At 47.4% G+C, this 59,697-nt stretch overlaps 3 protein-coding genes across 5 annotated transcripts; 2 read left to right on the top strand and 1 right to left on the bottom strand.

Moving 5' to 3' along the window:
- Positions 1 to 2,797: 2,797 nt before the first annotated feature.
- On the bottom strand, positions 2,798 to 28,608 carry LARS1 (leucyl-tRNA synthetase 1). 2 transcript variants are annotated; one of them, XM_040078121.2, is made up of 32 exons: positions 28,323 to 28,608; positions 27,334 to 27,452; positions 25,789 to 25,876; positions 25,114 to 25,194; positions 24,552 to 24,692; positions 23,315 to 23,476; positions 22,532 to 22,644; positions 22,115 to 22,178; positions 21,522 to 21,589; positions 20,944 to 21,169; positions 19,789 to 19,876; positions 19,622 to 19,698; positions 18,924 to 18,977; positions 18,131 to 18,271; positions 17,308 to 17,385; positions 16,337 to 16,422; positions 16,173 to 16,238; positions 15,997 to 16,079; positions 15,246 to 15,384; positions 13,049 to 13,261; positions 12,150 to 12,207; positions 11,293 to 11,356; positions 10,535 to 10,718; positions 10,224 to 10,314; positions 9,260 to 9,400; positions 8,574 to 8,714; positions 8,384 to 8,494; positions 7,441 to 7,551; positions 5,320 to 5,424; positions 4,289 to 4,384; positions 3,773 to 3,905; positions 2,798 to 3,094 (listed from the first exon to the last, which is right to left on the bottom strand). In XM_040078121.2, exons 1-32 carry the CDS (start codon positions 28,326 to 28,328, stop codon positions 2,889 to 2,891), a joined length of 3,534 nt encoding a protein of 1,177 aa, XP_039934055.1. In that variant the 5' UTR covers positions 28,329 to 28,608; the 3' UTR covers positions 2,798 to 2,888. The 2 variants fall into 2 exon arrangements, with proteins under 2 accessions (XP_039934055.1, XP_039934056.1); XM_040078122.2 differs by lacking the exon at positions 28,323 to 28,608 and adding an exon at positions 28,142 to 28,161.
- Positions 28,609 to 28,744: 136 nt separating this feature from the next.
- On the top strand, positions 28,745 to 50,749 carry RBM27 (RNA binding motif protein 27). Of its 2 annotated transcripts, XM_040078428.2 has the most exons (21): positions 28,745 to 28,880; positions 31,519 to 31,637; positions 32,380 to 32,504; positions 34,016 to 34,119; positions 34,678 to 34,868; positions 35,675 to 35,938; positions 36,503 to 36,736; positions 37,515 to 37,649; positions 39,663 to 39,812; positions 41,659 to 41,806; positions 42,086 to 42,239; positions 43,375 to 43,632; positions 43,731 to 43,859; positions 44,689 to 44,811; positions 45,348 to 45,422; positions 45,531 to 45,695; positions 46,107 to 46,211; positions 46,305 to 46,496; positions 46,759 to 46,845; positions 47,294 to 47,404; positions 48,013 to 50,749. In XM_040078428.2, exons 1-21 carry the CDS (start codon positions 28,822 to 28,824, stop codon positions 48,097 to 48,099), a joined length of 3,015 nt encoding a protein of 1,004 aa, XP_039934362.1. In that variant the 5' UTR covers positions 28,745 to 28,821; the 3' UTR covers positions 48,100 to 50,749. The 2 variants fall into 2 exon arrangements, with proteins under 2 accessions (XP_039934362.1, XP_039934364.1); XM_040078430.2 differs by lacking the exon at positions 39,663 to 39,812.
- A 7,067-nt stretch (positions 50,750 to 57,816) lies between these two features.
- On the top strand, positions 57,817 to 59,080 carry POU4F3 (POU class 4 homeobox 3). Its single transcript, XM_040078408.1, has 2 exons — positions 57,817 to 57,933; positions 58,208 to 59,080. Exons 1-2 carry the CDS (start codon positions 57,817 to 57,819, stop codon positions 59,078 to 59,080), a joined length of 990 nt encoding a protein of 329 aa, XP_039934342.1.
- Positions 59,081 to 59,697: the final 617 nt, after the last annotated feature.

Genomic DNA, 59,697 nt, shown 5'->3' with positions numbered 1-59,697 from the left:
GAGGGGAGGGGGTCACTCAGACTTTTTGTTACGGTGGTTGCTTGCTTGCTTTTCTCATTGGTTTAAGCCCCGGAATTTTAACACGGAAGTCTAAAAGGTGATTTGGAGGGCAAAGAGCCAATGGAAAGGGCTTTGCCATCACTGCAGTCACCCAGGTTCTGCAGTGAGGGCACTGAATCTCCCTTCCCCTCATTGCTTGTTTTCCTCCGATCACCTGTCAGCTACCTCCTGCCCATGAGCTCCCTCCAGCCGCTTCCCACCACCCACCCACTCAGATGTGGCTGTTGTAAATATCTTAAGTGGAATTCACGGGTTTCAGATGCATGGAACATCCTCTATGTAACAGAGAGCAAAACCAGAGTTCACCGTGCCCCAGACCCCGCTCTGCCCAGCAGCACGGGCTCTGGCTTCCAGCTTGCCCCAATCCAAGCGTTCTCCTGTGAATCCAGGGAAGCCAGCAGAGCTGTGCTGGCTCACAGCTGTGTCTGCTCTCCATCAAACATCTGCACAACAGATTTTGGTCTCCTGACAGGAGCTGTGCTCCCACCAAAACTGCCCTGACATCCCTTCCTCGGCTGCCTGCGTACAAACCCAGGGAAGGAGCTGCACTGGTCGATGGAAACTCTCCCTGGCACAGCCTCAGAGAAGGACATTTTTTCCCAGAGCTACACCAAGGGAATGGATAATTCACTACACCACAGCCCCTGGACCTTCCCTCTCCCAGACTTTCTGTTTGTGGAGCAGGAAAGCTGGGTCTGCCTGTGGGGATTTTCAGGGCACAGCGACCTCCAAAGCACAGATCTGTTCTCGCTCTGTGCTCTGTCAGTATTCCAGCTCCTGCAGAAACACCCTGACAAGCTGAAAGCATGCTCTGTGCCCAGGTATAAAAGGTGGCAGCAGCTGCAAAAACCAGGGTGAGTCCAACTCAGCGATGCCACCTCAGGGACAGCTGAGTGCCAGGGAGAGACGCGCTGGTTCTGCGCTGAGGACTGCTGCAATCCTTTTAAAGCTGAACCAGAAAGCAGCTGGCTCCATCCCTGAGATGCATCCGCATCTCCCAGCACACTCAGAAATGAACAGAATTGCACTCACTCCGTCAGCCCTTCTCTCCCTCTGGGAACTAAGAATGCAAACACTGGCTCCAAAACGTTTTAGTTGGAAACACCAGAGCAGCCTGGGACTGTGTAAAATCACACATTTGTCATTCTTAGGAGGTTTATTCATTGCCCAACAGTCTTTGCAGTCGATCTGTGAAACGGTGTGTTTGAAGTGTAATCACAGCTCAAGACTTTTCAGGATTTTTGTCATAAACTTCAGTATCTGTCCCATTTAAAGAGTAACATTTGCAAATATTCATGAAGTCGGTGTTTAGAACCCCAAACTGTCCATGAAGCGATGAGGACTCGCCAGCAAAGCCCGTGGGACTCCACAGGCTGATCCCTTCGTACGTGCTCCCAAGGGGATGCAGCGATGGACCCGAGGCTGCCTGGGGAGCAGAACACCAGGGACCCCCAGTGCCGGGCTGAGGACTGCAGGGGCGAGGAGGGGGGAAAAAGATCTATTTACACCAAAGCTAAAGCCAAAACACATCCTAAAGGCAGAAGGGAAACAAAAGTTCCCTGATCCTTTACGTGGCCAGGCAGGGAGTTCCATTGTCTACTTTTGGCACCCAGCCCAGGGAATGCTCCAATGGAATCTTACAGCCAGGTCACCATCAGTGAGAAATCGTAAATTCCTATTTTTACATACATATAACAGTAGCATGTGTAACCTTTGCTTAGTTGGTGATGGGTAGGAGGAATAAATCAAATATCTTTTGTTTATTGTTCAGAGACACTTGTACAAATCCAGGGATGCTGAATATTTTTTTCCATGAAGTGAAGTTCATTTTTTTAAAAGGTTTTTTCAATTCAAGGTACTATTTGGGAGAAAAGTCAATAAACAAGAAGAGATTGGTTTCCTGTTTTGTATTAATCCTCAAGCTATTTATTTTGTATTTCTGTAAAAAAAAGCAATGGTTTAAAGAGATTTTAAGTTTTCAGAAGTTTATCCATCTAAGTTTATAGCACTAATGCTTAGCTCTGTAGCCTGTAGATAATTAAATTAATTGGGGCTGAATGGATTACAGCCCCTCCTGCACTGGAAGCACTGGGGAAACACGGGGCTCAGGAAAGCTTTGGCACCCACCGTGTTAGACACCTGCCCATGGTGTGGCACCATTAAAACTTTTTGCATGAAAAAGCCCAAGAATGTTTATTTTCACTTTCTTATTTCTGGTTTGGCCTGTTGGGAACAGAGGGCAAGGGGAGGGGGGGTACCTGGGGGAGAGGGGTACCTGATTGCAGGTGTGAAATGGAATGAGAAGAAGTCCAATGCTGAGGCAGTACCCAGGAAAGAATAAACGATGATGGGACCTTAGACACCCAGTGTGCCAGAGGGACTTAGAGCCAGCTCAGGTGACAGCAGCACGCTCCTTGCCTTGTGTCACAGCAGGTCCCCCCTGCCAGGGCCTCCCCTCTCCCCCACCCAGCAGCACCAGGCCCTTCAGTTAAAGCCTCTGGGTGAATCAGGGTTGGAGGGAGCTGAATGCAGTGGAGAAGCAGCGCAGCTCCCCAGAGGAAGGAGTGGAATTCTAAACGTGGCATTCAAATGTGTTTCTGAAGACCCCGCCCACAGCTGGAAAGGAAGGGGCTCCAGGGTAACTGTTTCTTTTTAAGAGAAGCCAAAACACCGGAGGAAAATAATTTCATTAAATCCCTGTTTAAAAGAGCAGGGGCAACTCCCCTGTGAACTCAGGTTGGTTTGGGTGGGCTTTTATTTTTTACAGAGCAAATTCTCCCCTTTGTTTAACACAGATGCTTCAAAACATGAACCTTCTGAGTGCCAGTTCAATGAACCAGGTAAACAATTGTGTCCCCAATGTCCCTTGTCAGGCCGTTCTCCGTGACACAGACGTGCCTCTGGGCCAGGTCGATGTGGAAGATGGCTTGTTCCAGGATAGGAGTTTTCCCTGCTTCCTCTTTGCCCAGGACAGGAACACGGCGGGGCCCGAGCACGGGGTCATCAAACCTCATGAGCTTCACTTTGGAGAGATCTGCAGGGAGACAGCAGCTGGTCAGGCCATGGGCACTGTACACAGCACCGACAGAGTTAACCACAGCAGTGTTGAACTCTTGGAACTCCCACACCTGCTCCAAGGACATTTATTCTCGTGGGAATAAGCCATTTATTCTCATGGCCAAGGTTTACACCAATACAACAATGTCCTTCAGTGGTTATACAGTGAGTTACCAACAGAAATGGGGATAAACCACATGCAAACACCAGCTCCTAACACCACATTCCAAGCACTGCATTTGCCTTATCTGGCTCAGGACTAGGCTGAGTAACAGAAGAGTTATTCCTCATTTTCTGAGGAATGAACTGCAGAGACTGGGAGGAAGAGGGAGGAGAGAGTTGATTTCCATACAACTCCCTATCAAAAGGCAGACTAATAATAACCCTGCTAAGCAGAGCAAAAAGCCTGGGAGCGTTCAGCTGAGCCTTCCTGCGAGTGCAGCCCTGCAGCCCTGTGCCCAACAGCACACTGACACCTTCTGGGAGGGCAGGGAGGGAGTCCCTGCTCCATCTCACTGCTCCCAGCCGCTCCCAAAGCTCCACCAGCGGGAGCTGGCAGCAGCTCACATCCCTGCGTGCACAGGGCACGTCCTGTCACACCCCTGGGGGCACCCCCTCAGCAGGTGCACAGCTGTACACCTGTACTGCTGGCTACCTTTGATGCCCCTGTCCATCTTCATCAGGCGCCTGATGATGGTCTCCCTGTTGTCCCCTTGCCTGATGTCCATTTTTGTGGAGAAGTGGCCGTTGGAGGGCTGAGGGTTCACCAGAAACACGGACACGCCAGGCTGTGAGGAACAACACAGACCTTAAAGGAGAACCTGTGCATGTGATTCCCCAGGAGAAACACGAAACTAAACCAAACAAACATCTGCTATTAATAAATCTTCCAGAGAGATAAAATCCCTTTAGCCTGGCCATGCTGGATACCAGCACTGCCCCAACTTTAAAATGTAGCCCAAAGTGTAACAAGGGTTTAAGACATATTTAAGGAAATCTATGATATTTTTACTTTTAGAGTTAGAAATATTCATACATGATAAACATTCATGTCTGATCAAAGTTTTTAAATGGCATATTTAAAAAAAAATACCCCAGACAAAAGTAAAGTTTCAAGTTAAGTTTTTAAATTAAATTTTCAGACTTCCAATATCTGAATTTCTGCTTTTACCTCAGTTCTGAATACAGAAAACGGTTTTCCAGGACAGCAGTCTTCTTTGATTTTATCTTCTGCTTCAGAAGCAAACTTCACCTCAATGTGATCCAGCTGCAAAAGCAAAAATGGGGTAGGAGGGAATAAGCAGGAGTTTAATGGCTTTAGAGGGAACAGCAGAGGTTACAGCCCCATCAGACAGCTGTTCATGCAGGACAGGGGAGAGCAAACCTGCACTGACATAAAGCAACAAAAGCACACCTGAACCCACAAAATCTTGTCTGGAAGGGATCCCTGAGGGTCACCTGCTCCCTGTGAGAGGTGCCCAAGACCCCACTGTCTGTCTCCGAGGACAGGGATCCCGGAGACCCCCAGCCCCTCTGGCTGCTCCCAGCAGTGTACCCCCGTTCTGAGGACACACTGCTCCCTCCCCCAGGCCAGGGGGCTTGGAACATTTGCAGATACTTTACAGTAAAAGTTGCTGCTTGCTCTCAGCTTTGCTCTGACACGGGACAAGCCCAATGAAGTCACACTTGTTTCATACTGCACAGGTTACATCCAGCTCTGCAATATATATCGTTTCTAACTCTTAAAAAACAATAGTGTTTGATTTTGACTTTTGGGGTTGTTTGGTTTTGTTTGGTTTGGGTTTTTTAACAGCCAACATGCCAACGGAGGTGCCCAAGAACTGACTGGTCTTGCCAATGCCTTGAAGCAGCTCCTTCTCATTTCTTCAGATGGAAATGTGAGATACAGATGGGCTCAGAAAAATGTCTCCTCAAGCGGACACCACTGTCACAGATACATTCAGCACTGAGGTGAAGAGCAGCCCTGTTTCCTGGGACCATGTTTGTAGCACACACCTACCCCTGTACCTCATGCCAACACTTTTATATGCATATATTTGACAAATGGAAACAGAAAGTTGATTAAAAACTGTTACATGTGCAATGCACACCCAGAAGTTAACGTAAAGAGGCTTAGAGCCTTAGGGAAGGCTGCTGCTATCCCAATAAACGCCAAGTAGTGGGTGCCAAGCCTGTACCAACCTCCAGGGAATTTGTCAAATAGACAATGTTCTCCATGAGCACTGCACGCTCATCAAACTCCAGTTCAAGATCAAGAACACGAGAACCATTTTTCTCCAAGTTTTCCTGTGGGGGAGAAGGTGGAAAAAGTATTAAAACCCTCTAAAGACTGCAAGTAAAATGATGCTTCAAAATGGCAAACTATCCACATTAGTCATGAAAAGAATAGGCTTGTAAATCCGAGAGCTCTCTGCTGGCACAACATTAACACTGGAGCAATAATTTTCTTGTAACAGGACCTCTTCTACAGGGAGCTGATGACACTGATGGGAGGAGTAAGAGCAATTAGAACACATTTTTAATATAGAATTGAAAAGGTGTTTGACATTTGCAGTTATTTAAATCCCTACTTAATGTGCAGGTTGAGAATTCACAAAATCAGTCAGCATTTCAGTGGTATTTCACAGCAGGAAACTCAGGCTTATGACCCAGTTTGAAATAAAGGACAAGCCCACAACACCTGGACGTGCTCATAGAGAGTTCTCTGCAGGGAAATAACAACCACTTTGTACGTTAACATAAAAGTAACTTAATTAGTCCAGAAAGCCAGCAGCAACAGTCACAAGAGACACACTATTAAAGGCAGAATAAAAACCACATGATTTTTTTTTTTTTTTAAACTAAAACAGAACTTCCTCTTTGGAGTGTAATCTGTCCCTGCCTGGCTCTCACATGCTGAGCCAGCTGTCTCCTTTGAAGCTCTGCTTTGTCAGCCTCAGCATGGTTGTGGTTTCCTGGTTTCCTCATCAGTTTAATGTGAAAGATTCCCTTTTAACATGGAACTGCTTCCCTTTGTAAATCACAGAGGTGCTCCTACATTTCAGCCCTCCTCTGGTGAGTAGGAAGCACAAGCAGAAATGCTCCTTGTACCCTGGAACTGATGAATAATTGGTTTCAGAGAAAGCCACTGCTCAGGGGAGTCCGAGCTCAGATGATTCCATGTCTCTGTGGGAAACAGGTTACTGCTCTTTGGAAGCAGAAGATGGATTTGAGGTAAGCCTGAGCTCCTTCCCTGCGTGCCCCAGGATCACTCACTGCTGCCAGACTAAAGACATTTTCATGTTTCAGCCCTAACTCTTCAGACTGAGAGCTTGTCTGACCTTTCCCAGCTGGATCAGTGGACCTAACACATCCCTACTGTTCTTACAAACTTAGGAAGCTCCAGAACTGCTCTGCTCTCTGCTCCTCTGAAGGCTTCCAAACTCCCATGACAAGGAACAATCAGAACAGCCCCGCAGACACAGCAAAGAACAGCTCCACTTAGAAAACACCACAAAGCTTACAAATAGAAGACATTATTACATGCATTTCAAAAGTCAAGCTAAAGGAGAAAAAGTAATTTTCTTTTAAGGAGAAAAAGTAAATTTTTTTAAACACTCATTAAGATTTTTTCCATTACTGATCCCTCTCAACTTCTACAGATCAGGAAAAGTCATCAAAAAGGTTTTAAATCATACACTGCAACCCCCAACTTTTTTTTTTTTTTTTTTTTTTAATTGTTAATTCTTTACTTTCTGGCTCTCCCTAATTGCTGTATTGAATTTCATCTGCAACAGCAAGCACAAGAAAGTTTCTTTAAATAAATGGAAGCCCAGATTTTCGTAGGCTTGCATGACTTGGGGAAAATAATGGCCTATCAGAATGTTAAGTGATAAACAAGAATTGCACACAAAGTCCCTAGTTCCATTCAAGGCTCAGAACAGTCTGTTGCTTCCTTCCTTAAACATACTGCAATCAGTCAACTCTGGCCTTATTCTTAGCTTCCAGTTTTTATGTCTCCAAAGCAACACTTGACTCACTGCAGCATGAAAAACTGGAGAAGTCAAATAGGATATATTTCAAATACAGGGTGAAGTGCAGATTATATCACCCACAAAACACAGGAAGCACCAAGCCTCAACCAGATCCAGAGCTCACCTGGGCTAATTCACACAGAGACATTTTTAATTATGTAGTTCTTCTAGAGATGTAAAATATGTTTATAAACAAACCCATGAAGATGCCAAATGAGCAAAGGGCAAGGGGGAGACACTGCATTCACAAAAGCCTTTCCTGTACCAGAAGTGTCCCTCTGACACCTACCTTAACCATGGCAACAAAGGGCATCACCTTCTTCATGTACTTCTTCAGCTCTGGCAAGGTGTTCAGCTCACTGGCAATTACTTTATTATCTGGCAGCTGACCTCCACTGGCCTAAACAGGGATGAACAAGCATTAAAGAGAACAGCTATCATGAAAAAACTTGCCCTTCAATGTCATACACCTTTCCTGCTTTCCCATCATCACCAGCAAGGTTTGTCAGCATGATTCCACAGATAGTTTTCTCATCCTCTTGAAACCTAAAGAGCATTTTACACTAACAGAAAAAAAAAGCTTATGCCCAAAGGTGAACACCACCAAGAACAAATTCCACAAGAGGAATATTGGTTTATCTCATGGCCACAAGCTGGAATAGTCAGGACTCCCGAATCTGTCAGCTACAGCCCCGGTGTGTTCAAGATGAGGATGGTTCATCAGGATCCCAAAATCCACTCTCAGCAGTTTCCCCATGTCAGAAGCATAGATCCTTCTGCTTTTTTAATATATTTCTTCTTCTGACTGACATTCCATTGCAAGCTATTTCTTGTGACATTGCTGAGTGGTATACACTTACTCAAGGACTAGAACAAAGCTTCTAAGCCCACTTGCAGAGCAAGGCAGAAGTAGTCTGTCAGTCAACCACGTTTCCTCAAAAATACACTTGTTAAGAATAGTATTTAAAAGCTAACCACTTACAAATGGAAGAAACAACAGAGCACAGGCATGTTTTTACTCAGATTGTCAAAACCAATGAAATGCAACTGTCAAATCAATGGCAGTCCTTGGGACATTTTCATTAACATCAAAACTGGACAGTTGGAAAAGCATAAAGAAAATCTACTGAAACAATCTGGTAAGAAGGTGCAGCTTATAAACTTTCTACAGACGGAGCATGAGCCCCCGAACAGCAGGCAAGCGGCTGCAGGGCAGAGGAGGGGACGAGCACCTGGAAGTGCCTGCGCAGGACGGACAGCGTGGTGTGCTGCCAGGGCGGGTAGCTCTTCGCCACGTAGATGGTACAGTGAGAAGGCTTCTGGGAAGGCTCCTTGGCATTTTTCTGAGGAAACAAAACAAATCAGCAAGGAGCCCACAGGCAATACAAAATTATCACACAAGCACACAAGAGAGGAGCTCACCTTTCCCTTCGCAGGCGCCACGTAGCTCTTGAGGCGGAGGCGGAGGTCGTGAGCTGCCTCCATCAGGTACTGAGAGGAGCGAATCAACACCTCATCCACGGGCCCTGCTGCCGGCCACGAGGCCCTCATGATGGAGTCAGCCTTTGGGCACAGCAAGACAGGAAACACTGAGGTGAACACACGTTAGCTGGTGGGCTTCCAACCACTAATGCTTGGAAAAGAGAGTTTAGGCAGTCTGGACTGCAGAGAGCACCCACCCGTAGCGCCCTGAAGGAGTGGGCACACGGCCAAGAAGCACTACTTTGCAAGAGTGCTCAGTACTATACACACAATCACAACTACCATAAGGCTACAGAAGGCCATCTACAAGCAGAGGGATTAAAAAAAATCAAAACTAAGCTTTATGCAGAAGAAGTGTAAGACTATTGCAGTGTTTCACTGAATTTCAGATCACCTCTTTGTAAGCAGACAATGACAGTGAGTGGCATTAATGGTGCACATGTCACCACAGCAACAGGCCAGCTCCCTGCAGTCACTGTCCCACGGACAACAAGCCAGCATGACTCCTTGGATTCTGACACGTCTTTTCTACTTGTACATGAAAATATCTGTAAGGCTGACATGGGTGTTACTGAAAACCGCAAAAGCTCAGATGTGAATCAACGACAGAACTGAAACGTCAGTACCTTCCCCAGCAGGGACCAGATGTGCTCGCACAGGTGGGGGCAGATGGGAGCCAGCAGCAGAGTCTGCACCTCGATGAACTGGAACACCAGCTCCCTGTGCATCCCCTCGATGGCCAGCTCCCGGTACTTGTCCTTCGCTGCCTGGAACAACAACGCAGCCATCAGCCCTCTGCTGCCAGGGAGGAACACCCAGAGCCACACGCACACCCCTGGGCTCTAACACGCCTTCAGAACTTCAGCAGCTTGTCAGAATCCATTACTGACTTCTAAGAACTGTATTTTCCATGTGTGAATCTGCCAGTTGGCCACTGGATTTTTGCATTTATGCGGTACTTTAAAAAACTGTTTATTGGCACAAACATAAAAGACAAAAATATTCACAGCTGCGTATCAGGTGCTGTCATCCCAAATAACTTACATACAGATACTAATAAGGACTAAGAAAAAGGCAATGAATATGATCTATCATTACACATAATTCAGCCTATTTAACCCTACTCCTGAGAATCTCAAAGCAGCCACATGAAGGAGCATGTGTAATTCATTAAATGGAGCAGCATGGCTCTGCAGACACTTTGGAGACTCCATGGTTTATGGAGGATATCAAAAAGCACTATGCTTCCAAACAGTTTTGTTGATGCATTTTCTGGATTTCTTGCAAAGAGTCCTTTATCACGGAATATATAAAGAAAGGCAACACTCTTTTTAATGTCTTTTTCTAAACAGCTTCTTGCTCATATTAGATATCAGGACTATTTGCAGAATTGCATTTGCTTTCCTCTGGACCTCTGTAAATTGACGCAAGCAGACCTCTAAGATTCCACATTTATTCCTTTGAAGTACTCTTATTTCTTGACACAATTCTGATTCCAATTCAGCTGTATAATTAAGGATCAGAGACAGAAGGATCAAAAGAAATCCACAAAGTAACAAATACTGGGTGTCGCTTTCTTACACCTCCTACCTGAAACTCAAAGAAGCCAGTTTTCAGAGCGTCCTTAAACATCATCTTCTCATAATTTTGGTCTGTCTTCACTATGCCTGCATTCATCTCACTGGGGAGGGAAGGGAAGTGACAGCATCAATACCACAAAGTCTGCCCCACGTAATGGCAACACTGTAAAACTGCCACCAACGCAGCCAAACCCCATAACCTACTCTGGAATGAGCTCTGTTTTATGGAATTAATTAATTATTAGAAAAAAATAACTACAGAATTCCTCCTTGCAAGGACAAACCTGGCCCAAACTGTATTAATTAACCTTCATATCGTACCTGGCAAAGACTCTGTCATTGAAGGTGCTGGCTGGGCCACTCCTCAGGCTGTCTCTGTTTGCAATCATCTCCTTCACCCACTCCACCCATGTGTAGAGACGAAGAATACCAGCATCTGCCATGGCTTCCACGAAGTTGGCATCTTCAACAGTGTCTCCAGCATCAGCCAAGGCCAAACGCATGCCTGAAGGAAAGGGGATCAGCTGCCACGGCTGGGTGCCACGAGCTGGCCCATATCCTCCTGCACCCACCACAGCTCACCTCAGCTGCAGCTAACAAATGCAAAGCCAGGTCACAAACTGCCAGGCCAGGCAGAGATGCCTCAAAGGAGGCACTTCCCCTGGGAGAGGAACACTGCCCTCCTCGGGAAGGGAGCAGACACCAGAACCAGGAGACCAGCACAGCCCCAAAACACGGGAGCACGGAGGTGCAGGGCACACGTGGATACCCAGGGCACAAACATGACCACACCCCATGCACACCAGCAGCGCTCTGTGCTCTGATCTCTCCAGTGAACGCACAAAGATCATGCAGGCTGCTCTTGGAAGGGCTCAGCCCCAGGAGCAGCTCCTGGCTGAACCAGGTGTGCTAACACACATCCCAGTCTTCCAAGGGGAGTTCAGCTTTTCAACAAGAACAGGTGGCAAGTGGCAGATTTATTGCCATTCAATACTCCAATAAAATCCTCTGAGAGCAAAACACTCATTTTAGTAGTTTTGGCGTAATTGACAATCAGATGCAGGTCAGAATGCACTCACCATCTGCAGAAAACTTGTCAACAGCTTGAGTGAGCGTAAGGAAGTTGCCTGTTGATTTAGACATCTGAAAGAAAGATAAGAGCGTTTGTTTTCTCACACATCCCCTGTGTTGGTGGATAAGCAAGACAGACCCAGCAAGGGTTTGGGCAAACAATTTTCTCATGAATCACAGCAAAAAGCACTTTGGTAAATCTGAATCAGGTCTCACAGCAAAAGCAGACTCAACTCTCCATGCACTCAGTAACAAAACATAATCCCAAAAATTCCCTAAATTAAACTTAAAAACTATTTTTAAACTGTCAGTTTAAAAATCAACAACCCTGTAAAAACAAACCCTGTTAAAAACAAACAAACAAACAAACAAAACCCACCAGTTTTAAAAGCCCTCGTATTGATTTTTCAAGCAGGACTCCACTAGGGTTTGTTTGGGGTTTTTTGATTCATATCAGACAATCTCCAAGGCCTAATTCCTGGGTTCAGGCACTTTTAATTCAATTCAGTGTCAGAACTTGCACATATTAGAAAGCTATTGGCACAAATCTTTTCCTCTCACTGCACCTATGCTTTAAAAAGCTAAACTTTAGTTAAACAAATATTCTGTATTACCCCAAAACTTAACAGAAACGCACTGACCTCTTTACTAAATTGGTGAGACTACACAAGAGCTGACTTAAGAGAAAGTGCTACATAGAATCACAGGCAGGGCAGGTTTTTGCCTTTAATGAATGAAAAACTGGAGGGCACTAATGAAGAAATGTCACTATTTCCCCTGCTTACATCCCAAGGAGTTTCCAGTCTGGCTAGCAAATGCCTATTTTGACAACGCAAAAGCCACATCACACAAAGCCTCGCCATACCTTTTCAGAATTGAGGAGCAGATGTCCATTGGCTCTCACAGCTACTGGCCACTTTTCTCTGTTTGAAGACAACATACAAATCTTTTGGCCAAGTAAATACATCTTCTCTTTTTAAAAAAGGAACAAACACTTTATGTTCCAGTTTGAGATGAACACCTTAAGTGGAATCCTCAAAAAAAAATACCTAAGGGTTGTCTTAAATATATTAAGGAGTGTCTCTGAAGATGAAAAGAACTACTGTATAAAGGCCAAGGATTATCATTGCTGAAATGCAAGGTAGAGAGCAGTGCACCTGCAGTTACAGTTTATTTACATCCCTTTCCTCTGGTCAGATATTTTTAATTTAAAGGCCAGTGATCAGCACTGCCCAAGAGCACAAGAGCTGGGTCCACATCTCTAGCCATGAAGGAAGGAGATAATTAAATTACCCACCATCATCTTTACTATACATCAGAAACCCACCTTTCCTATATACAGTTTTTACAACCCCTAAACCAAAGTTCAAGGGAATGCAAATGGTATCTTCATCATAAAAGCATCACACGATGGGCAAAGATTCTCCACCAGTCCTGCACAGCCCATGGGAGTATATGTGGCTCTTTTAACCATCCTTGAGAAGGAATTAAGGAGACTTAATAATAAAGTCACAAATTCCAGTGCAGGAATACAACTCAACACTGGGAAATCCATAGGAGGAAATAATGCAGAAAAAGCAGAGGAAATAACGGTAAAAAACCCTTCCATTTCAGTAACTTCTATTACAAACAACTGTACCAAAGCTGCAATATGAAAGAATACATTTTCAACATAATTCTACATGTTGTACAGTCCAAAGGCCACTGGCAAATGCAACAGAACTGCACATTCTCCAGCTTTACCTCCATCACATCCCAACTTACCTTTGTTCTGACCACATGGCCACGTGATTGTAGAGGTAGTACGACAGGTGATTTGGAACAAGATCTTTGCCAGAAACTCTGAGATCCACGGGATACCAAAATTCAAACTCCTCCTTCAGCTTATCCAACTTCTCTTTTGGAATCTCAGTTTTAGGGAATGGAGCTGTCTTGAAGAAGATGTAATCCCAAACCTCTTTGCTCATCTGATGCGCCCTGCACAGAACCAGTCCCATGTTGCACAGTCAGTAAAAGCTCCTCACACTCCACAGCAGCTCAAACCTGCTGCTCCATCCTCACAGCACAGTCCATGTGAACAGCTGACATGGACAGAGTGTCCAGGGCCTTTGCCTGAGCTCAGGTGAGTGAATCCAACATCAGAAACAAATTCAGAACTGCTCAAGCCATGCCCTGCTTAAACTGTCCTTTGAGATTTCCCAGTAAAACATAAAGACTCCCATAAAGAAAAAGTGATTAATAATTAAAGCATAATCTTGACTATCCTGGAAACATGATAATTTCTTTTCCACATGTCACCACCCAAGCCTCAGCCCCAGCTTAGGTGAACACTGAGAGCCCCTCACTGGCTCCCATGGAGTCAGTCCTTCTGGCTTCCCACAAGTCAGAGAGCAGGAGGACAGGAGAGGACTGTTGCACATTTCAAGGCTGCTTCCCACATGGAAAATATTTGTGGTCTTTTCCCACTTTGAATGGAATGAACATTTAAAATTAACTGCAAGACACATCTTACCAATTACCAGAGGTAGGATTCACACTTTTGAAGGAAAATACTGATGAGATGCAACTGATACCCACAGCTCTGTGGCCACTGGGCTGCATTAACACATATCCTTCTTGTTTCCACAGAGATTTTTCTTGCTGCCTCTCAGAACTTCAGCAGAGTGCACCAGATACTGCATTCACTCCAAATTAAATATCTTCAAGCCAAAGTTTGCTATATGTTAGCACCTGCTAAGGGGCTTTGACCTGCACTATGCAGAGGAAAAGCATTCTGGACCCCATACACATTAAAACAACACCTCAGATGATGGTCTGTACTACCAGTCCAGAATAAATCCTACAGGCACAGGTGTGCTAGCTTGGTTCTGGCAGCTCTTGATCTATGCTTTAAATTCCTGTGCTGTAACTGGGCTTCTGTTTGGTGACAAATTCACTGTAACTGAAGATGACTGGAAGGATGGGTCATAAACTCCCTTTTCCTTCACACCACAGAGCAAGTATCAGTAAAAAGCATTTTCCAAGGCTGCTAGATGTTATCTACTTGCATAGGAGAGCACTCTAATTGTACATGCTTAATTACATCAGATCTGTAATTCAGGGCCCGGGATGCTCACTTCAAAGCTTGTTTCTAGACATGACTAGCTCGTGCGTAGTTTCTCGGTAATTAGAGAGGTTTGAGCCCAAATGACAGCCTTGTCCAGTCTCAGAGGTATTTCTGTCTGTAAGAATCAGAATCTTTACTTTGGAAATGGTTTTCAGATTAGTTAGTAAAAAATGTTTCCATTCCAATACGTAAACTACTCCAGAAATTAGTCCATAAACCACACCGAATTACAGCAGATAATTCAAGGCACAATCTGAAGTGTTTTATCAACTCCAGACTGAGCTGTACTATCTCATCTCTCTGATCCCTATCACCACACTTCAAAAGCCACTCCAACCAAGAGGTCACACGTGCCTCCTCCCCCTCGCTCTGAAGACTTCCACAGACAAGTTGGGGATAAAAGACGGTTCTGAGCTTCCAGGAGAGTGACAGTGACAAAAACCAAGAGCTAAATCCTGCTCCCTCTGTACACTGGAGTCTACAATTTATTGTGGTGCACGGCAGACACCTAAGCAGCCACTGAAACCAATTACCCAACAACCTGCCAGGGCCCATTTCAAGGCAAGTCAAACGAGTATTGAAAAAGGTGATTTACTCTCCACATAGTTCTTTCAGAGATGCTTTCAGAAGCATTTTTCCACTCTCTCGCTTTCTCTCACTGCCTATCACACTCCTCTCTTTCCTTATTGCCCCTCTGCAGACCTGTTCTAACTCAGCTCACGGTAGGCTAAGTTTAATAAAGATGCTTTTTACACACAAAAGCAAAGACTCGGCCTCCTTGGCAAGTCATTCTGCAGAGCAAGGAGATAAGCAAACCCCAGTAAACAAGAGAACTTAGTGGTTCACCCTCCTTACCTGATGCCCAGAGGAGATTCTCCTTGGCCCCTGAGGTTCCCTCCCTGCAGCAGGTGAGCCACGGTGTAATAGGCCATGTAGATAGTGGAGTCAGAGAGAGACTCTATCAGCCACTGCTCGTCCCAAGGCAAGCGGGTCCCTGGGCAGGGAAGCTGTGTCAGGCACCACCAGCACCACCCCTCGCCACATGCACAACTCACAGGCACACAGCAGCAGCTTGTGAGTTTCAGTGGAACACATAAACATACACATTAGTACTCGTGCTTGTGCTTTTAAAAATATTTGGTTTAAAAATTAAATTATGCATTTGAAAATTTTACTCAAGAGCAAACAGTTGCTGATTTTTCAATCTGTTTCCTGACACAGCTCAGCTCAAGAACATCTGCTCTGGGTTATAGTGCACTTCTAGCAGCTGTCCCATGTCGGGCTACACAAGATGAAGGCTAATCAGAATTTAAGGAGAAAACACAAGAAATGGTGTAAGTTCCCTCTTCTGAGGTCTCTTCCAAATCGATGGCCCAGGCAAAAAGCTACCCAGATGCTGCACAGACTACCTGTAGTAGTGCAAATATTACCAGCCCCACACACTTCCAACAAAGCACACCTTCTCTGGGATGCTGGGCCAAGATACAATGTTGGTCCCACCCTTCCCTACACCACTGGGGATGTTTTACAGCACTTAAGCCCTCCAAATGAAACGAGGAGCACCATCCTTACGGAGCACCAGCTGAGAAAGGAATCTTTTGCCTACCTAAGCCATACGTCCTGGAGCACGCGTGCTCTTGTAGCCAGCCTAAGGTGGCTTCGAAATTTCTCCTAGTCTCTTCACAGAACCTGTAAGAAAGTAGCTCTTGCTGCTTTCAAGCCTCTCAGACCCCACCAACAGCAGCAAAGTCACTGTCCTTTACAGCCACGTTCATAACTCACGTCTCCAGATGTTGCAAGCACTCTGACGCCTGTTTCTTCCAGCTCACTTCACCATAATCTAAATACCTACAGTCAGGAGAGGTTTATTGTAACAAAGCAATCGAGAAGCAGGGTGCAATTGTACAACTGGAGCAACTTTATCACTACAGCTCTGTTTCACTTACCACTGGTCACAGAGGGCCACGACACACTCATCAGCAGATCTCGACAGAACTTGTTTCTCGGGTTCCATATAAATCATGGCTTCACCCTAAGAGTTGAAAGGGCAATGCAAGCTGAGGTTAAGTACTTAACAAAGTATTGAAAATCCTGACAACTTACTAAAAAGCTTCCCCTCCATTCTAATTTGGTTGACAGCATTTACCGCATAGCTCTCGCCACTGCCCAGGCTCTGCCTCTACTCCCTCGGGTAAAATGAGGCAAGGCTTCACTCTGTTCTTCTCTAAGGTACCAGCTCACAGCACTTTGTACAGAATGCATGAGGAAAAGGAGGCCATAAGCACAAAATATTCCCCACTGACTATGTCCCCTGATTGAAACAGATCCTAGGAATACTCTGGGGGACAGAGGGAGGAGGAAAGGCAAAGGAAAATGGGATGCTGAGCTTCAAATCTACTTGCACACACACTCATGCTCGTGCATGGTAACATGGCCATAACAATGCCACGACAACAAGGGAATAATGACTAAATGCCTGAAACCTCTTCCACTCCCAGTCCTCATCAGGGAGTATCAATAGAGGGATGCCACAATCACAGTTTGTTTATTGCTCTCAGTCTTCTGAAAGAGGAGCCCAGCACTGGGGCATTTCCGCATCACACATCCTCTTCAAAGGCTTGAAAGAGATTTGACAGTTCAGGTTCTACACTTCCAGTATCCTCCCAGCTATATTAAAGAATAAACTGGACCACCAGAACACATCCTAGGGAGGGTGACAGGAGAAGGCAGGGAACGAGAGAACTCTAATAAAGCTGCTCAGTCCACTCAGCCCAAGAACACCAGGTCCCCCTCTCTGCAGCGACCCAAAGCACCCTGAGGGCTGCAGAACCACACCAGGGGTTTTTCTGGCCACCCAGCCCTGTGAAAAGAACAAAATGGACAACTCAGAAGCAGCTGTGTGCTCACTGTCACATACCTTATCCAACATCTGCTTCTGAATGCGCTTCTTGACATCTTGAACTTTTTGTCCTTTGAATTCATCTACCAACATCACCTGCAAAAGATGGGTCACAGGAGATAATTTTTTTTCAAAATTTAGCAGGAAACAGGTGCCATAGGTGTTCAAATCAATATAAGGACGTAGCAGGTGCTGCAATCTTTGACATGCAAAAAATAAGAGTACAGGTGTTGTTTTTTTTTCAATATGTGTAGTTATCTTTACCCAAAAACAGTTTGTACACATGTCAGCATCCACACAGATGACAGATTGCAAAGAGTCAGAAATAAAAGCTATTGCTTGCTTACAAAAGGTCAGCTGAGAAATACACGTGGTGAGCTACTGAGTTAAAGACGGGAGAAAAGGAAGAAAGAAAAAAAAAAAAAAAAAAAACCACCACCAAAAAATAATTTTAAGAAACCAACTCCAAAAAAACTCAAAACAAAAAACCTGCCAACAATAACACCTTGCTCATTTTGTATCAGTTTCCCTATCTATACTTGCACCAAAATGGATCGGCTCCCCAGAAGATGATCACTCGTTCAGAAACCAGGTTATAATGCTCAGAGAACACAGGAATGTATGAGTGGAAACTTTCTCCAATTCTACATCACAACTGCAGAACTTTACTGCAGGAAGAAGCTAAATGAAAAGTCCTTTGGGACTTTTTTTTTGGGGAAAAAAAGGACGCTGTCCCTTTTTCTTGAGGTTTTTTGGTTTTTTTTTAATTCTTTACCTGCCTTTTTTTTTCTCCTAGTTAAACCCACCAAGAAGCCACTTACCAAAATCTTATATTACTTACTCCCTCATAGAAGCCTTTCAGGTACACTCTCTCCTTGGCCTCTGCAAGCTTCTCTCTGTCATTCTGGCTCTGGATTTTGAGCTCGTCACAGACAAATGGAGCACAAAGGCTGCCATAGCCTGGGATTTCAATGATGGGCACCTGAGAATTAAGAAAGAGCTGTCAAACCCCTCCTGCACCCCACTGCTCACTCTGTACATTCACGGCATCTAACACAAGTTACACAGTGCTTACGACAGCTTGCTGCAATTCCACTCATTGCCCAAAATCCTGGCAGCCCCCAGGGTGACTCCTGAGCTGCCCAGGTGTATCCTGTCCCAGGACTGGAGCTGGCGTGTGGAACCAAGGCTGCTGGGATGGCTTTACCTGTAACCTGCATTTTCTAATGAAAACTGCCTCAGCCTCGAGGCTGCACTACCAGTGAGGGACTTCAGCTTTTGGCATTGAGCAGACACCCTCCTCATCTGGCCACGAGGGCACTAAGCGTTTATCAGCCAACAGGTTATCAGTATAATGATGCATCCCATTTCCCTAAACAATGATTCCCATAAAAACTGATACTTTCCTTTCTTTCTGAAGTATAGCATAGAGTAACAAATCTCAGTTACAACCCTTACCACACCAAATGTTGTAACTACAGGAAAATATGAAAACTTTTACGTTTTTCAGCGCTTTCCGCTGAGAAGGACTTTAAACAGGAACTCTGGAAGATGTAGCACAGCTCCTGGTTTGTTTCTCATCAGTGAGCATAACATCCAGTGTGCTGTAGATGGACAAGTCTGGGTGCACTCACCGGCTCAAATGGCAGGACCATTTCATCTCTGATGCCATACTTCACCCTCAAAGCCTTGAAAGTTGGAAGAAAAAAAAAGGCAATAGGTAGGAGTCTTCGCAATTTGAAGGTTTTTATCTATTCATAGTGTCTTTTTTACACATAATGTTTTATCACAAATCAGACAAAGCCACTTCCCTGCCTTCTCACTATTTCTGACATCTGAGCTCAGTTCCCATCTTATTTCCAGGTGATTCTTTGCCATAATTGTCTACATTTTTTAAAAGGGGAAAAACTGATATTGCTCTACCCTGAAATGAATGGACAAAAATTCAGGCATAACTGTTCAGACACTGACATACCCCTGCAGTTAGTAACAACCACTTTCAGTCTCATTTGAAATTCATAGAGAATCTTAATCTCATTTTTGGAAGTCATTTCCACAACAGGAATTCATTTGTTTCACTGGTGCTCTTCTCTACCATATCATGCAGCACAAGTTACATGATTCTGGTCCAAAACTCAGACCCAAAGTCTGAAAAAAAACCATCTGTCCTAGCCCAGTTGGTTTAAACTTCATTTATTTTTAACTGCTTTGATTCTAAGTTAGAGATGGCAAAATGCCGATAAAAGCGAGTTTCATCTTCCTCACTGGATATTCACCTTTGACCCTCTTCACTGGGGAAGGAAAACAGAAACCATTCAGTTAACAGACTGACCTGCTTCTTTTTCAAGTCTCTCAGGGCTGCAAAGTCATCTGGAGAGTCAGAGGGAACACTTGTCACCACTCCAGTTCCTTGGCAAAGGAAAAGGTAAACAGATGAAAGGATTAGGCCCCACATACTGAAGGCCAGTGCCCATCCAACAGGCTCTGCTGCAGAATTACCTTTATCCTCCTTGATGGTGAGCATGGGCAGGGCGTATATGACCTTGTAGGTGGTGAGGGGGGCTGAAAGCGCAGCGCCAAGAATCTCCTGAGCAGGACAAAGGAGCAGCATTACAGTAAATCAGGGGCTTTCAGTCTAGAAGAGTAAGCTCTCCTGGCTGATATTCTTCAGATTTTCTGTAAATTTTCCTGACATATTACAAACAAATTAAATTCATTTTATATACAGATGAACAAGGAGAAAGTACATAGGAAAACGTGGTATTATTTGAGACAGGATATAAGTTATTGGTAGAAAAGTCAAATACCAAATACCAAGAAACTTAAACTAGTACGATGTGGAATTTGGAAAGCATAGGAAGCAGGACAGTTTGCTTCCAAGTGTCTGAAGGACAACAACATCGAGGATGAAATGGCTTAGGAAGCCAGTGTCAAAAGTGACATTAAACAAAGAAAAGAAAGCATATTATCAAGATATTCACACACTGACAGGAGGCAGTCAAGATATGGCAGCTGTCTTCTACCTCACTAATTTACTTGAATTCTCACCTTGTCCGTTAACAAAGGAAAAAACCCTGTATTTTCTACTTCATTCTTCAAAACAAGATCAAGAGAGGTGGTGAATAGCTGCAGTGAATGGAGATGGAGGGATGCAAACAGCTGAAGGTGCTCTGCACCAGGATGAATAAACACCACTGATGACACTTGCACAAAGCACACGAGTTAAGGACAGCAAACCCCAAAATTACTGACATTCACTACTCAGCTAAGAAAGCTTCCTTCACACACTGGAAATGTCTGTACCAACAGAAGCCTTTTCCATGTAACCCCTTCTAGCTATTACTTTCCCCCCTCCCTTTCCATTCACTCTTCCCAGCAAGCAGAAAAGCGTAACTTAACACTATCCTTTCACCCGATCCTGCTGAGGGAGTAGGAATGCATCTGTCCCCAGCCAAGTGCACCGGGTTATTCTCACAGCAGCAGCTGGGGCTTGGCTGCCAAGGAAGCTGCCTGCTGCTTGTGTTGTTTGTCACTAGAGGTTTCAGTCACTCCTGTAATACCTCCTGCATCTCCTCTGCAATTACAGCTCCACCATCACCTTTCCGAGCCGCAGAGGACGGGCCGAGGCCGAGCAGCAGGCTGCAGGACTCTCACCTCTCCCATGAGCTCCTTGACCACGGGCACGACGCCGTTGTCCCTGGTGAAGCCCTGGTAGGACATGTTCCGGGCAGCGCGCTGCGTGCAGATGAAGATGTCGCCGCTCCCCGTCTCGAAGCCGATGTACTTCATGTCCGGGCGCAGCCAGCAGTTGGTCTGGCCAAACATGGTCTCTGGCCTGAGCGTGGCAGCCACCAGGAAGATGTTTTTCCCTCTCAAGCCGCTGGGGGGAAAAAAGTAATGGATAAGTTACCAACATAAAATTGTTTCAGATAATGCAGAACAGGCTTTTAAACTAACACCAACTTTCAAGCAACGTTTCCCAAGAGACAAAAGTGGGTCATTAATTCATTGTGGGTTTTCCATTTTTTTTCCTTTTTTTTTTTTTTAATTCTATCTTGAGTTCCACACAGACACAGCGAATAGAGCAGCTCAAAATTCTGACCAGGTCTTTGAAGTGATGGAAAAAAACAGGTGAAATTAAATTCTGCACTAGGCAAAACAGACTGTTTAATTCAATGGTCAGTTCTGGCCAGGAGACAGAGCCCATCTGCCACTAAAAAGTCAAGACCTACCTCAATTTTGCAGGGTAAGGGTCCAACACCTTCATTTTAATCAGCGTGTATTCTTGAGGCCCAACACCCTACAATTCCCACAAACAACACAATAATCAATAAATGAAACTCACTTGAGCAGGAAAAAATAAAAAATCCTATTTTGTAGGAACATAATCCAAGCACTATTTAAGGTGCTTTCCTCAGAGCAAATCCTGTTTCCATTCATGTCAAAGGCTGCTCAGTAAAATGTAGACTGCAGAGGTTATACTGTATTCCCGCAGCCAAAAACTTACTTGTCACAGACACTGTCTCAGCAGCATCTAAGTTAACAACAGCTTATTTACTTAGTTCCAACAGAAAACAGCACAATGAGTGACGCTGCTGGCACAGATTGCCAAACAGCCACAGAAACCAGCTACAATGCAAAATACTATCCCATAATTCCAGACCAATCTGCTCAAGAGAGGACTTAATTCAGTTTTCACATGCACTAACAGCTGAGAGCCAGTGACTGCACAGCCAAACGATGTGTTGCTCCAAGATACAATTTACTTTCCATTCAGTATTTAAGATCATAAGCAATGCACGAAAGTGTTAAGTAAAAATATTACCTCTCCTGTCTGCCTGTCATGATCCATGCAAGGCTGTCCATCCTTAGGAGAATAAATTGTGTATCTAGAAAAAGGTGAATTTTCATTTAGCAGCGAGTAAGTGTATAGAGCAAGAAGAAAAAAAAAAAATATAGCTCTCTGGAGAAAAAAAGACCTCTTAATGGTATTTTCAAATTTTGTGTGGATCTGTGTCCATCAGTGCCAATGCTCAGTTTTCACAAGAGCTTTCAGAATTGACCCTTTTTTGCTTGGAGTTGGTACCCACGGAAAAACTAAACCCAGAATACAAATCTCACATGCTTTGTTGGCACAACAACTACACCTCACCACGTCAGGCAGAGCACCAGCAATGAAAGATTCTGGTCTCATCTGAGTTTATCCACACTCCAAAACACTCAGAGCTGAGCGGCAGCTTACCGTTTGCCAAACTTAATCTTATTTCTTTCCTTTAGTGTAAGGAATTGCCATCGCACAAAGGAATCATAATAGGGATTGACATTTGTTGTAATGAAGGAACGCCTCCAGTCCACCTGAAAATGGGCAAGAGGCTCCAGTAAGTAAGCACAATCAAGAAATCAAAGGAATCTCATAATACCATAACTATTATTTTAAAAATAAGATGAGCCTTCTCTCCAAAAACACAATGCAAGTATGTATCCCATAACGGGTGTAAGCGTAAACACACATCTGTGCCTGCCCTCTCAGAGCAGAGATGTCAAAGACTCGAGGTCCCTCCACTGACTGAGAAATTTAGAGGGTTTGTAGTAGTTTTAACCAGCCATTCAAGCTGAATTTCAGCATTGCCTTTTTTCACCATCTTTATCTCTCTTCATTTGCAAAAATCTGTTGTCAGCAGGACAAGCACTTTTAGGAAAAAGAATGATGTGATGTTAAATAGAACTGCTGTCAATACTGACTACAGACAAGTCATCTCACATGGGAACCATGGGTCATAATGTCCGTATTGGACTCATTTCCAGCTGTGACCACTGTACAGGATACAAGCTCTATATAAGAAAGCACTTAATTATCACCCAAGACCATTAAAAAGTTAAATGTCTAATTCCATAAATGTCAGAAACATTCCTGGAATTACAGTGGTTCCACACAGAAAATCTCAAGAAGCAGCACATTCACTAACACAATAACAATAGAGGTGTGGCTGCCTGTAAAACTGAGGTTAGGATCACCCAGAGTCACCTTCAATCCCATGCTCTTCAGATCCTGGACAGCAAGAGGAGGGAAATAATCCAGCCAGTGCTCAGCTTCAGAAAAACTGACCACTTCTTCATCAGACAGACCCAGAGACTTCATGATCCCCCACTGGTACTTGGCAGTGCCAGTCTTGGCAGCAGCCTTGCTCTGAAAGAACAATTGGGATTAGGAACAAGCCACAGTCTTGTCACAAGAGCATTTGCCTCTTAATATTATGGTTTCTGATTCCAGATACACAAGTTAATACAAATATTCTCACAGCCTCCCTCTAACAGTGAGGGTAATTGATTAGAATTTCCATTCTATACCCTGTATTCACAAGTTTCCATTCTACCATACTTTGTATTCACTGTTCATTCCCTAACACTGCTCCTCCCAGTTGTTCCATGCCAATGTCCAAAACACCTGCAGAGGCTCTGCCACAACAACCTGGCACAGAATTGCCTGCCGTCAAGGTCCTGCTCATACCCATGGGTTTTTGCACCACGGAAAGCTGGATAGCCCTGCACCCCTGTACCAAAACCCTTTGCTGCTGTCACTTTGCTCATGATACTTTTCCCAGCTGTTGTCCCTTGAGAATCTTCTGTCTCTCCCCAGCAGTGACCAGGCAGGGTCACAGCTTCTGTCCTGAAGAGCAGCCAGAACCCCAAACCCAGCAGCTCTGGTGGGACGATCTCTTGAGCGTACATAAACAACATACATCTCTAAACTTCTCCTAGACTTGATTAGTTGCCTTGCTTTGGGACACTCCCAAAATCCTAAATCTCGTTTAAATACCTGGTAAGTGAAAATAGTTTGGATGATTTTACTGAGCCTATCTAGACAAAACTGGCTAGATACCAACTTAAAAAACAATAACCAGAACAGCAGGAATACACAACCTCTACCTCTGAGAAAGCAGGGTGATTTCCTACAACATGCTTATGAATGTTCCATGAATGGATTTAAAAAAAAGAGAGAGAAAAAAATGGAAGTATTACTCAGGATCTGATCTGTTCTTTTCTCAGAAAACCATTAGGCAGTGCATCAGCTTACCAAGAAGGGTTCATGCATTAACATGGTATCTCTGGAACCATGCAGTTAATACATTTTTTCAAATCTACCTTAAAGGTAATTCAGCTACCTTGGAAAAAACAATAAAAATCTTTGTGTTGCAGTTTCCATGAGCCCAAAGGAGGAAAAGTCTACAATGTGCACACTGAAGTTTTGGTTTAAACTTTACCTTTTTGCCTTTTGCTTTGTCTTTGATGATAATCTCTTCCTCTTTTTTACCAGAATTCTCTTCCTCTTCCTCCTCCTCATCAGGAAATTCCGGTGGGCAACCATACAATTCCATTTCCCTTTTCAGCTTATCTGCACAAGCCTGAACAGAGTTATTGGGAGCGTGTCAGCCAGGACACCAGCTGCAATCACAGCCAAGGAGTGGGTTTTACTGATATCATTTTGCATTTCACGCTTTAAACTTTTTCTGGACCTTGTATTAACATCTAGGAGATCCTGCCACTTCCAGAACACCTTCCAGGACAGGAAGGGGTTTACTGTGAGGATTTTGTTGCAAAGCAAAACATACAACAGGTAAAATTTCATTTTCCAACACTTTATCTCCTAAAGTAATGTTATAGCTCAAGCACAACACATGACTATTACAAATTCAGGTTCCAAATCTTGGTGAGTTTTTAAATAAACTAAGGTGATGTTGGGGATGGACAGTAAGCAAGGCTCCAAGCAGCCTTGGAGATAAAAACCCCATCAGAAACAACCCCCTGCAACGACGAAACTCTCACCTTGATGGGCATCCCCGTGCAGTGCAGCCCAAAGGGAAACAGGCAGCTCTTCCCCTTCAGCCTCTGGTACCCGACTGCGAACTACAGACAGGGAAAATGGAACAGCTGGAACGGGAACGGCCCGCGCTCAAACACAGGTGTGACTCCTTCTCCAGCACGCAGCCACTGACAGGTGACAGAGCAGGGGAGGAACGCTGGCAGGAAGGTGGAACCCGCGTTTGTTTCCAGGCCTGCCCCTGTGGCTGCACGGGCAGGGCGTGCCAGGCCTCCAGGCTGCCTCCACCAGAGACCAGGGCACGAGAAGAGGGCTCTGTGGAATCCCACCCACTCGCACCCAAAACCTGCCCCACACAGGGCACAGAGCACAGCAAGCACAAACAGAAGGGACAGATCTCTCCTGAAGCTTGAGCCATTGAGCAGCATCTCCTAAAAACCCCATTTCAAACGAGGGAAACACCTGCAGCCCCATCTCATCAAATTAAAAATTACATGAATGGAATTTCCCTTCAGCTAGCAATATTTCTACTAAAAATGTGAGAAAAAAGGAAAGTTTAATAAGCCATTACTAAAGCTACAAAAGAACTGACACGGCCTCCTGTTAGCTAAAACTGAGCTACAAAATCAGCACTTGTTCCAGAGTAGTATTTAAAGGTATTAGCAAAGGAGAATTTTTACCTCACATTTAGATAAGGAAAATGTGTGTCCCAGGTGCAGGCGGCCATTCATGTAGGGGTAAGGAAAGGTAACAAAGTACTTCCCTTTGCTGAGAAGAAAGTCAAAGAATTAAAACACATAATTAGCTTTGTAAATGACCACCAGACAATACAGGAGAAAAACAAGTAACTGGTATGTTTGGCTATTATCAGCCTACAGTGACGTTTAAATATTTTCCTCACCAGTAACATGAGTCTTTGGTTTTAAAGGGCCTGGTACACTAACAGGCTTTATCACCTTAAAAAAAAAAATAAACAGGAAAGAAAAAGCCCACAGAGGACTGACAGCACACAGAAACATTGAAATAGATATAACATGTTCCCAAAGGTAACAAATTCTAATCCTGCTCCTGCAAATTAATTACAGCAAAGGCCTAGAGTTATTTATTTAACCTCCCACTGTGTGAGTTCAGATTTTAAGGGCAGCCCGCAAGCAATCCCTCCTTTCACAGGGATATATTGTTGCAGGGTGTTTCAAAGACCTATTATGCTGCTGGAACCTGAGCTCTCAAAGCAGCTAAGAAAATATTTACATTTACAACACTGTGAATTTCTACCTTTTCACTCTACTTCACTCCTTGTCTCTTCCCTTCACACACTCCCTCAATCCATTAACATGCAGGAAAGAAGGCCAAGTCATTTGTTTGCTTGCAAAATCTACAATTTAAGAACCTGCCACCTGTTACACCACTTCAGTTTTTATCTTGGTTTAGTCTGACTTTCCGCCACACCAAATATTAACCTCATACTGCCAAGGTCACTGCTTTTCCAGTCAGAGACCTTCCCACAGGATTAATGTTGCTCCCCCAGGCAGCCTCTCCACACCTGTGAAGAGCAAAGATCCCACCAATTCCAAAGAAACTGTGCTTCCAAGCATACTACGCATTCCCAGAGAACAAACAAGTTTCTCGGGGTTTACTCTGGGGCAGAAATAAAACCAAGAGTGCTATGGTCTCCCCCAGCAGTGCAGAGCACTCTGCACCTGTGAAAGGCTCCTCCTCCCCACAGCTCTGCTCCATCCCCTCTGGGGCAGCCAGTCTGGCTGATCCGCTGTCCCCGCAGCAGGGACCTGGCCTTCCCCCAGTCCCACAAAAGTACCACAGGCTGCTCTAGGGCACAATCCGGGATTTGGGGCAACGCTCCTGTTCTCTGTGAGGCAGGGCAGGACACACCTTCCCTCAGTGTGAAATCTCCCGAGTGCTAAGGGCTCTGGCATCGCACTCCTCCGTGTCAAAGAGTACAAGTCACCAAAGAGAACCTGATTCTAACAACACAGAGGGCACTGGCACTGCCAGGGAATGAAAAAGCTTCTCTCATCCCGCTGGAACTCAGCCACACACGTACTCAGCTGCTTTGTGTCATCAGCTACAGAAATGTCAATAACATGCGAGCAAGTCCCTCCAGCTGAGCCATGAATACTGCTCATTACAAAGGGGCCACATTTTCCCCCCACCAGATTTTGAATGAAAAGATGTTTCAAGCAGTAAAAAGCCGAGTACAACAATACCTCTTCTGGTCCTTCCTGTCTGCAGCATCAATCTCAAACACTCGATCATGCTCCCACTTCTGCTGGACCTCTCTTTCAATCTTCTTCAGGAAATCCACCTTCGCTGTTCCTTTACGCTCCTGCTCAACAGAGAAAGGAAGAGAGGTCTGGCTGAACAGGGAAAGAAATAACAGAACCTATCACAGGCCGCTCCTGATCTCCTCGGGTAAGGGCAAGCACTGCTCCAGAGCGCTGCAGCCACACCTCAGCAGAGCAGCAGCCGTGGCTCTGCAAGCCTGCGTGCTGAGATCCACCCTTCTGAAACCGGGACCAAGATCTGTAAGGAAAGCGTTCACAACCGTAGCCAAGACACACACATGCACTGGCCATCTTGCCAATAAAGAACAAACTCAGAGGTCTGAACTGGGAGGTAGAAGAGGCTATAAATCGTAAATGAAAACACCCATCAAATACTGGTTTTATTCCACTCTCCATAAACCCATGTGATGCATCCTCCTCTTGACCTCCCACGTAAAGCAGGAACAGCACTCCCGATGCCAGGAAGGGGGCCTGGTTACAACTCTAACTGTAGTTCACGGAGCTTGTCAGGTAAAGCATTCCAAGCGATTTTAATTAAATCGGTGTTCAGTAGCCCTTCCCTTCATTCTTTCATCCCTTAACATACGGCAAGTACTAAAGGATCTCATTCTTCCAGCATATAAACTACGGGAAATGTTAAAGGACACACGCATTACAGACACACACATTCTGCACTCATAAAGGTTGAGGATTTAGCTTTTTCCCATCAAAACCAAGATATTCCTAACACCTTTACACCAAGGGGTCCAAGCCGCCGGGCAAAGGCCCCGCGCACTCCGCTCCGGAACCATCCTCCCGGAGACCGCGGCGCCGAAGAGTGACCCGGGGGAGACGGTGAGGAACCGCAGGGAACGCCACGAGCCCCCGCAAAGCCCTAAAGCCAAAGGCCCCGGCCTTCCCCCTGAACTCACCGCCATATTGCCGCGCTGACGGCTCCGCACGGGCCGTGCCAAGGGCCGGAGCGGCCGGGGGAGCCCAGGCCGTACCAAGGCAGGGGGCGGGGGAAGATGGGGTCCTTTTTAGCGTGAAGAGAGGGGAGAGAAGGAGGGCGGGAGGGAGAGCGAACGGAGCGATCGCTGCGGCTCCTCGTCCCGGCTGGGGAAGGGGAAATGAGCCGGGAGCACCTGGCCGAGGTGTGCGCCCGCCGGCACGCTGTCTCTTTAAGAGCACCCCCAAAAGATGTCGCCGCGGGTTCATGTGCTCGCTCTACCGAACTTGCTGGTTCTCCCTGACCCTGGGCTCGGGCTCTGTGAGGCTGCCATTGGTTGGCAGCGCGGAGCGGCACCTTGTGATTGGTGGTGGCGGCGCGGCCCCGCCCCGGCCGTGCCCAGCAGGCTGCGCTGCGGGCGGTGCCGGGCAGGTCGCGGCGATGGCGGCGGTGTATCTGTGAGCGGGCGGCGCGGGGCCACCATGATCATCGAGAGCGTAGACGCGCTTAAGTCCTGGCTGGCCAAGCTGCTGGAGCCCATGTGAGTGCGGGCGTGCGGGCCGGGCGGGCCGGGCGGACAGCGCTTCCCGCGGGCCGGGCCCGGCTGAGGCGTTACGGCCCTGCCCCGCCTGCCCCCGGCCCGGGCCCGGCGCGCCCGGAGCGTGGGACAGCCCGGGCCCGGGGAAGTGCCGGGGGCCTTTTGTCCTACAACGTGTAACGGAGCTGGAGAAGGGTCTGGAGCACGAGTCTGATGAGGAGCAGCTGGGAAAGGGGCTGAGCCTGGAGAAAAGGAGGCTCAGGAGGAACCTTGTGGCTCTGCACAAGTCCCTGACAGGAGGGGACAACCAGCGGGGGTCGGGCTGTGCTCCCAGGGAACAGGGACAGGAGGAGAGGGAACGGCCTCAGCCTGGCCCAGGGGAGGCTCAGCTCGGACAGCAGCAGGAATTTCTCCACGGAAAGGGTGGTGAGGCCTTGGCAGGGGCTGCCCAGGGAGTGCCCATCCCTGGAGGTGTCCAAGGAAGCACTGGACGTGGCACTCAGTGCTCTGGGCTGGGTGACAAGGTGGGAATCAGGTACAGATTGGATATGGTGGTCTTGGGAGCACTTTTCCAACCTCTGTGATTCTGTGTGCTCCCAACTGCTGCCCTGGCTGTGCTGTCAACTTCAGTCCCAGCGCTGTCATCTCGGAGCAGAGCCAGGGGCTGCTGCAGGGGCTGGCAAAACCAGGGATAACGTTGAAACTGTGGGAAGTCTTCAATTGCATCCTGCTCCTGCTTTCAGTGGGAGTGGGCCTGGGATGGAGTCAGCATGAATCCAGGTCATGTTGTGCATTTTATGGGCTCTGAAAACTCATCCTGGCTGCAAAGGGGTGCTGGATTTGTGCTGGTCCCAAGCTCTGTGGTGCCCAAACACAGGTGGTGCAGGCACAGTGAGAGTTGGGAAAGCTGCTTGTCAGTGCCTGGCCAAGCTTAGGTTTCCCATGAATTACAAGCGAGGCCTGTGGGAAGAGTTTTAAATTTGCCTTGGGTCTGCTCAGTTGCTGTCATTAAGTATTAGGCTTTTGAAAGTTCTTCACAACTTTCTTTGTCCCTTGTTACAGTCACGGATTTCTCTGGTTTTTGTTCACACCCCGCTGAAAGTCTCTAGACTGGAGCATGACTCCTGCTCCTGCACTTTTCCTGCCAACTGCAGTCGTTCCTTGGGCATTTGAGCTGCACTGTGCAATGTGAGGCAGAGAATCAAGGAGTTGGCCAGTGGGCCCTGACAGTCAGGGACTCTGTAGTGGCACTATACAGACTGGCTTACCTGGAGGAGTGCACTCACCTTGTGTGCTCCTGTGGGGTGGGATGGGATGGGAAGGACTGACATATGGAGGAAGGAAAGGTAATGGTTGTGAAGTGAGGAATCATCTCCTCTGTTTGAAATTGAAGATTTATAGTCAATGGGTGAGGGCCCCAGCACATCACACACAGTGAATGCATCACATACAGGTTATTTCTCTGTGTGTGTAAGAACTATAAAATTTGTCAATTTGTGGTTTCTTTGTTCTTAATTGCATTTACACTGGCTTTCAGTGGAGGTTGGATGTTGTTGGAGGCTATATGAGAGCAGAGATGCTTGATTGCTGCTCACTGAGGATTTTTATTTCTGTCACCAGTTGCCCTCTCCTTGGCGTTTTGCCTTTTGCTTGTTTTCTGGATCTTTGTGTTACTTAAGATTATTTTGTGGTATATGTACATCAGAATTTTTCTCTCTATTTACAGGTTACTGTTCTCAGAAAATACACAATCCCCTCCTTAAATGTTAATTAAAAAAAAAACAAAAAAGTCTTCTGAGTATTTTAGGTTTCTGTCCCCACCTGATATCTGGCATCTACACTTTCTGAGAGGCCAAACAAGGATCTGTTACTGTTTCATACCTGGAGTGTTCCTAGTAGCTGAATAATGGAATCTAAAGCAATATGCAGTTTAAAGATTTGTGGTGAAGTATCGCTGAACAGAGTTGGTGTCTTTGGTCTTTGTGGAGCCAGACACGGGTGAGGGAGCATGAGGAGAGAACCTGGGTTGGTAATTGCTCCCCTTTAGGTGTTTTACAGGTGTTAAAAGGTTGCTGTAAAATAAGGCATAGAAGTATCCTTGAGGAAGAAACCCCAGTACATCAGGACAGTCACTGAATCTGTGCAGAATGTGTCTGTGTGTGTGTTGAAAATGGACCTCTGTTTTCTGAACTGCTTTGTAACAATGTTTTAATTTTTAAACACGGTTTAATCCTTCCCAGCCCCTGTGCAATGCCTCCCCTGGCCCGCGCTCTGCTGTGCCTGTGGAGCTGTTTGAGGTGTGCTTGCTGGCCGAGGAGCTTCAGCCCTGGTGGCTGCTGGGCTGCCCACGAGTGGGTCTGTCTGGGCAAAACAAAGGCGGTTTTCCCTCAGCAGAGCTCGGGAAGAGCAGAGAAGGGACACCTTTGTCAGGTGCAGTTGGGGGCTTCACTAGGCTACTAAAATATTGGGCTGTGGTGGCCAAAAGCCCTTTGCTGGCTCCACGGCCCCGGTGCAGCGGTGCTGGTGCCGGGTGTGAGCCCCGCAGCCCAGGGGTGTTGCAGGAGCTCTCGGGGGCTCTCCAGGGACTGTGCCCCGGGGTCGGCATCCTGCAGCAGCCAAGCACGCTTCTCTCTCTCGCTAGATGTGACGCAGACCCCTCAGCCTTGGCCAACTATGTCGTGGCGTTAGTCAAGAAGGACAAGCCCGAGAAGGAGCTGAAAGCTTTCTGTGCTGACCAGCTGGACGTGTTCCTGCAGAAAGGTGTGGTGACCGCAGCTGTCGAGGAGGGAGGGTGATGCACCATTACTGCCTTCAAAATCTTGGTAGCCATGAATATTTCATTCAGAGTTTGAAGGAATAAAGGGCTTGTGATTAAAAAAATAATAATCGTAAAATGAGGTAGTGTAACTTGGACTTTTCACCGTGAGTGGGAGGAAATGTTCTTAAATAAAAGCAATTTAATTTAAATTGTCAGTTATATTTCCAGAAGCTTCTCTGACAGGTGTTCAGTAACTTTTGAAAACCTGATCCATGTTAATCCTTCAGATTGCTGGGGAGCTTCACATGTGACCGTTTGCTTCATAGTCAAGGGTTTAAACACCCGAAAGTCTGACACACACTGGGAAGGTTATTGTGCATCTCTTGTGATGCTGAACTGCTGATGAGGGTGTTGAGAATTATTTACTTTCATAAAAATTGCCCTAAAGAGGCTGCTGAGTGTAGCTGATGGAACTTGTTCCTTGTTCACAGGTGCCAATCATGCTTGCTCCTTAGAACAGGAGAAGTCTCTGTTGCTGTCTGTGGTAAACCTGAGGAATTTCTTTCTCTAAATGAACAGCCTCAAGTGCCACAAATGTAATTCCATCTCCTTCAGTGGAACTAATGCTCATTAATCTGAGGTGCTGCTGCTGGAGGCTGTTTGTTTTCAGGGCTTTCTCTGGTAAATGTAAGCATGTACTTAAATGCATATGTAACAGTATTTTCTTGTGTTGTGTATCCTCAGAAACTTCAGGGTTTGTAGACAAACTTTTTGAAAGTTTGTATACCAAGAGTTACCTTCCTTCTGCTGAGCCCACAAAGGCAGAGGCAAAGCCTGCAGGGCAAGAGAAAGAAGAAGTCAAGGAGGAGGTAATGCTATTTATTCTGCCTGCCTTTCATTTTCAAATTAGCTCTCCTACATTTGTGAGACAAAATGTTACAGAAAATATACTCTCTTGTGACTAATGATCTCTGTGTCCAAAGAACCACGGAAGGTGACTATTTAAACAAGTACATTTTACATCCCTTTGCAGAGTCTACCTTTGATCAAGCACTCAGATATCCTATTCACAGCTCTGGCAATACCAGTGGATAATTACTTGGAAGGGTTTGAGGGGGAGAAGTAGCAAAAACTTTCCAAAGCATTTCCAATTTTGTATATTCTGTGAGGAACGAAAATTACTTAAAATATTTTCTGTGATGCTTAAAATCATTGAAATATGTCCTCTGTATTGGAATAATTACTTTGGAAAGTCAGGTAGAGTTTTTTTGTCAACAGTTCTCTCTTTTACCTTGATTTTAAGTTCAGTTGACAAAATTGAAAGCAATCAAGTTTTTGAGAAAAGGTGACAAATAATTGTAGAAATTGTCAGTCAGTCAAATGCCGGTCCTGGTAGGGGCAGAGGAGGAGCTTTGAGGGACTGGAGCAGAGTGGCAATAAGCAAAAGAAGAAATCTAGGACGGCTTTATGGGACAACCTTACAGAATTCAGGACATTAATTAGTTACTTTGACATGAGCAAGGCCTTCAGGATGTGTCATGAAGCTCAGTGTGTGGTGTGATTCCTACACACAGAGGCCACGAAATAAATCACCCGTGGAATCACCGGTCCGGGCTGGAGGGGACTCCAGGTACCGTGTGATACACCTTGTGCTGGGAGCAGGACTGCAGGTGGAGCTCTCCAGAGCCCTGTCAAGCCAAGCCTTGAGTATTTCTGCCACTTCTCCCCCGATAATCCTCTTCTACAAGGATGCAGGAAGCCTTCCTTTTGGTTTCAATTGGAAAAAAGTGTCTTTTAAAGATTAGTGCATGTAAAATATTCCACCAAAATTTACAGTAATTTGTAAGCAGTGTGAAATGGCAGCAGAAATGCAGAATGGATCAGTGGTTTGCAGTAGTGGTACAGCTGACAGACTTCTGAACCTGCTGTGGTGGAGGCCAGCAAGAAATGTGACCAGTTCCACCAAGGGAGCAGGTTTTTCCATTGAAGCAGTTATTTTAAATGTCAGCTAGTGACTTTCCTACCTGGAGAGGTGACTCCAGACATTGTGTTTAAAGGCTCAGGAAATACCTCACTTGTAGAATTGCTTATGCTAAATAAGGCGGTAGAGTGGAGAGAGATCTTGTCTTTCATGAATCCTGTTTAGAAACAAAACGACTAAGTGGTTTTATTTAGGGGCATCTCTTCTGCAGAAAAATAAAAGCAAGTTTTGAGACCAAAACCCTTCAACAGATTCTAGTACTTGATTATTTACAGTGCTTCAGTACTCTGGGCAAGTAATATTTGAATATTGTTTTCTTGGGATGCTGTCTGTAACTTGAACTACATTTTGGTGTCATTTTCTTCATTAAAAAAAGTGATACTCGTCCTTGTTTGGTAGTGTGTTAAACAGAATTTTCAAGAGTCTGTTGAAGAAGAGCGGGAGAGCAGGAAGAAGAAGTATTCCAGTCCCCAGAGGAGCCGTACAGATTCCAGTGAGCAAAGGTTAGCTTTGAGCCACAATATTAAGAAATTTCTCTGTATTTGCTGTCAGTCTTTGAGTGTGTTTTTTTACCTTATAGGTAGTGATTTTTGTGAAAAATAGGGATTTTCTTCTTCCCTTGACTGTGATAAGTTGTGCATATGCTGATCACGTGCATGAGAAGTGGCCACAAGAAGTTGGCCTCTTGCAAAAAAGTGATAGTATTCTTCAAATTACAGTTCCTAGGAATGCCATCAGTTCCACTGTTTCCCTTGTTATATAAATGAAGAACATTGTTGGGGGACTGTAGGGTCTGGAGGCAGTTGTTCACACCATGTCACCATCACTTCTAAAGTCTGTTCTGGTTTGAATATCATAACTGTCTCACCTTGCCAGTTCTTACTCCTGCTTTCTGCAGACCAGTGAATCAGCTTGAGGATTCTGTACTTCTCTGTTTAATTTGTGAAATTCTGACCAGGGTGTTTCACTGCCCAAATGGACGGGAAGGATGAACAGTGTTGCAAGCTTCTTTTTTAATTGTTTCTTGTTTCACTGACGTGGTCTACCTCTGTCTTTCCTAGAACCAGAGAGAAAAAGCGGGATGATGGGAAGTGGAGGGACTATGACAGGTACTATGATAGGAGTGACTTGTACAGGGAGAAGTCTGGCTGGCGCCGGGGCAGGAGTAAAAGCCGCAGCAAAAGCAGAGGGATGAGTCGGAGCCGCAGCCGCAGCAGGGGCCGCAGCAAAGACCGGGATGGCAGCAGGAGTGGTGAGTACCCAGGGTGCTGCTCCAGGAGAGCATCCTACTGCAGTGACAGGTGTCACTCCTACATTCTGAGTGGTCTAGCAGGCAGGAGATGCCCTTGAGAAGTTGGAGCAAATTCTGATAGCTTTGTGTTCTTGAAGTAGTTAATTAAGATGCTGCTCTTCAGAGTAGAACAATTAAGAGGTTTGTTTTCTTCTTCCCTAACCTCTTAATTTATCCACAGGTGTATTCCTGTGGATATCAGTAGCTCATATTTTTGTGCTGTCTGTTCTGACAAAGCTGTTGATTTTATTCTTTTTTTCTTCCTAAGGACTGAACTTTTTGCAAAGCAGTGTTTCCCTCTTTCATTTTGTTACTGTGTATTTTTTAGAGAAGGCTTCTTTGCAGTTGCAGGTGATTACCATGTGATTGTTCTTTTAGGGCTAGTTCAGGTCTGTCGGAAAAGTAAGTGGCACAGATTACAGCATTCCACGCACCTTGAGACCGTGTTAGTTAAGGGCAGAGGTAGGTTTGTTGTTTCAGGCTTTTGCCCTCCTTTCTCCTTTAAAAGAGAGCCGTAAACCAGAATGAAATAAGTAGTAGAGGAATGAATGTGCATTTTGAAAAGAAAACTTCAGTATTTCTGAAGTTAAACCCCTATTTACATTATATTTAGTTATTACTCCACTGGTAAGACTGAGCTCCTTCAAGAACAGTTCAATGTGCAGAAAGCTGAGTATTTCAGGGAATGTGTTATTATCTTTTGCTCATGGCTCTGATGTATAGAGCAAAACATGAAGGCTTTACTTAACTTTATTTTTTTTAAACAGAGCACCGAGAGAGAGAGAGATCAAAATACAAGAGTGAAAAAAATGATGTTGAAGGCTCATATAATCCAGTATCTGCATCTCCCAGTAAATCCTCTGAACAGTATTCTTCTGCACAAGCTATTCCCAGTGCTGTGACTGTAGTTGCACCTGCACACCACCTTGAAAGCACCACAGAGAGCTGGTCAAATTACTTCAACAATCACAGCAATCCCAGTTCATTTGGCAGAAACCCTCCTCCTAAAAGAAGATGTCAAGACTATGATGGTAACTATTCCTTAGTTTTCAGTTTCATGCCTTAATTCAATTTTCCTGTGACTTTTTTTTTTTTTTTTTTTTGAGGTATTCACTAAATGTGAGCAGCAAGTCACACTGCAGTGGCGTGTGATGTGTAGCTTGTGTGTAACAGATGCAGAGATGACCTTTATTGCACTGGAGGAATAATTAGTCTTACTGGAAGCAGAATGCTGTGGCAATTGCTGGATAAGAACATATGGAGTTTTTTCACAGTTCTCTATGTGCTAGACAAATACCTCAACCACTGGCAGTCCTGGTGCAGATTGCAGTGTGTGTGCATGTTTAAAATAAACCACCGTATTTCTGACTATTTTTTCCATAGCTTCTATGATGAATGCATCTAAGTTTGTATGCTTTTATGAAAGATTGTTCTAACTTTAATTATTTTGCGAAACCTTACCTTACAATATAATAACGTGTCAGTGGATGGATGTTTCCTTTAGTAAGAAATTCCATGAAATCCCAAAACGTTTCAAACCGCTGAGAACAACCGCGTTTGTTTTCTGACGTGAGGCGCGATGTCCTGTTTTGCAGAGCGAGGCTATTGCGTCCTTGGCGATCTCTGCCAGTTCGATCACGGAAACGATCCTTTAGTAGTGGACGAAGTTTCCCTGCCGAGCATGATCCCGTTCCCGCCGCCGCCGCCGGGGCTGCCGCCGCCGCCGGGGCTGCTGCTGCCGCCGCTGCCGGGGCCGGTGCGCGCGCTGCGGCTGCCGGTGCCACAGCCCCACCCGCAGCCGCCGCCGCCCGTCGTGCTGCCCGTCCCGCGTGAGTCACGGCCCCAGCTGCAGCTCCTTTGCTCGCAGTGCGCTATTCTAAACGGAGCCCAAAGAATTCCGAATGCTCCGCTGGTAAACCGTCACGTTCCTGGCGCTCTGAACCGAATTAAATGGCGGGGGGAGTGGAGTTGTGGGGACAAAATAAATGCCGTGGTTATTGTGTCCCATATCAGCAATTTTGGGATGAGGAATAATTTGATACAGGATTAACCCTGAACTTTGCATGAGCCCTTTGGCAGGTGGAACCAACGTGCTGTGAGAGAAGGGACAGTGCTCAGGATGGGCTGTGTTGTGTCACTCCGGGTCCTTTTTGATCATACAGTCGGTGGGAATGTCTGTATGGAGGAACCAACCAGCTAGAGAAACTCCTTGTGTGCGAATGCCTCTTGTCCTGCAGTTCTTGTTTCGGACCTGCACTCTAAATGCTGCTGATGTGATCTCTTGCTCTGAGCAAGCCTTGGCTCTCCATGGCAGAGCTGAGAGAGGAGCTCCTGTGGTTAAGGCATCTCTAGCACTAAAACCACTGGGGAAGAAAAGACACTTTTTTCTTTTCCCTTAAAGTTTTGTCTCTCCTGAGAAAAAGAAAAGGGGTTGGACTCAGAGTAGCTTACCTGAACAGGCTTTTCAGTCTACTGTTACTGTAGTAGGTTTGGACATATTTACAACCCTGACCTTGCTCGGAGCAAGGCATAAACACAGCTTTGGATTGTTTGCATGTTTTGCCTTTGAGCTGTCAGTGTGTGATCTGTTCTGCGGTGTCGTTGCAGGACCGCCTTTAACACAGTCCAGCTTGATAAACAGTCGTGACCAGCCAGGGACAAGCGCAGTGCCCAGTCTTGCGCCCGTGGGAGCAAGGCTGCCTCCTCCTCTGCCTCAGAACCTGCTCTATACAGTGTCAGAACGTAAGCAAATGCCTTTTGGTTTAAATCTGTTCAATAGGAAAATTTAAGATTTTCTCTGTTGATGCGTGATTAGAAATTATGATCTGTCTTCCTCCAATATATGCAAATCTAAAAAGAAGTCTGATGGCTCTCCCTGGCTCAGCCCATCATCCATTCCGGAATGGAGTGGCAGCAGTGCTCTCTCCTGGTCTGAGGAGGAGCACTGTGGGGAGCTCTGGGTTTCATGTGCTCACTGCAATCCAATTGTTGCACAAGAAATGTTCCTTTCATTTTCAAGCCATTCAGTAGGACATTAGTGGGTGAAAGATGGATCTGCAAACCTGTAATAGCAGTTTAACTTTGGCTTTATTTCTCTCCAGTTTGGACTAATATACGAGAGCTTTTTCCCCCAGCTGTATGTCCCAGTAGTCTGTACAGTCTGTACAGTAGTCTGTACAGTCTTCATTGACCCTTTTTCAGAATCACCCTTGTTCTGGCTTTCTAAAAGTTGGTAGCTTTCACTGGACATGTCCCTCTTCCTTAACAGAGCTCAAAACTTTTAAAAGTATGTTTTTACAAGGGACGATAACAAAATACGTGGAAAGTCCTAGATTGCTCAATTTAAATACAACAAAGTTTATTTCTTTGATAGTTAAAGGATTAATGACATTTCCATTCTCTGTATGACCAAAATAAGGTAATTAAATGTCAGTGTTTTATAATAGTCTCATGTGGGGTTTTTTAGCATAAATATTCTGAATTTTATTCAAAGAGGGGATCTAATTCAGTTCATGATCCGTGTCATTCTGCTTGTGACTTCCATGCTTTTCAGAACTTCAGACACTCAAATTTCTTATTAGATAATCTGTTCAGTTATCCCCAAGTTCTGTCAGATGTTCAGGTGTCACCATCTGATCCTTTCAGCTCCAGAACTTCCGATGGGTGATTCTGCCTGTTGGAGCTCACAGGGCTTCACAGTAATTCTGTTCTCCAGAACCTCTGTGGAGATTCTCATGTCCTGTTCTTAGACTGTTGTGGTAGCAGCTGCTGGTTGTCCTCTTGCAGTCAAACATGTTCTAAATCAGGGAAGAGGAGCTTGTAGTTCAGCTCCTTTGAGGTTAGAAAAAGTTCTTGTCTTACAGTGTCAGGCTCTGCTATGAGTGTGGATATTGTGGGGCATCTATTTTTAGCTGTAGAGTTGTCTTTGGTGCTGCAGAATAAGGAACTGAGATTTCGGAGGGGTTCGTGTCTGTCAGGTTCCCTTGTACAGGCATTCATTCTGTTCCTGGATGTACTGTTCTTGTGGAGGCTCTTCACAGATTTCATTCATTCTGGTTCTTGTACAGCTTTTCCTTTTAAAGGTTAAAAAATGCATTATCCTCAATTTGGACCTTGGGCTGGAGGAGCAATAGGAGTTAATTCTGTCATCTTGTATTCTTGCAGTGACCCCTTCTAGTGAAAATGATCACTAGTACCTTACCTAAGCTAGGTAGCTGATCTCACTCTTACATAAAGAGAATTCAGTAGGTAAGTATTGGTTCCATTACCTCATTTCTCAGCTTTCTTTGGTTGAAATCATTTAAGGATGTTCTTCACCTAAAATTCTATTCTGAAGAGAACTAGACTGTTGGGCAGCAAAGGCTGGAAATTTCTTTGCATCTTAGACTCTACAGTAAAAATGCTGAAACCAAAGCCTGTGTTGTTGCCCTTAAAACGCAGCCAGATGTTGTGCATGCTGTCACATGGACACCTCAGGCCTCTCCAGCAGTGCATCAGCAGTACTCTGTATTGTGACCTGTGTGCTTTGGACAGGCAGTACCAGAATAAAAACCAAACCAGGATGTGTCCAGATAGGCTGGGCCTGAAGGTCAGGTGAGGGTTTGCAATGGCTGCACAGGCTGGCTGTACCACCTCTCTTCTTTCATCCAAGACAGCTTCTGACTCTTGGACATCTGTGCACTTCCTTAAAGGAAAATTAATCCTGAGTCTTAAACTCAATTGAAAAATTCTGTCGTTTCTCTCCTTTTTTTGTAGATACATATGAGCCAGATGGCTATAACCCTGAAGCTCCTAGTATTACCAGTGCTGGTAGATCTCAGTATCGGCAGTTCTTTACAAGAGCACAAATGCAGCGTCCAAATCTAATTGGCCTAACATCTGGGGAGATGGATACAAACCCTCGAGGTAGGAAGGGTTCTGGTCATTGCTGTTGCTATTTTTATCCAAGACCGTCAACACTTTTCCCTCTTTTCAGGCTGAAAACACTATTTTTTCTCGCTGATCTAGTGTTTCAGAGCATTTTTTGGACATTTCTGCCTTTTTAAAATGTGAATATGCCCATATTAAAGTCAAAGCAGCCTTTTTGATTAAAAATAACCACTCGCTTGAGAACGCTACAAGGGTTTGGTTGGTTGGTTGGGGTTTTATACGTCTTAAGCCTCTGAAGGTATTTTCCAGGTACTGTGAGTTCCTAGAAAGAAAAACAGTGCCTAAAGTTGGCTTTAGCAGCGCAGTCTGCAGACTGCTTTTGATCAGCCGTGGGCACAGAGGTGATGATCCAAGCTCCTTGCCTTGGCTGTTGTGATGGCAGTGAGGAGGGGAACTGTCGTGGCATGTTTTGGTGCTTCATGGCCTGACTCTGTCAGCCAGGTTATCTCTGAAATGCACATCCCAGGTATCATTCCAATTTCCCAGCTCATGGGAATCCCGGTCTGCACTTACATTAGAACTCCTACCCCTGCTGGAATGGATGTGGCTGCTGTCTCTTAGTGGTGATGTGTACGACGGATCTTTTAGGGAAGGGGACAAGTCAAGGCTCTTCAAAGTTTAGTTGTGGTAGCAAAACTTTCTTTGTCCCTTGTGTTTTTCCTGCCCTGATTCTTAAAACTGAAGATGTTAAATTTGGGGTTTTATTGTTGCACTTCAGTATTTCTTAATTAGTAGATAAGATTTTTTTTAAAATTTTATTTTCAGTATTTCATTCCAATGACTCATCTCGTAAGGAATATGGTTAAATATTATTGTAGAAATTTCTGTTACTTTTTGCATCTTAATGACTGTCACAGAGGCAGGGTTGGGACTTAGTTGCTGCCCCTTCGGTTCTCTCTGAGAGCCCATCCCAGGGGTAAGGCAGGGGTGAGTACTCAGTGGTAGGGCCTCACACAACTTGTTTTACTGTCTTTGTCACGGTGTGAAAGGTTCGCTCTCAGGTCATCCTCCAAAGTGAGGATGCCATGCCCAGAAATGCCCAGTCTCTGTTTTCACCAGTGTAACCAGTGGAGCTCTGGCTTATATAAAAGCCATAGAAATTGCTGTATAACTCAGACTTCTTTTTAGGGGTTGAATATTTGCCATTCACAGGAGACTAACACCAAGGGCATAACCTTGAAAAGGTTGCAAATAAACTTCTAGCAAGCTTTGTGTTGGTAGAATTTGCTTCAAACTTTAAATCTTATGTCTTAAAAGAGTGTAATAGTTGTGCTTAATTAACAGTTTGTTGCTGAAACCTGGTATGAGGGCTGATGGTGGGATAGCAGTGGGTTCCTGGTTGCTTTTGCTCTGTCAAGGGCAAAAGCAGGGCAGACTGGTTGTTAGTTCAGCCCCTGTCCATTGCAGAGCTCTATCCTAAAGCCTAGGGATCCACCCATGGTTCTTCCTTTTCTGTTTTGTTGGGATTTGGGGGGGTTTTTTTGTTTTGTTTTGTTTTGGGTTTTTTTTTTTTTTTTTCCTTTCTCTCCTTTTCCTGCAGAATCTGAGCTTTTAGTACTTGAAAAATGAAGTTTTAGCTTCCTTCCTTCAAGCTAATACTAGCCTTAAAGTTCAAAACACATTCCTCCCAGCTGGACCATGTGTGTTTTTCTCAGGATGTTTAGTTAGGCTAGGGAGTGATCTGAATGATTTTGTTCAGAAACAAAACTGACCAATTTGGTAGTCTTCCTAATGTTTATGTTTTTAATCTCAGTTCTATTTTGCTGTGTGAAAGCTTTTCCATGCATGGTGGAATAACACAGGCCTTTTTCCTTCCCTCCAGCTGCCAACATTATCATTCAAACTGAACCTCCCATTCCCATTACAAATAACAGCAGCAATGTCACTAGAGTTGTCCTGGAACCAGACAGCAGGAAAAGATCCCCAAGCAGCATGGAATGTCCACCACTGAAGAAACCTTGGTTGGGAAAGTAAGAATTAGCTCAGATGTTAATTCAAGTGTACTCAATTGCTGCCAGTGCTGTGAACATTGCTATTCACCAGTCTCTAATTTGGGATGGTTAGGTCAGAAAGGCTGTGTCCACGTAATATGGAGACTAAATATGGGGTCGGGGGAAGCTCTCTTTTGTTAGTGTGTAGATGGTGTACTTTTTAGGGGGAAAATGCTATTTAGATGTGTGTTAGCATTTGCTGCCTTACTAAGGCACACATGTACTTATCTGAACTCTTCCTATTCTCCTTTTCTCTAGGCAAGTAAATAACAACCAGAACAAACCAGGGTTTTTGAAAAAGAATCAGTATACTAATACAAAATTAGAAGTTCGAAAAATTCCACCAGAATTGAACAACATTACACAGCTCAACGAACACTTCAGCAAGTTTGGAACTATTGTAAACATTCAGGTAAAAAAACAGTGTCCAGTTTTATGTCTGTGTGTGAGTATTTTATTTTTCCTGAAGCCTGCTTGAGTACTGCGTGGTTTCTTTGAGAAATCTAAGTAGAGACAAATTGGGAAAGGAGGCAGTCAAGTTCAGAGAAACCTTTTATTGGTCTACTGTGTATTATTATCTTAATTCGGTAAAACATATTGGCTTCTGCCTTTATAATGCCTGATTATCTTTGAAAGGCTGGCAGGTTTAACAGTGCCTAAACCAACTCAGGCTTTTGAGCAACTTGTGTAAAACTTTTGAAAGAGATGATCTGACAGTTTGTCTTGTATGATAGTCTTAGGGTATTTGATGGTCAGGATTTTGACAAGGATGCTGCAGTAGAGTCTTCATCTGCTTCCATTTGTTACCACTTGGCCTCCTAGAACCGGCTCTAACTTGGTGTCCTGGCCCTGTAAAAAACAGAAAAGGCATTTAAAAGTAGAGTAGTTAAAACAGCATTTAATTTCCTTTTATTTTTCTAGACAAAACAGTGTCCTCTCAAGTCCTCAGTTAGAGGTCTAAATAGGAGACAGATACCTGAGAAGCTTCTGTATTTCTTGATAACTTTGTCTTAGCCCAGAAGATACTGTGGTGCTTTCTGCACCTCTCCAATGAAAGAATACATTTCAAGCATGCTATCTCAATCGCTACACTGGAAAGCCTGTTTTTATTGCTGTGACACTAATTTTTAGAGAAAAATATGCTTATTCAAGACTTTGAGATGCTGCTGCTTTGAGGGTGTGGTGAGGCTTTGCACAGTGCGGCCTCGGGCAGTACTTGTCCTTCGGGAGGCTGGGATGAAGAGCCTTTGGGCCAGCACCAGTGATACCAGACATTCCCCAGGGGCACTGCACAGTGCTCTGAATATGTGATGCTGTTGGTGGAGGAGTCTTATTCATTCATTCATTTAAGTGTATATAGACTTTGCTGCAAGTACGTGTGATGTTTGCCAAAAGCTACTTCACTTGAATTACATAGAATGTCCTACCAGTGTTTTGAGCTGTTAATACACTGGGTACCCAGCTCATCATTGCAATGTTTGTAGATGGGTTTGCATTGAAGTGTTTTCTTCCTTGAGAAATAATGCATTTGTGACCTTTTGCTTTAGGTTGCTTTCCAGAACGATCCCGAAGCTGCTCTCATTCAGTACTTGAGTAACGATGAGGCGAGGAAAGCGATTTCCAGTACGGAGGCGGTGCTGAGCAATCGGTTTATCCGGGTGCTGTGGCACAGGGAGAGCGAGCAGCAGCCCTCCTTGCTGCAGCAGCAGCAGCAGCAGCCTCCCACGCCGCAGGCCCTGCAGCACCTGCAGCAGCAGGCCCTGGCCACGCCGCCTGCCGTGACCGTGCACAGCAGCCTGGCCAAGGTACGTGCTGTGGGGGGCTCAGCAGCGTTCCCCAGTGGCTGCTGCTGCAGAAAAGCAAAGTATGTAACCTTGATGTTTTCAAATCTCTGGATACACAGGTGATGAACAAACCCCTGGCATCTGGTGCCTACGTCCTTAACAAAGTCCCAGTGAAAAGGCGCCTTGGAGCAGCGGGTGGGAGCCAGCCTGAGCTCAGCCAGCCTGGGGCTGGGGCAGAGGAGTCTCAGGTATGTTGAGAGTGGACCATGGCCGTGCTCTCAGGTACAGCTTTGGCTTGTCAGCCAGGAAGGAACAAGCAAAGAGGAATTGTTCCCACTTGGTTCTGTTCTTTTTCAGTGATGTTTCATGCAGCCGTGGTCAGTCACTTCTTCCTCATTTCATCGACTGTTTATATGGAGTAGGGACAATGACTTTAGGTGCTATCAACTACAACGCTATCAGTGTTGTAAATAGCATAAAATACCTTTGGCAGTGCTTGATAGTAAACAAATGTGGCAACCTGTATGTGAGACCAGCCTTTTGTTGACAAATGTAGTAGCTCTCCCAGTAATTTTTGAGCTTATGCTGTGCCTTAACAGCAGTGCTAGAAGATTAGAATTTTTCAAGTGATTTGTACCTGGAGTTCAAGCCAATCCTGTTCAATTCCTGCTGATACTGTAGTGCAGCATGTGTTCTGGGCCATGGGAAAGTCCTTTAAAGAAAGGAAGAATGGAGTGGCTTTTGCTGCCTTACTTGATCAGAAAGTGGGATGTTGGGCTGCAGAGCTGAAACTAAGGCAAGTGCAGATCATCACCTTGGGCAGTGTCCTGGTGGGAATTGGGATGCAAAGGGAGTGTGCCATGGAGAAGGAAAGACAGTGTCTTTTTCAGAAATCCTTTTAACTGGACCGCTGTCTTTATCCATGTGTTTTAATTGCCTTGGTCCTTCTGCCTCCTTGCACAAATCTGGACATCTGAGTTGGTGATTCAGGGAGCATGATCTGCTGAAGTTCACTCTGATTTATCACAGTCACGTTAAAATATTCCATATTTTACTGTGTGTTTTTTACTATTTCAGATATTTCCTACTTCTACAAGCCACTCAAAAATGGTTTACAATTCTCCAAACTTGAAGACAACTCTGAAGTCTGGTGCAGGGTCTAAACCTCATGACGTGCAAGAAGCCCTTAAAAAAAAGCAGGTACTTAATGCTTGACAGCTGGCTGAGAGTTGAAGGAGCACAGTGCTTTAAACACAAGGTTTGACGGGCCCCTGAAACCTCAAACGCTCCTTTACAGCTTTACATGTGCGTGTGGAGTTGGTCACTGTTACGGGACGGTCTTGCAAGCACACCCTGGGGTAATCGTGTGTGCAGTGTCCTCTTGGGGTGCCTTACTCAACACCCTTGGCCATGCTGGGTTTCTGGGTTTGCTTGGGGTTTCCTGGATTTCATCTCTGCAGGTATGAGACACTTGCATGACCGTGCACAGTATGTTTCTTAAGAGGTGTCTGAAGGGGGCAAAATGTTAGTAAAGTACCTCACAGCAGGAAATTAGCATTTTATTTTTTATTTATTGAATCAGCTTCACTTCATTTGCAGGAAGTACCTTTGGTTGTGGATTCCATTTCCACAGCTTGAAGAGGACAGTGTGATCTGTACAAGTACATATGATCTCTATGAGTACATATAATGCTAGACTGCTTTTTACTTAAGGCAAGAATTTTCTCCTCTTGCAGGAGGCAATGAAACTCCAGCAAGATATGAGGAAAAAGAAGCAGGAGATGTTGGAAAAACAAATAGAATGCCAGAAGGTAAGTCTGGGATGAGGCTAGTTAATAAAATCTGATTTTGTAGATACCTGTCTGTTCAGGGCTGTTTTTCCTGGAATTTTATGTTCCTGTTCTTTTATTATTGTACAGATGTTGATATCCAAGCTGGAGAAAAACAAGGCCATGAAACCAGAAGAGAGAGCAGAAATTATGAAGACTTTAAAAGAACTAACAGGAAAAATATCTCAGTTAAAGGATGAATTAAAAACTTCATCTACAACCTCTACACCATCCAAACTGAAGTCCAAAACAGAGGTATTTATTGTGCAACACACTTGCCTGCTTGGTTTTTGTTACTATTTCTATTAATATGTCTTAGAAATGCAGCAGCATTAGATTAAAACATTTGCAAGCAGCATTTTTATGTGAGTGATAACCACGGACAAACAAGCCATGGTTGAAGGAACTCCATGACCTAATTTTGCTTGTAGCTCATTCATGCTTGTTCTAGTTCTAAAGCGAAGAATTCTGAGTCCTTCAAAAAATGGGGAGGATCACACACACAGAGGCAATTAAAACTGAATTTAGAGAAAAATACTGCTGTCATGATCTGATCGGTCTAGCATTTACATGAACGTACTGCTGAAGTGGAATAAAACATTACAGGTGTGCCTTACAGTTCTGCCTTCCCCTTCTGTTTCCTCTTCCCACCTCTTTTTCTGCCAGGCACAGAAGGAACTGCTGGATGCAGAGCTGGACTTCCATAAGCGACTGTCCTCTGGAGAGGACACAACCGAACTGCGGAAAAAGCTCAATCAGTTACAAGTGGAGGTGAGCTGGTCTGCACTGCTGCTCTTGATGAGTTTCTGAGTTCTGGCTGTTTCAGATCCCCTCACCCTGGGCATGCCTGTGCTCTTTCCCCAGGCTGCCCGCTTGGGCATCTTGCCTGTGGCTCGAGGAAAGGCAGTGGCGGCCCCCGGAAGGGGCCGGGGCCGGGGCCGTGGGGGCCGAGGACGGGGAGTGCTGAACCACATGGTGGTGGATCATCGGCCCAAGGCGCTCACCGTGGGAGGCTTTGTTGAAGAGGAAAAAGATGAATTGTTACAGCACTTCTCTGTAAGTGTGACCTGGAACTTAATCTTGTTTCCTTTACTGCTGTACAATCAAGCTCTTCTTAGAATAGCAATAGGTCTGAACTTTTGCCCAAAAATACAAGTGCTACAATACTGCTGGCCGATGAGCTGGGAGTCCTCTGGCTCTCACTTTTTAGTCAAAAAAATCAGATTTTAGTGTCACCTCAGTACTCTACAATTGTACCACATGAGTATCGAGGTGGAGGAGAGCATTACTGCCGGTCCTAATGGACTTTTCCTCACAGAAATTTGGAGATATTGAAGATCTTCAAGAGGAGGATTCCCCATTAAGTGTTGTTGTAACTTTTAAGTCCCGCTCAGAAGCTGAGAATGTAAGTAGAATCATAGAAATATTTTTCACCTATCTAAAATAAGAGTTTTTAACTACTTGTGTCTACCTTTGTATTTTAAAATTTCAGCGGCTTTGATCCCCCAGTTTGAGCTTGATAGTGTTTGGTGCTGCTGCAGGTAGTGCCACTGAAGGGGAAGTACCTCCTGGTGATGTGAACAGTGACACAGGGCTTTCCCTGATAGAGCTGCACGTCCCTGGCAGTTCAGAGCTCTGCTCATCCTCCCGCACTGCCGGGGCAGGAGCAGGATTTGGCAGATTTGGTTGTGGCTGAAGTTGCTCTTTGAACACTGAAGTGGGTGATTGTGGTTTATATATTTGAGATCTTCCAACATGCCTCTGCACACGCTCTGGGTCTGGCTTGTTGCTGATGTTAAGAGTTGTTCAGCTGATGCTCTCTCTGAACGTCTGTGCATTTCACCACGACTCAGGCTGCTAACCAGGGATCCCGGTTCAAGGACCGACGGCTCCAGATCTCGTGGCACAAACCCAAGGTACCTTCTGTGTCCACTGAAGTCGAGGAGGAGGAGTCCAAGGAAGAGGTATGAAAATCTCTTAATGACCTGATCATTCTTACTGGAATCTAATGGCTGAGGGCTCTTAGGATACAGTTTCCTCTGTGCTGGAGAAACTTCATAAAAGATGTTTTTACAAACCAGGAACTGAACTGGTTTTGAATAGTCAAGTACATTTCCCATATTTTAAAACAGAGAAAACGGGAGGGGAAAAAAGGCAATTTGCAGATGAGCTGTTAATTTGTCAACGATATAAACAAGTCTCGGGTTCTGAATGTGCAGGCTGCAGAGCCTTTTACTCCTCGCTCCTCGTGCTCTCCTGGAGGAGAAGTCATGTGTTCTTCCCTGTAATTCACCTTAACACCTTAAGCTTTTAAAGGTTATTTTGTTGTGGCATTTAACAGAAGCCTTGTTTGGGAGAGGGTGAGTGGTGGCTTATTCCTGCTTCCTCCGAAGCTTTGCTCTCCTTCACTTTCCTGAAGTGAGACTGCTGTTCTTCCCCTAAAACAGTTTGGATATGACTGTGTGTGTTTGTGACACACACCAGGTACCAGTACAGCTGGTGCTGAGCTGGGATGTGTCCCTGGGCAGAGCTTGGAACTTGTCTCTGAAAGTTCATTTGTTTCTTCCTCCAGGAGACTGAAACCTCAGATTTATTTTTGCACGAGGATGACGATGATGATGATGAAGATGAGGATGAATCCCGTTCTTGGAGAAGATGAAACTTGATGTTTGAAATGTATAATTTTAGGAATATAGTTCAAACTACATCTTTTAAACGTTTATTTAAGGAAGTTGATGAGCCAAAAAGAGCTTTACTTTCTTTTCAAACCACAAGATTTACCATGAGCAGTTTGGTATTGAAAACATTTGGGACACAGAGCTGTGAGACTGAGCTAGCCAAAGGCCCAGGAGCTTCTTGCAGGATTATCAAGCTCACCAGGGTGGTGATTTTTTTCTATTTAAGAAGGATAAAAAAGGGGGGGGGGTTGGAAATCAGTATTTTCTTGTCCTCTTTTTGTGTCACCTGTATTACCTTGTTTTGGGTTTTTTATAATGTGATTGGTTTGTTAGTTTATAATTGAAAAGATATTACAGGTTTTATTTAGCAATATTACGGGGTTAGGAGAAAGACAAACTTTCATTAAATATTATGAAAGAAAAACTGGCCTCATTTGCTCGTTGAAAAAAGGGAGCATTTTATTTCCTATGGAGTCTCATGTAGTAGGAATTATTTGTGGCTAGATTCTTAAATCATTTACTTTGGTATTTGTGACAGCCACACAGTCTCTATGTTGTGCTGCTTTTTGTGAGAGGAGGTGGAAGAAACAATTCAACAGGGTATTGTTATAACATTGTCCAGTTCACTCTGTTTCTCCAAATTCTGCTTCACAGAAAGCGTCAGCAGGAGCACACACTGGAGTGGATTTTCACTCCTTGATTTCCTTCTGTCATTTCAGTGTAAGGCTCAGCGTAAGTCAGGCTGTTTATTGCATTTCAGTATTTGTGAGCAGGAGTGGAAGGAGTTCCAGTCTTCCTCAAAAGCAGCTGAACTGGCCCGTGCGCAGCAGCCAGGAGCAGCTCTCCTGTCCCTGTTCCGGGCTGTGATCCGGGCAGGGCCCTGCGGGGTTCAGAGCAGGGTGGGGTTCACCCCAGCACCGGGGTGTCGCGTGTAGCCCGGCCCAAAGCAGGGTGCGGCGTCCCAGGGGGCTCAGAGCTGGCTGTGTCCCGGCCCTGTGCCTCTCTGCTGTCCCTGGGCCCAGCAGGGCGTGTGCTGGCCGTGCCACCGGGAGCGGGGCCGGGGCCCTGGGCCGGGGCTGGCTCTGGCTTGTGCCTCGTGGCCTTGCCTGGCCGCTCCTCAGGACCCTCGGTGTGCATTTCTACGCAGAATCGGCGCTGTGTCCGTGCCCAGCGCTCCTCTCTGGAGCCCCAGTAACTCCTGACTGCGGGACGGTGCCCACGAAGCCTTCACCTGCCTGTGGCTGCGAGTGTGGCCGGGGGCAGGAGCTGAGCTCCCGTTGGGGTCACAGCCCTGCCGACTGTCCTTGTGCTGTGCTGAGGTATCCAGCCTCTGTGCTGTCCTGTTTCTTGTCAACTGAAGGGAGTGTCTCCAGTGTTCTGTCCCTTTCCAAACCTCTCCTCTTCCTAGAATTAGGACTGTCCTGCTAATGCTGAGACTAAATTCCAGGCATGAAGAAATGGAGGAGAAACTCACCCTGTGAACTTAGGAGAATGTCTTCTCCCATCGCCTCCGGGGGTTTTAATGTCTGTGGCACAAAGTGTATCTTGAGAAGTCCGTTGCAGCAAACGTGTCCGAGTCCTGACAACTTAAAAAAAGGAGAGAGGGATCAAAAGGATTTATATATTTTTTTGTACAGAGTTTTTTCTTAAACTATATAATTTTGTAAATATTTTGCTTTTTTTGTGTACTAAAATCACCGGCGTATAGATTTCAATAAGAATTGTTGTATTTTTGTATTTGGAAAATGAAAATTACAGTGGATTAATTAAGCTGTAAGGAAAGTTGCAGTAGCCTTCGACACAGACAGAATGGATTCCTTTTCATATGATTTTAGCTCTAAAGTGACTCTGGGGTGGCACCTGCGTCCAGGAGCCCGGGCCGGGGAGCGAGGGCCGTGTCTGAGAGCTTCCCAGGATTGCTGTTTGCCCTCAGCAGCCCTGGCAGGTGGCCCCAGTGCCGGGTGCCATCCCAGAGGTGGCTGCAGTGCCCCCAGCCCGGCTGTACCGGGGCAGAGGGGCCGCAGCTGGTGCCAGGGGCTGGAGGAGGAGGGGAGCTGGGGGAAGCTGCTCTGCCTTTTGCCAAAGCTTACGGACCCCCCTGTATCTTAGGGCGTGCTGGGCCTGTGGTGGGGTGGTCAGCTTGGGTTTCCATGTTTCCACGGGCAGCAGGGCGCTCCGGCTGGGGTCAGTTCATGGTGATGTTTTACTGGGACGTTCACCTGTACCTCGGGCAAAGCACAGCCCTCGGGGGTGCCCGTGTGCCCTGCCACGTGTACCGGCCTGGGCTGGGGCGAGGACACCGAGTGAAGGATGAGGGGATGGGGAAAGAGGGCACTGTGCAAAGAATGCCCTCCCTTTCCCTGCTGAATTCACCTGAGCGAAATAAACTAAACCGCCTCAACTCTGAAAGCAGGCACCTGCTTAGGAAAGCGCCACTTTAACAAAATCATGTGAAAAGGAACAAAGCTCCTCTTGGTGTATAGTAACCTTGTACTATAGTTTTTACAGATTGTGAACTTGTGTAATAGGATAATAGCAGATATTGTTGAATTTCTAATTGTTTACACATTAAAATTCATATATGTAATTGTTTTATTGATTACAAGCCAAATTTTTAAGATGCATGTTGACTTTTTTGCAATAAAGTAATAGTATGGAATGGTTCGAGATTTAGAAAAGACAAAATTCTGACTGAAATAAATTGGAAGGAGAACCATTCAAAAAAAAAATTACAGCTCTCAGAAAAAGAGCACTATCAGTTCTTTGGGGGGAGGTGGATGTGTGAAGGGGGATTTATGCGTGTGTAATGTGTGTGCAGGTTTGGTTCCCCATGCCTCAGTGCCCTGGACCAGAATGAGACAGGTAAAGGGGTGGGGGCAGTCCAGTACAGGCTCTTTCACACCTGGGGGGCTCCACGTTTAACAGGAGCTGGATGGAGTTGTGCAGTCTGGGGTGGCCTCCCAGTCTCTTACAGGTTTGCAGAGTTCTGGACTGTTGGGTACAAATCCTGGCAGGTCACAGCTGCCAGATCTGACTCCTTTGCAGATTGGGGTGAAAATGAATTATTCTGTTATCACCTTTATTCTTGGTGTTTGGCCCTTTCACCAGTCCCTGTTATTCCCTCCTGCCGCCCCTCCCTGTACCTGCTGTGCCCAGGTGCTGGAGGGTGATATAAAACCTGTGTTTCTCTTCTGTGCTGCTGAGGAGCCTCTCCATGACAAACCTGTGGCTTTGAGACATCTTCTCAGTGCCAGGAGTAAACTTTGGGATCACCCCCACTCCCTGTCCGTGTCCACAGCCACCACCAGCCTCCTTCTGCAGGAAGCAGCAGTGTCCTTAATGTCCTTTAGGAGAAATGCTGACATGGAGCAGGAAAGGTTTAGTGGTCAAAGCACTTGCCACTCGCTAATGATTAAAATGCATTTTAATGGAAAAAGGGTATATAAAAGATTGGGAGGGGAGTAGCATTTGTGTGTGTGTGGCTTTGGATGTATTTTTCCACCCAGCCATTCCAAATGTGGTCTGAGAGTTCCCTGAGCACAGCAGCAGCGTTCAGCAGGGTGGGACAGCTCTTCCCACAGCCACAATCCTGCCAGGAGCCCCTCGGAAGGAAGAAAACATCTGCAGGAGCTATTTAAAGGGAACAGTCACACAAAGGTAAATTGCTGGTGTAATTGTCAGGCCAAGAATCTCTTTGTTGTCTCCAGTGGAGGCTGTATGGAATACAGCAGTAACTTCTGGAGAGGGTTCCCAAAGGTGGCAGTCTAATTTTAACTCGTCTCTGGAAGCGGGGGACCCAATTCTGTCCTCTGGAGCAGGTTGTGTAACGTGTCTGGGCCTTTACTGATGAGATCACTGACACAAGGGGCGTTCAAAAGGGAAAACAAGTTTGTCTGATGTTTCTCTGGAGGATTTTATATGCTTCCACCACTTTATTCCATGACAGACATACAACTGTGATGATCAAAACCTAAGTGTATAAACTAGAGCACTTCCTTTCTCTCTCTCCCCAGGATCATTCCACAGATAATTTCCAAAGGCTGTTTGCTGTGTGCAGGGAGCCAGACAGGGAGAACCTCGGCAGGGCAGGCTGAGGCCTCGTGCCGTGTTGCCAGACGCCTCCTTCACCTGGAACTTCCCCCTTTTATCCCACAAAAAACCCATTTTTTTTCACTACTTTTTCATGGCATCTGAAAACCACACTTTTTTGTCAAAAACGTCTCTTGGATTTGAAGTTCAAAAGTCTCTTCTGGTCAAGAGACTTCAGCCCAAGGAGAGCCCACGGCAGGGGCTGTGACCACTCGGTGCCTCCAGCTGGGGTAGAGGCGAGTGACCAAGGGCAGAGGGAAGCCCCCGGCAGGAGCAGGAGCAGTGACCCCTGTCAGAGCAGCAGGGTCCCCAGCAGCACGTCAGTGGCCCTGGGCCACCTCTGGGTGGTCGGGGACAGGAGCCTCCATCGGGGTCACCTCCCCGGGCGTGGCACTGCCGGGACAGCTCCAGGAGCGCCTGTCCTGGGCCGGGGGGACAGCCTGGAGACCCCCGGGGTGGGGAGGAGCCCAGGGCCGTGGGGCACCAGCATCACCCCCGGCTCTGGGCTCCGACTGCTCTGATGTCTCTCGCCTTATTTTCAGGAGCCCAATTCCTTCTGTACCTCGTCCTGCTGAGCCCCGGTGGTGTCGCGTGGCGCTGCCCGAGCAGCCCTGCGCCCCGTGACGTGGGAGTTAATTATAGCCAGAAACCTTAAAGCACTCCTGCCAGTGATTTATTTAAATGCTGATAAATTATACATTTCTTTAGTAATTCATGTGAAAATTATTTGGAGTCAACTCAACATCACATACCTCTGCGTGCTCTCTCGTGGCGAGAGCTGTCAGACAGCGCTTCCATCCGCTCTTCCCTTTGGCTGCTTCCCATGGCTTTGGGTTACCTGCGGGTCGCAGCGCAGTGAGGGGGGCTCCTGGGACAGTCTCACTCCCAGCTGCTGCTGTCGGCACCCAGAGGGGGTTAACTGTGACTTTAAAGAGTCTGAGCTCTCCCTGGCTCTGGGAGCAGACCACCCCTCCCTCTGTCCGTGCTTCCCGGGACATCCCAGGCCAAACCCCGCCGTCAGCATCCCCGGGTGTGAGGATGCAGAGGTGCTGCTCTGGGCAGTGCAGGGCCAAGACTGCTCCTGCTCCCGCACTTCTGGCCCCTTTGTTGGGCTGGGAACACCTTTCCCTGAGTTAGAGGGTGGGACTCTGGGGGCAGTCCAACATCTCAGCATCCTTCTTGTGTCTCCCCAAGATTGCCCTGGTGAAGATACAGCTGTTCCACTTGTTGATTAGCAAAAAACATTAAGGAGACCTACTGTTTCAGGGAATGAATAATTAATGTTTGTTCTTCATTAACTTCTTGTGGCAGAGTCCTGTTAGATGCATCTGGATGTATTTCTAGAATTAGGAGCAAATACAGTGAGATGCCTGGCAGCTGAGTGTTCTGTTCCACCCCTGGAAAGCACTGTCCCATTGCTCCCATCCTTTCCAGCAGGAAGGGGAGAGTTTGTTCTGATCAAGGACTGATGTGTCCTTTATTACAATTCTAATGTCAGTGAATGATACAAGTAAAAAATTCAATAATTCACATACATTACAAGTGAGTAAAGGATACCCCTCACAAAAGAGCGGCCTCCTGCTTTCCTGGGACCTCAGATCAAAACCTTGTTTCCTGAAAAATTCAGAACTAAGTTAATGAACTTTCCACCTGCTGCTGGACAAGGCTGTTTGTTCTTCCCCCTTCATCCGGCACGGCAAAGCTGCAGCATGGCTTCGGCACCTCTTGTGTTCTAATGTGGCCACAGTGCTCTGCTAATGGCAAAGGCTTCGGGGTTCCTTCTGGATTAACACCCACAAAAGCTCGCTCAGCCCCTGGGGCCACCTGTGCCACCGCCTGAGGCCAAGGATGTGCTCAAGGCTTTGCTCACTGAGAGCCCCTGTGCGGCCAGCAAAGCTCTGCTTGGATTTTAGTTATAGGGGAGGAGAGAAAGCACTTCTAATTTAATCCGAGGCAATGCACAGACCCCAGATGCTCCCCCTTCCCTCTCCCGGAAGGAAGTTTAGCAATTGGCCCAATCCTCAGTCCCTCTGGAGCTCTCTGGGGTGGGTTTGTGTGGGGTGGCCCTCGCTGTGTGGACGTGCAGGTGCTCCCTGTCTGCCCGTCCTCGCTGCGATGCCACTGCCAGCTGTGCTCTTTGAAACAATTTCCATCCCACTCCCTCCCGTATTAAAACCTTCCCGGAACAACGGGGGTCCTGCCCTGCTCCTTTTAACCCTCCGAGTTCTTCTACAAAACCCCCTCCAGGCCCCCATGGTGCCACAGCAGGCACAGTCAGCTCCCGAGCTGATCCCTAAGCCCATCACTGCCATTGCCGTGGAACAGGCTCCACAGGAGCAGGACACCCTGCAGACTCAGAGACCTCCTCAGAGCCAGACCCTTCCCTTTGGGAGCCCGGCACTGCCTCCGTGACAGACAGCTCCTGTAACTTAGCAACTTTTTTTTGCTCTGTTAAGGTGGGTTCTTCAATCTCCTTAATGAATAAGAGAATCAGGCCAGGTAATTGATGCTTGGCCATTTAGCTGATGAATAATTGACTGTCTGGGTAACTCGAGATATTTCCTCGATCAGATTGTGCAGTGGAACAACCATATCATCCGGGGTGCAGCACGGCTCACAACTTTGGGGAGCTGGAAATGTGCTGTGCAAGCTCAGGGCCCAGAGGAACCTTCCAGAGTCAGCTCTAGTCCTCTTCCTCCGCCCGGACCAGGCACACGAGCTCAGCCGGCCCACGGAACCTCCTGAGGTTCAGCAGAGCCTGGTGAGGATCCCTTCCAACCCAAACCATCCCAGGTCTATGATTTTGATAACTGGCTGCATTTTAGCAGCAGAAGTTATTTTATCACATAAATCTTGACTCAGGTCTGGAAACAGGATTTCATTTCCAAATGCAGGGTGAAGACAAACACAAGGGCACGACAAAGAGACCTGGCCAGGCCTCGAGGGGATCTGGGGAGGGGAGCAAAGGTCCAAAGCAGGGGCAGAAGAGGGGCAGAGGTGCCGTGTGCCCCAGCAGGGAGGTGTCCCTGTGTGGGCTGTGTGTGCTTTAGCTGCCCCACAGGCAAACACTGCAGCAGCCTCCTCGGGAGGAGCCGGGTGTGCAGGACATTTGGTGGTTGTTCTAAACAGCAACTGAAGAACATTTAAAGAAGCAAGTTCTGTCAGTTTTGTGACATTGTGCTGCTCCCAGTCCATGGCAGAGAGAGTCCAGCGTGGATTAAACAAGTCATGGTTTCATTTCAAACTTCCCATGAGTCCTGTGTCAGCATGCAACGGGTATTTTTTAAACGAAATTGAGTTAATACAATGAAACCAAGAGCCTGTTGGCACCACTCCGTGATGAGCTTCGAATTCAAATCTAAATAAGAACAGAATATTATGATGCATTGGGAAAATGGATAACAGTCCATGAACTATGACAAAGGATAAAATAGCGCATGCTTTTAATCTGACTTTTACCTTCAGATTTCCAATGAGTCACCAGCAACGTTTCATCAGGGTATGAGTTTGGGTTTTTTCTTCCAGAAATGCCATTAATTATTTACAGGTAGGTGAATGATCTCTGAAATCTATTGCAGTGACACCTTTGAGTCTGCAGACAGTTTCTGATGGCAAACCATCTGGGCTCCTTTAACTTGTTATTGTTTATCCTTTGGACTCCTCTCCCCTGGCTGTAAGGTGTAACGGCAGCAGACAGGGCCAGGAGCATCAATATTTTACGGCATTAATTAAAGGGAGCCCAGAAGCTGTACAGGGGGAGGGGAGGGGAAGGGGAGGGGAGGGGAGGGGAGGGGAGGGGAGGGGAGGGGAGGGGAGGGGAGGGGAGGGGAGGGGAGGGGAGGGGAGGGGAGGGGAGGGGAGGGGAGGGGAGGGGAGGGGAGGGGAGGGGAGGGGAGAGGAGGGGAGGGGAGGGGAAGGGCAATGTCCTGGCACTGGCTGCCAGAGGGACCCTCTGAGCTGTGGCAGCAGCCCCGAGCCCAGCGCTGCGGTGGCACGGGTGACCTCGGCTGTGGCCCTGCCCTGTCTGTGCAGCGACAGAAGGAGCGTGCGGGGTCCCCGGCAGCTTCTCCGCACTTGGGAGAACGAAGCCACCGCGGAGAGACGGAGAAAGCCGCCGATCTTGAGCGAACACCCTCGGAGCCGCGGCCAGGGAGTCGGACTCTGACGAGGGAGCGCTCATGGGGCTGCGCAGCCACCTTTCGCATCTTCTTGTTTACTGGCGTTAACAGACAGCACTAAATAAAGGGAGGGTTAAAACCAAAACAAAACAAAGGCCTGAAATTTATCCCTCTATTAATTACTTCCAGCAAGCAGGGCAGCCTTCAAAGCGGTGCCACTTCAGATAAAACTTTCATGCAGCTATTTAGGGCCTCTGAAATATAAATGATTTCCTTTAAATGTTTTATCATAAATCAGCGCAGGCAGCTTCGCCACAACGCGCCGGTTCCCCGCGGTGGGAGGGAGCTGCTGTCCTGGCCCGGCCCGGCGGCGGACCCCGGGTGGGACGGGACGGGACGGGAGCGAGGAGGGATCGGAGCGAGCACGGGCGCGGAGCTGGGCGGGACAGGAGGGCCGCTCTCCCCGCTCCGCTCTCCCCCCTCCGCTCTCCCCTCCCCGCTCTCCGCTCTCCCCTCTCCGCTCTCCCCTCCCCGCTCTCCCCTCTCCGCTCTCCCCTCCCCGCTCTCCCCTCCCCGCGCTCCCTTCACCGCTCTCCCCTCTCCGCTCTCCCCTCCTCTCTCTCCTCCCCTCTCTCCGCAGCCGGCGCTGTCCGCGGTGCTGCTCCTCCTCTCCTCTCCCGTCCCGTCCCGTCCCTCCGCGCCGCTCCCCGCACGGCCGGGCCGACCCGCGGTGAGAGTCCCTTCCAGCCCAACCCGGTCCTTGATTCTGCGATCTTGGCTCGGTGCGTGTTTCCCAAGGGAATTGTTCCACCACAGCAGTGTCGCTTCTTTCCTCTGCCCACCATCAGAGTCCGAACGTTTGTCACAAACCAAACTGCGGCTCCCTCGGCTCTTGGTCCGAGGCTTAGAAATCTTGGAAACTTTCAATCTCGGAGCAGGTTTTGTTTTTGCTTAAGGACTTCGAATTTTGCAAAACTTTTACATCTCCGGTGCCTCAAACTACAGTAATATCTGAAGCTGTGTGAAGATTGGGAGAGCAAAAGCGAAAGGGCAGCTCAGTAGCAGAACAACGCCAACTTCAGAACAGCTTTCCCGGGGCTGGGTGTGCGAACGCGGCCCCTCTGCTCCCAACCTCGCCCCGCGGGTTTTGCCCACGGAGAATCTCCCGCTCCTCCCCTCTTTCCCCGGGACCTCCCGGCCGAGGGCAGAGCGGGATTCGAGCGGGAGTCGCTCCCGGCCCCAGGCGGTACCGGACACCGGCGACGGCCCCGGGGCACCGAGGGTCCCGCGGCCGTGCCCCGCCCGTCCCGCCCGCGTCACGCGTGCGCGGCCCGTGCGGGCGGGCAGCGTGTAAGATGAGTGAGGGAGCGCCGGCGGGGCGGGCGCCGGGGGAGCTCTGCCATCCAACGCCGCTCGCTCGGGCAGTGCCGAGGGCGGACGCAGCCCCGCGCCCGGGCCCGGGGCCTCCCGCCCGCGGGCCGCTGGCAGGCGATGGCCATGGACGCCAAGCAGCCCTTCGCCGTGCCCGCCGCCCTCCAGGAGCCCAAGTTCCCCGGCCTGCACGCCGGCGCCGAGGCGATGCGAAGAGTTTGCCTCCCGGCCCCGCAGGTAACGTGGATGCGGCGCAGTTACCGCTCTGTGGCGCGTTTTGTGGCAGGCACCGGGTTAATGTTTTTTTCATGTCGGCAGCACCGCCGCACGTCGCGGCTCCGCGGCCCCCCTGTGCCCGCCCCTGCTCCGCGCGATGCGGAGCGCGGCCGCCGTCTTCCTATTAATTTTTATGACCTGAGCTCCGGGGAGGACCCGCGGTGCCGGGGCCGGTTTTTCAGGCGGAGATGACAGAATTCCCCACTGACCTCGCCGCGCGTGTTCTCTCTCGCAGCTGCAGGGCAATATATTTGGGAGCTTCGATGAGAGTCTCCTGGCCCGCGCCGAGGCGCTGGCGGCCGCGGACATCGCCCCCCACGCCAAGGGCCATCACCTCCACCCCCACTTCAAGCCGGACGCCGCCTTCCACGCCATGAGCGGCGTCCCCTGCGCCGCGGCCGCCCTCCCGCACCCCGCGGCCCTCGCCGCGCACCCGCACCCGCTCCCGCACCCGGCGCTGGACGGCGGCGATCTGCTGGAGCACCTCTCGCCGTCGCTGGCCGCGGCGGGGCTGGCCGAGCCCCCCGCGCTGCCCGCCCCGCTGCCGCCGCCGCCGCTGCCCGCCGCCGCCGCGGGGCCCCTGCCCGTGCCCGTGCCCGTGCCCGTGGGCGTCCCGGGGGCTCCCGCGCCCGCCGCGGACCCGCGGGAGCTGGAGGCGTTCGCCGAGCGCTTCAAGCAGCGGCGGGTGCGGCTGGGGGTGACCCAGGCCGACGTGGGGGCGGCGCTGGCGGCGCTGAAGCTGCCGGGCGTGGGCTCGCTCAGCCAGAGCACGATCTGCCGCTTCGAGTCGCTGACGCTGTCGCACAACAACATGACGGCGCTGCGGCCGGTGCTTCAGGCCTGGCTGGAGGGCGCCGAGGCCGCCCGGCGCGCCCGCCCCCCCGGCCCCGACCCTCCGGCCGGCGCCGAGCGCAAGCGCCGGCGGACCTCGATCGCCGCGCCCGAGCGGCGCTCGCTGGAGGCGTATTTCGCTCTGCAGCCTCGGCCCTCGGCCGAGAAGATCGCGGCCATCGCCGAGAAGCTGGACCTCAAGAAGAACGTGGTGCGCGTCTGGTTCTGCAACCAGCGCCAGAAGCAGAAGCGCATGAAGTACTCGGCGGTGCACTGACGGCGCGGCCCTGGAGACCACGGGACGGGACGGACGGGACGGAACGGGACGGGATGGGACAGAAGGGACGGGACGGGACGCGACGGGACGGAACGGGACGGGATGGGACAGAAGGGACGGACGGCCCTGCGCGCCCCCCGCCCCGCCCCGCCATCCCGGGACAGGAGCCCGGCGAGGCTCGGAGCCGGGGAGCGGGGCCGGGGAGAGAAGGGCGGCCGGGAATGCCGCGGGTCCCCGAACTCCGCTGGCCGCGGGCGAGGCCTCCGGGGCGCGCCCCGGGCAGAGCCGCTCCCACCGCGCCCCTCCGCGCCCCACCGTCCCGTCCCGCCGCGGCGAGCGAGCCCCGCGTTCCCTAATAAAGTTTTATTTTTCAACCCGCCGGGACGTGTCGTTCCTCTCCGCCCCGCGCCGTAGCGCCGACAGGAACACCCGAAATAACCTGCGGGAGCAGCTGCACCCTCCATAAACGCCCCTCGGCCGGGCGACGGCCCGGGACACGGGACCGGGTTCGCCCCGCCGGGCTCCGGGGAAGCGGAAACATCCCCCCAGCAAAAGCCATGCCGGGGCCGTTTCTGAATCTGTTCAGGAAGGGGAAAGGGCTTTTATTTGTGATTCCC

The sequence above is a fragment of the Hirundo rustica genome, chromosome 14 (assembly GCF_015227805.2).
Source record: "Hirundo rustica isolate bHirRus1 chromosome 14, bHirRus1.pri.v3, whole genome shotgun sequence".
Lineage (NCBI taxonomy): Eukaryota > Metazoa > Chordata > Aves > Passeriformes > Hirundinidae > Hirundo > Hirundo rustica.
The sequence above is the reverse complement of the archived record's forward strand: the minus strand, read 5'-3'. Positions and strand labels throughout refer to the sequence as shown.

Coding starts and splice junctions, on each gene's coding strand:
- POU4F3 (XM_040078408.1), top strand. CDS start 57,817: ATGGCCATGGACGCCAAGCAGCCCTTCGCCGTGCCCGCCGCCCTCCAG. Junction 57,934..58,207: donor TTTGCCTCCCGGCCCCGCAG/GTAACGTGGATG, acceptor TCTCTCTCGCAG/CTGCAGGGCAATATATTTGG.
- RBM27 (XM_040078428.2), top strand. CDS start 28,822: ATGATCATCGAGAGCGTAGACGCGCTTAAGTCCTGGCTGGCCAAGCTG. Junction 34,869..35,674: donor CCGGGATGGCAGCAGGAGTG/GTGAGTACCCAG, acceptor TTTTTTAAACAG/AGCACCGAGAGAGAGAGAGA. Junction 36,737..37,514: donor CGTCGTGCTGCCCGTCCCGC/GTGAGTCACGGC, acceptor GTGTCGTTGCAG/GACCGCCTTTAACACAGTCC.
- LARS1 (XM_040078121.2), bottom strand. Junction 22,645..23,314: donor TGAAGAGCATGGGATTGAAG/GTGACTCTGGGT, acceptor GCCCATTTTCAG/GTGGACTGGAGGCGTTCCTT. Junction 16,080..16,172: donor TGCTTGCAACATCTGGAGAC/GTGAGTTATGAA, acceptor ACTTTCTTACAG/GTTCTGTGAAGAGACTAGGA.